Consider the following 69444-nt stretch of genomic DNA (forward strand, 5'->3'; position numbering starts at 1 on the left):
CTGGGGTCCACAAAACTTTCTGAGTTGCTCAGACAAATGTATGCTACACCTAGATAGGACAGCTTAGTGTGGGATGTCTCAGCCAGATGCCAGGTGTGTTTGAAAATGAATCAAAACAGAGAGCCCTTGCCCAGGAAGGGATCCAAAGAGACCAGCACAAAGTGAAGTCTGGGAAAACTGACTCCACCAACATCTGGCCTGCTAGGAGATGGTACAGGGACTCACCAAGTGGGCAGAAACATTCTCTTTTCCCAGAACAGTTTCAACTGTTCAAATAGTAGCTAAACAGCTCCTCCAGAAACTGGTCCCCTGAGTTGACCTCCCTCAGCAATGGGATCTGACAGTGGCAGGCTTTCATAGCCAAAGCCTCTCAATAGCTAAAGCTTTAAACAGATACAAAAAAACTTCATTGTGCACATAGAAAACCTCAGAGTTTCTGGCAGGTAAAAGAATAAACAGGATATTAAAAGAAACTAACAAAACTCTCATTAGAGTTCAGCAAAGGGCGGATAGGCCTCTTCCTTTGCTTTGGGCCCACTGTACTCCATATAGGGAAAAACTTACCCTGCTGTGAGATTGTGTTTAGAAGGCCTCCCCGAGCTGCTTCCCAGGCTCAGAGGCCAGCAGTTGACAGCCAGAAGTCTCTAACCATTCCTTTCTCAATTCACTACAGGCCCTCCAGTCCTCCATACAGGCTATTTAGTAAACTTTCTGAGATTTCTGGAATCACTCAACTGTGATTCCACCACCAGTTTCCCCTTGTTCTAACCCAGTGATACTGTCTGGGTCAGGCAGGTAGCCAAAGGGATGTTGGAACTAACCTAGAAAGGACCCTACAAGCTGACTCTCTCCACTCCTGTGGCTGTGAAGGTAGCTGGCATTTCACCATGGAGCCACCATAACCAAGTTACAGATGTTGCTGCCAAATGGACTATGCTGTCTCTGGACTACAGACCCACTGAAGTGAAGGTTCCATTGGCCCAGGCCCTTCCGTTCCCTGCATTATGGGTATGAATACAGGGTCATGGTCCAATCCCCACTGTCCTCAGGTATGGACTGGAAACTCAGGAGGACAGATACAGGGAAGGTATTAGCTAGTGTGACTACAGACCAGCAACCCATGTTCCATCTTGACTTTTGCTCACTGGTGCCCACCTTAAGTGTCTGCTTGTATGGAGAAAAGGAAAGATGTAGGAGTTTATCTTCTGAGGTAGGAATACAGAGACTACAATTCTACACATGCCCTGCAGCTGGGCCCCTAGCTGCCAGAAACAAGGGAGTTTCCGTTGTAAAAACTGGGGTTGTAAAACTGAGGCTTCCTGAAAAATTGCTTTAAAAGATTCTGGCCTTTGGGAAACAGGAAAAACCTGGAGAAGCAGACTCTCTGCCACAGGAAGGGACCCTGGGGGTAGTTAATCATTCCCACACAGAAGTCAGCCAGGATTGTGGTCATGCTTAGACAGTACCACATGGGCCTAGGAGCTAAGCAGACTGTCAGGCCATGACCAACAAAACTCTCCGTGACCAGGGACAGCCCAACTAAACATTAGAGGACTTGTCTAATACCCAAAACCTTTAACCCAGGCATATCCCTTATTCTGAAACCTGCTGTTCTGCCTTGTGGGTAAACTCATATGAACAACAACGATATCACTGGGTCCCTGAGACTCCTTGGTGGCCATGTACTAATGGTTTAACTAAGCGTGCCTCTTCTTATGCTTCCCAAACTAAGTAGACAAGTTGATCAGGCCTCAGAGGTATTAGAATAACAGTTAGGACTCCCTTGCAGAAATGATTCTATGAAACTGAAGAGGCTTAGATTTCCTTCTCGTGAGATAAAGGAAACTATGTATGGCTCTTGGGGTAACAACAAAACTGTTGTTCCTATGTTAACTCATCTTTCCATGGTTGAAAAAAAAAAAACTCAAAAAGAGCAAGAGAAAAAGACATAAACCAGATAGATGATTGGCATCAGTCTCTGTTCCCTTGGTCCCCCTGGCTAACTACTCTGCTATCAGCAATGACTGGACCTTTAATTCTCCTTCTGATTGGATTAACAGTGAAGCCCTGCATCTTAAACTATATGGCCAATTATGCATCACTTCAGTAAAATTAATGGTCCTTAGGACCAATTACACCTCTTAGAACAGGATGAGTCCACAATTTGACTTGTTCACTAAAACCAGTGGGAAGGTAACAAGGCCCCAGACCTTAGTACAACCAACACCATGATGGAAGTACCATTTTGGCCTTAAACTCAGCACACAGACAGCACCACTTGACAAAATGGAAACAAAGTCCATAGTCCTGGGAAGTCTCTAATGTGCCAACCTTGATTTTTGGCTTCTGTAGTTCTTCTGGCTAACTTCTTGTAAACTGAAGTATGTCAGGCCAGGATATGGCCTTTGTGCTTAAAAGGTCACCCTGAAAGAGGATCAGGCTACACAGGGATCCTGAATACCCAGTATAGTCACCAACCAGCTAAAAAATGATTCTATTGGCTCATAGAGAGACACTGTCTCCAAAAAAGAAAATCATCTTTTTCTGCTTTCATTGTTTTTTGTTTGTTTGTTTGTTTGGTTTGTTTTTAGAGACAGGGTTTCTCTGTGTACCTTTGGAGGCTGTCCTGGAACTAGCTCTTGAAGACCAGGCTGGTTTTGAAATCACAGAGATCCACCTGCCTCTGCCTCCCGAGTGTTGGGATTAAAGGCATGTACCACCAACGCCCGGCTAGTCTTTTTATTTTATTTTTCAGACAGATCTCTGAGTTCTGAGGTTAGCCTGGTCTACAAAGCCAGATCCAGGACAGTCAAAGCTACATAGAGAAAACCTGTCTGGAAAAACAACGAAGTTGGGCCTTGGTGGCGCCTGCCTTTAATCCCAGCACTTGGGAGGCGAGACAGGCGAATCTCTGTGAGTTTGAGGCTAGCCTGGTCTACAGAGCAAGTTCCAGGACAGCCTCCAAAGCAATACAGAGAAACTCTGTCTCAAAAAAAAAAAAGAAAAGAAAAAAGAAAGGAAGGAAGGAAGGAAAGAAGGAAGGAAGAAAGAAAAAAGAAAGAAAGAAAGACCAAAAATACTAGTGAGGCTGGGGAGATAGGTCATTGGATAAAATTATTTCTGGGAAAGCAGAAGGATCTGAGCTCAGATCCCAAGAACACGCCACAAGCTGAGCTCGGCTGCTCATGCCTGCCAGCCCAATACTGGGAGAGAAGGCATGTAGACAGGCAGCTCATGTAGACAGGCAGCTCTCCGGGGCTCCCTGGCCAGCCGGACTTGTCTCAGAAAATATAAATAGGGTCAGTGAGATGGCTCACAACTGTCTGTAACTCCAGGAGACATACATGCAGGCGAAACACTAATATTCATAAAATAAAAAGGGTTTTAAACGATGATACATATTGTAACTCCCAGACAACTTTTTTTTCTTTTCTTTTTTGGTTTTTCAAGACAGTTTCTCTGTGTAACTCCCCTGGCTGTCCTGGAACTCTCTCTGTAGACCAGGCTGGCCTCCAGCTCCCAGAGATCCACCTGCCTCTGCCTCTGCCTCCTGAGTGCTGGGATTAAAGATGTGCGCCACCATTGCCTACCTAACTTTTTTTTTTCTTAACAGGGTCTCTTCGTGTAGCCCAGGCTGGCCTTACTTGTGTAGACATATGACTGCCTCTGCCTCCCTCAGCAGTGGGATTGAAGTCCTCTGCCAACAAAAAACACGGTGAAAACAACTTTTAAATCAGACATAGTGGTGCATGCCTTTAATTGCAACACTCAGGAAGTTGAACCAGGAGGCTGGAGATGGAAGCCAACCTGGGTTACATGAAAAAGTTCCTTCTCAAAAGGAAAAACAAAAATAAACACAGGTTATTTGTGGCATCCAGGTTCATGGTGACCTCCCAAGCTGCCAAACTGTCAGTGTTCATCGCCCAGATCACACCAAGGTTGGTAGGGTTGATGAAAAGGCAGAGGGGCTCACACAATGTCTTAGAGGGAATTACACAAGACCCCTCAGCTTCTGCTCTGGGCGGCCTCTGGGGCATTTGGTCACTTCTTGAGCCTCCTAGGGAAAAACACAAGTGACATAACGCTTGGGCTCCTTCTAACACTCACGCCTGAGCGTCTTCTTGGAGGAAGACCCCCCCCCCCAGCTCCAGCCAGGTCTTTGGAAGGCTGCGCACCTTCTCTGTGCAGGGCTTGGCTTGAGTGCGCGAGGCACTATGGGTGATGCAAGCGCGTGAGGCCTTGTGGGCGATGCCACAATGTTGCAACGCTGGTAAAGCACCACACCAGCCACTAGATAACGCAACAGAATGAGCGTGGCTGAGTGCCAATAAAACTTTATTTGTGGACACCAAAGTTTGAATTCATGTAATTTTCAGTATCAATTAATGGAAGCCTTCTTTGATTTTTTTTTCCCTCTCTAGCTATTTAAGCCTGGAAAACTCATTCTTAGCTTGTGAGCCATAGGCAGTGAGGTGAACTGGTCCCCCATCCGTAGTGTGCCACTCTCTCTTTTATATGACTCTACGTTCCACTGGCATGAGCATTCCTAAGCCACCACCCAGAGAGCCACCCCCAAATTCCTAAGCTCAGATACCAAGTGAGATAATCAGCGAGGCTAAGTTTTCGGGGTAGCTTGTTATGCAGCAAGAGACAGCTTTCTCATCCTTAGACAGGATGGGAAAGCCAGATCAAATATGTTGTCTACAACATTTTTGCTGAATGTGAAGTATACCCACAATCCCAGTGCTCCAGAGGCCAAGGCGGGAAGATTGAAGAGGACTACTGCAAGTTTGAGACCAGCCTGGTGCACACCGTGCAAATACAAGGCATACATACATACATACATGCAGGCAGAACACTCATACATATAAAAATAATACATCTTAAAAAAAAAACTTGAGGGCTGGAGAGATGATGGCTCAGCAGTTAAAAGCACTGGCTGCTCTTCCAGAGGACCTGGGTTCAATTCCCTCATGGCAAGTCACACTGTCTGTAACTCCAAGATCAGACGCCCTCACACAGACTTACATGCTGACAAAATACTACTGCAAATAAAATCATAGAAATAAATTATTTTAAAAGAAACTCTTGGAAGGAATCACAATAGGGCTGAGGGATGGGACTAAGAAGGTGGGGTGTTTGCTTCCTGACATGCATAAAAGTCTGGGTTCTCTCTCCATCACCTAATAACGCTGGGCATGGTGGCACACACCCATAATGCCAGGACTCAGGTGGTGGAGGCAGGAGGACCAGAAGTTCAAGTTCATCTTCAACTGCATGGTGAGTTTGGGGTGACATGAAACCATCTTAAAAAAAAAAAAAAAAAAAGCAGAGATGGCTCAGAGGTTAAGAGCACTGGCTGCTCTTCCAAAGGACCCAGGTTTGATTCCCAGCACCCGCATGGTGACTCACAATCACCTGTAACTCCAGTTCCAGGGGACCTGAGGATCTTTGTGGCCTCCAAGGACACCAAGCATGCATGGGGTTCACAGACAAGGGTGCAGGCCAAACACCCATCCACATTAAATAACTAAAACAAGATTTTAAATAATGAAAGCTTGTTTTCTTTTAAGAACATTCATTTTAGGGACTTAAGGATGTCGCTGTGACTTGTGGATGCTAGGAGCAACAGAAGGGCCATGCTGCCATGAGCCCCGGGAGGGAAAGTTAGCACCTTTCAATGTCTACAGAGATTTTGTGGGGAAATACCCCATATGAAAACTGGGATCACAGCGTGGTTCTTGTCTGTTTTGAATTTATTTTTTTTAGCAGAACTCACAGTAGCCTAGAACTCACAGACATCTATCTACTTCTCTCTCTCTCTCTCTGTCTGTCTCTGTCTCTCTATCTCTCTGTCTCTCTCTGTCTCTCTGTCTCTCTCTGTCTCTGTCTCTCTCTCTCTCTCTCTCTCTCTCTCTCTCTCTCTCTCTCTGTCTCTCTCTCGACAGGGTTTCTCTTTGTAGCTTTGGAGCCTATCCTGGAACTTGCTCTGTAGACCAGGCTGGCCTCGAACTCACAGAGATCCGCCTGCCTCTGCCTCCTGAGTACTGGGATTAAAGGTGTGTGCCACCATTGCCTGGCCTACTTCTGTCTCTCGAGTGCTGGGATTAAAACATGGACTACCATGCCCAGCTTATATGTATTTATTTACTTATTTTGGTTTCTTGAGACAGGGTTTCTCTGTGTAACATCTCTGGCTGTCCTGGAACTCACTATGTAGTCCAGGTTGGTCTTGAACTCGCAGAGATCCACCTGCCTCTGCCTCCTGAGTGCTAGGATCAAAGACATGTGCCACCACAGTCTTTTTTTCCCCCTGCCTATTTTGATTTTTAAGCACATGTATGTGTATATGTGTGCACATACATTCATGTGCCATCAGTGGCCAGCAAAGAGCAATGGGTACCCTGGAGCTGGAGTTTTGAGCCCACTGATGTGAATCCCTGGGAAATGAACTTGGGTTTTCTGCAAGAGAGTATGCATTTTCAACCACCGAGCCATCTCTCCAGCCCCCAATACCAGTTGTCTCCCTCATATCTACTGCAGCAAAATGCACAGGCCCCATTCACAGCTGTGCCTATGCCGATACTTATTTAACATTTTATTTTGAATATTTTCTCAAAGGGATATAGTTTTTATTTTATTATTAATTTTTTGTTTGTTTGTTTTGTGTTTTCCAAGACAAGATTTCTCTGGGCAGCTCTGACTGTCCTGAAACTTGATTTGTAGACCAAGATGGTCTTGAACTCAGAGATCCACCTCCCTCTGCCTCCTGAGTGCTGGGATCAGAGGTATGAGCCACCATATCTGCTTGGGTTATCATTTTGAAAGAATTATTTTTATGGGGGCTGGAGAGAAGGCTCAGTGGTTAAGAGGAGGGGCTGTTCTTCCAGAGGACATGGGTTCAATTCCCAGTACCCACATGGCAGCTCACAGCTGCCTGGAACTCTACCTCCTGACACCCTCACACAGACATGCATGTGTGCAAAAACACCAATGCACATGAAAATAAACAAATCATTTTAAAAAGAATTATTTTTATTACCTTTAATTGTGTGTATGTGGTAAGGGTATGTCCTGTATGTGCAAGCATCCTTGGTGGTCAGAAGCATTACATATCCTAGGAGCTGGAGTTACAGGTTCTTATGAGCTGCCTGATGTAGATTCTGGGAACCAACTCAGGTCCTCTGTAAGACCTGAGCTAGCCACTGAGCAGTCCCTCTGAGAGATACCTTAACAAAAGCACTTAAAATTAAGTACTTGGCACAAGTAAGTAAGAATTAACTTGTTGATCCAGGTGTGATGGCACACGCCTTTCTTCCCAGCACTCAGAGGCAAGCAGATCTCTGAGTTCAAGCCCAGACTGATCCATTTGGCAGGTTCCAGGCCAGCCAGAGGCTACAACGAGACCCTGCCTCCAAAACAATAAATAAATGGTAATTCACTCGTTGAGGGCTGTGTAAAATGGCTTCGGGATTAAGGTAGCTAGATGATGATGTTGATGATGATGATCAGAGAACTGGTTTCCAGAACCCACATTAAAGATGGGCATGTTTAGCAAGTCTCCTATTAAAAGGCAGATGGATTCAGGATCCTCAGAGGAAGCCTACCAGCCTCCCTCCCGGCAAAGAGACCAGGTGTTTCTGAGACCTATTCAATTAATAAACTGAAGAGTGATAGAGGAAGAGTCTTTTGGTTCGGTTTTTGTTTTTCGAGACAGGGTTTCTCTGTGTAGCCCTGACTGTCCTGGAATTCGTTCTGTAGACCAGGCTGACCTCAAACTCACAGAGATCCCCTGCATCTGTCCCCTGAGTGCTGGGGTTAAAGGTGTGCGCCCCATCCGGCCAGCCCGAGGAAGACTCTTGACTTCAAGCTTGGCCTTCATGCCTGCACCCACGGGCACCCACACACATAGGTAGACGCACTCCCAGCGCTCAGGAGGCGGAGGCAGGAGGATCTCTGTGAGTTCGAGTTCCAGCCTGGTCTACAGAGCGAGTTCAGGGCAACACAGAGAAACCCTGTCTAGAAAAAAAAATATTTAATTAAATTTAATTTTAAATAAAGAATTGCATCGGTGCATCGGTAGAAACTCATTTCTACCACTAGGGGCGCCGTCTTTAGCTCGGTCTCTGGGCACACAGGGCGCGGGCAAGGCGAGGGGTCTCCGGCGGAGGATCCCAGGGGCAGAAACCCTGGGTGGAGGAAGAAGAAGGTCGTGGGGATCCTGCCTCCGGGTCCCCCACTGAGGCCACAGAGAGTCGGGCGGGTTTCCTGTGCTCGCGTTGATCCCGGTGGCAAGGCGGGCGATGGCCGCCAGGGGGCGCTGCCGTCTGTGTTCTTGGCTTGGGCGTGTCCTTCTTGGGCGTGTCCTTCTGGGCGTGTCCTTCTTGGGCGTGTCTCCAGAAGAACGCTCTGGAAGGAAAGGCAGCTCGGAGCAAGTTCTGCTCGGTCTCCAGGCGCTGGTTCTGGGGACCGCGTCTCGTGTCACCCCGGACGGAGCCTGGACATCAAGCCAGGCTGCCTGCGCTGGTCTCCCGGTCCCCGCCGCCAAAGCGGCTTATTGTGGCAGGGCCGGGGGTCGGGATCATCGGGTCAGGACCGCAGGGCCGGGCCGGGGACCCAGGCCTGCCCCGCCCAGCCGCTGAGGACACCGCGTCTGCCCCGGGGACGCGCGAGTAGCGACCTGTCCCGACGCAGGGTGCGGCTCCTCCCAGCTGGGAGCCACCCCCGCCCGCCCGCCCAGGCGCCCCCAGGGCTCTGGAAGTTTGGGATGCCCAAATGAGAGAGACAAACTCCTCTTTTCTGAGTTTTTTTTAAAAAACAGTTTCTTTTTTTAATATTTTATTTATTATGTATACAACATTCTGCTTCCATGTCTATCTGCACACCAGAAGAGGGCGCCAGATCTCATTGCAAATGGCTGTGAGCCACCATGTGGTTGCTGGGAATTGAACTCAGGACCCCTGGAAGAGCAGTCAGTGCTCCTAACCTCTGAGCCATCTCTCCAGCCACTTTTCTGAGTTTTTAATTTTTTTTTTCAAGACAGGGTTTCTCTGCGGCTTTGGAGGCTGTCCTGGAACTAGCTGTTGTAGACCAGGCTGGTCTCAAACTCACCAATGCCCGGCTGATTTTTTAATTTTGCGTTGTTTGTTTGTTTGTTGGTTGGTTGGTTGGCAGCAGTATCCCAGGCTCGCCTCCAGCTCAGGGCAATTCTATTGCCTCAGCCTCCAGAGTACCGACACAGCAGGCGTGAGCCACCATGCCCAGCATTCCCCGCTTTTCCACAAGGAAGCATTTTGGTGACAGTGTCACAAAGCGGTGGGTGCCTCCAAATGCCAGCAGGCCCCCGGAACACAACAACGGCTTGCTGTGCAAAAGGCGCCTGATGCTCTTGCGTGAGACCTGAGTTCGGTTCATAGCGCCCACGCCGGGCACCACACAATTGCTTGCAGCAACGCCTGGGAGGAATCTGACACCCTTCACTCCTGCACGCGGACTCCACACAGACACAGTTGCAAAACAGTTACACAACACTTGACGTGCGAGTGCGCCCCCCCCCCCCGTCATCTCCCCAGCCTCTGAGAGCTGAGGCAAGGGAATGGCTGCAAGCTCCAGGCCAGCCTGGGCTACACGGACTGTTTTTTTTTTTTTTTCACACCCTCCCCCGCCCCACCAAAGCCACCACCACCTGGGAGGTGCTCCCCGATGGTGCTCCCCGATGGTGCTCCCCCTGGGCCTCTGCTCAGCTAACTCCTGGCCTTGCAGGTTGAGGAGCATCTCAGACACAGGCCCGTTTTTTCTCTGAGCCTCAGTTTCTGCAGCCATACATAAAGGACACCGACACAGGAACTACAGCTACACTTTATTCGTCATCTACAACCCTCCCCCACGACCCCCCCCCCGGCACCGCCCTTGGCTCAGAAGATCTTCACGGAATGTAGCTGCACGTCTCCGCCCACCTCCACCAAGCGCACGCGCCCGGGCGGCATCCGGTGCTGGAAGTGGAGGTACTCGTCGTCCCCGACCACCGCCTGCGGGGTGAGAGCTTCAGTCAGGCCTAGATGAGGCCCGCAGGGTGTGGCCCTGGGAGATGCTATCTATCCCCAGCGAGCTCCCCTCTCCTCCCAGGGAAGAGGGGTCTGTTGTCCCTGGCAATGGGACGCAGGGAGCTTAGAGCCACACGGTGCAAAGGTGTCTCTCGAGTGTGGGCGGCTGATGTCACCACCACTGTTTGTCCTATGTCACCGGGGATTGAAGGTGGTGAGTGGTTTGGGTGAGCGGTCTCATCTACCATCCCACGATCTAATTAATACTGGATGTTGGTCTCAGAGCAACAGGGAAGCGAGTTTGTGTTCACAACACCCTGCTAGGACACCCGCCCCTTGGGCACTTGGCTCTTGATCACTCAAGTCTTGTCGCTGTTAAGGGCAGGCAGACCAGGAGAGAGGCCCTGGACCGCGGTTGCAGCATCCCCAGGGCTTTCCCTGCACGCTCACTCCTGCCGCATCCCCAGCACTTTGCTCTAGACCTGGGTCTGACCATTCCCCCTTCAAAGACGCACCTTGTAGCCTTCCTCTGTGGCTATGATGAGCACCTCAAAGGGAAGCCCGCGCTGGAAGGGGATGCCGGAGCCTCGTTCCTCACGGCCCCATTTGCCTTGCTCTTTGGTGTTGAAGACTACCTCGGATGTGTCGAGTCTAGGGTTAAAGTGCAGGGCGGCGTCTGCTCCCTGCTCCTCGCTGCAAAGCAGGTTTATATGGAACCTGCCAGGGACAGTAGGCCTCAGAGATCAGCACCCACCATGCCCCGGCACAGACCCACCCACGCAGAGTCCCTCTGTTTATAGCCAGGATCCCCTCACTGCCAGAGGCTGGCGTTGTCCTGGAGTTCTGGTGTGATGGAAGGCCTACTGTTCAGGATTTCAGGGAAGCCCACCCAGATGAGCAGGCCCAGTAGAATGGACCCTGTTATTCCATATTACCAATACTCCCACAAAGCCCCGGGTCCCAATTTTAGTAGACCATGGGTTTGATGACCAGGAGCATTCAGGGTGGTGGCAAGGCTCAAGGCAGATTTTCAGGCTCCTGAAAACTGAGACATGGAACTCTAGGACTAATCAAGGACTCTTGAGGTTGCCTTAGAACCCTAAATTTTTTGGCAGGCCTGGGAACCCACCTACGAAGTCTTGGGGAACACCAATGAATACATCCAAATTAAGGTAGCAACAGAGAATCAGAGACTCCACTTGACAGAAGGGGTCCACTGAACCAGGACAGCCCCCACCCTTTCCCCTGGAACCCAGGATGTCACCTGCCAGCCTGTTCAGGGACAACTCCTCGAATTCTCATGACAGTGCCCGTGCGGACACCCTGAGGCAGAGGGGTCTTGTGGTCGGTGGCCTGAAAGATTTGGGTGGGGCAGAGATGAGAACCAGGGAGACAAAGAAACTGTTGGGGCAGCCCCAGCTGGGAACTCCAGGAATGGGACAGAAGACAAGAGGGAATGGAGATTCGAGGAGAGGCAGAGCCACGCACAAATATGGGACAGAGACAGTTACGAGAAAGGGAAGCCGCCAGGGCCTGGCCCATCAGGACCAGCTGGAGAGACCCAAGAGACAGGCAGCAACCAGCTATCCTGGGACTGTTTTTTTGGCTTTGAAGGGGAGGTTTCAGGCAGGCCTGGCCTCGAACCCGTCCCACCCTGGCCCCAGCTCCCCTAGCCTCAGAATACTTACTGACATGGCTGGCACAGCAATACAGAGGCAATGAGGCCGGGAGCTGCAGGAGGGGACCTTAAGTAAAGGCAAGGTGGTGGTTCAGCTCCACCCTTCCCATGCAACACCCACACCTGGCACAGACCCCTGCCCTAAGGGCAAATCTGTTAAGGCTGGGCCAGTCTCCTCCTGCCTCGCCCCCACATCAAGTGGGGGTGCGGCTGTCTTCCCCCTTTCCTAGGCTTGTAGAAATAGGGACATCCTTCAACGCCGAGGCTGGAGAGGTTCTCTCTGTACTGCCCCCCACCCCATGCCCCACCCAGCACAGGACTTCTCTGGGTTCAGAAGTGCTCATCAAGCCTAAGCCACCACTAACTCTTTCCCAGTGGGAGCCTCCTCCCAAGAGCCCAGCTTGTTCTGCTTCGCCCAGCCCGACTAACTCTACCTCTGCCTTTAGTGGCAGGCATAATAGCTCAATGGTATTTACTGGGCCCCCCAGGAAACCCATTATCCCTTCTTGTCCTGTGCTGGGCCCCAGGTTACCAGAGTGTTGTGTCTGGCACATTCGAGTGCCCAGTGATGGAGAGTGAGATGAAGTCACACTTAACAACGGCCCTCTGGGTGTCCAGGTGTGTGCATGTCAGAAACCCTGAAGCCACGCACAGAGAGCAGCCTCCCTGAAGCACTACTACAGGGGACTGAGCTGATAGGAGCAAGGTGCCCAAAGATCAAACTGCCACAGGCCGGGCAGTCTCTAAGCGGCTGCCTCTCAGTGGTTCTGCCTTGTGTCTCCATGCCCGATAGCACGTCTGTCCTCCTGAAAGCCCGTCTGTCCTCCTTTTCCTCCCAAGTCTCTAGCAGAGGGCACTGAGCCCAGCTTCCCACCCAGTTAGGGTGACATAGGATATGGCCTGGTGGGTGTCCCAGCCCCCAGTCACCACCCAGATAAATTAAACACGATGGGGTCACTGTTAAAAGCCGGAGTTTTAGTCTCCAGGACTCGAGAGAAAGTGGGGGGGAAGTCGGAAAGAAAGAAAAAAGAAGTTTCTAGAAGGCAGTCAGAGGGAGGGCGGGGATGCCAAGCCATGACCGATCCTAACAGCCCAGCAGCCTTCCTGAAAGATCTTTCCCATCCCTGCCCCCACCCTACTGCTGCCCCACCCAGCAGATGGTAGAGCCCTGGGCCAGAAGCAGACTGGGAATAGAGAGTTGGGGTGGAGACGGCTTCCTCTCTTCTTCCTCTGTTCCAGTATTCCAGATTCACCTCCCATCCCTAGAACACATATCAAGGACTCCCACGGGGGGTGGGGTGGGCAGAATAAGCAAGAAAAGGTGGGGGCTGCAATGCTGTGGGAGGAAACAGACTGGGCATGACGACCCATACCTGGAAATGAGGTGAAGGTGGAGGCTGGAAAGTCAGCTCGAGGTCATCCCTGGCTTCATATTGAGTTTGGAGCCAGCATAGGCTGCACAACACTGTCAAAAAAAAAAAAAAAAAAAAAGGGCTGGGCATTGGTGGTGCAAGCCTTTAATCCCAGCACTCGGGAGGCAGAGGCAGGTGGATCTCTGTAAGTTCCAGGCCAGCTTGGTCTCCAGAGCGAGTGCCAGGATAGGCTCCAAAGTTACACAGAGAAACCCTGTCTCGAAAAAAAACCAAAACAAACAAACAAACAAACAAAACACCAACAAAAAACAAAAAACCAGCAACTTCTGGGCATGGCTCAGCACCCGGGAGGCAGAAGCAAGTGGATCTCTACAAATTAGAGGCCAGCCTGTTCTGTATATCGGGCTCCAAGATAGTCAGGGCTACATAGAGAGACCCTGTCTCAAAAAACAACAACAACGCAAACAAACAAAAGCTGGAGAGATTCCTCAGTGGTTAAAATTATGGCTGCTCTTGCAGAAAACCCTAGCTCAGTTCCCAGGGGACCTCAGCGCTGCTTGTAACTCCAGGTCCAGGGGATTTAACACCCTCTTCTGGCCTCCTCAGGTACCCACCCATGCGTGGCATACACAATTTAAATTTTAAAACAAACAAGAAACCTTAGGTTAGAGAGGAACATCTTAGAACTGGTTTTGAAGGTTTTAGCCTGGGATTTTACAGGACAAGGACACATCAGAGGGCTGAGCCAGAGGACATCAGGTTTCAGGTTACACCACCATCCACTTGTCACAATTAGGCCGAAAATTGTGGCTTCTCTTATCCTAACTTCTTGCTCTGTATAAATCGCTGTCCGACAGCTGTCTGCACCTCGTTCTGTTTGTTGTTACCGGTTCCCACAGACTGGCCTTTCATTTCTTCATCAGAGTTGGATATGAGTTCACAAACAGGGATTCACAGGTCTGGGCTCGCCCTCCGTGATTGGCGAAACACTTGAGTTCAATCCTTTATCAGTTCCTATATCTTTTTCCTCTCTGGGAACTGAGACACTCTGAGTTGTTGCCTGATTCCTGTTTGACTGTCTCAGGGATCTTTGTCTAAGCACTGAATAATATCCCCTTGCACATATTTTTTTTCATTTCTAATTCATTAGTGGATGTATTTATTTCCTAGGACTCATTTTTACTGAAACAACTATGGATTAAGAAAGATTTTAAGTACGGGCATTGGTGGCGCATGCCTTTAGTCCCAGCACTCTGGAGGCAGAGGCAGACAGATCTCTGTGACTTCGAGACTAGCCTGGTCTACAAGAGCTAGTTCCAGGACAGCTTCCAAAGCCACAGAGAAACCCTGTCTCGAAACAACAACAACAAAAAGATTTTAAAGCTAGGCAGTGGTGGTGCATGCCTTTAATCCCAGCACTTGGGAGGCAGAGGCAGGTAGATCTCTGGGAGTTTGAGGCCAGCCTGGTCTACAGAGTGAGTTCCAGAAAAGCCAAGGCTACACAGAGAAACCCTGCCTTGAAAAACAATAAAAGAAAGAAAGAGGTTATAATGAATGATACTGATGATTGCTGAAAATCTAAACTTTAAAGACTTTATTTTTATTTAAGTGTGTGTTGGGGCCATGTGAATGTGACTATAGTTTCTAGGAAGACAACAGAGTGTGTTGGATCCCCTGAAGTTGGAATTACAGGGGCTTGTGTGCCACCTGACATGTTTTGAGACAGGGTTTCTCTGTAGCTTTGAAGCTTGTCCTGGAACTCCTCTGTAAACCAGGCTGGCCTCGAACTCACGGAGATCCACCTGTATCTGCCTCCCAAGTGCTGGGATTAAAGGCATGTGCCACCACCACCTGGCTCACCTGGCAATGCTATTTTATTTTATTTTTTATTTTATTGTATGAATGTTTTGCCTGTATGTACCTATGTGTACCATGTGAGTGCAATACCAGAGGAGGTCAGAAGAGGGCATCAGATCTCCCAGAACTCCAGTTATAGACTGTTGTGAGCCACTTGGGAACAGAATCCCGGGTCCTCTGGTAGAACAGCCAGTGCTCTTAACCACTGAGCCATTTCTCCGGCCTCCTCTTTCTTTTTAGATGAAGTCTCCCTATGTAGTCCAGGCTGGCCTGGACCTAACAATCCTCTTTTCTCAGCCTCTCAGCCCCACGGCTGAGATTACAGGTTAGAGCCACTGTACCCGTGTGAAAGCTAATGATTCTAGTGATAACTGTAGTGAATTGAACTCTCGGGTCTCTGCTGAGGGCAAGCCTTTCCTTGTAGTGTTCAGCTCCATTTATGAACTTATTTAATTAAACGCTCTTAATTATTTTAAGCTGACAGTATGGTTTTTACAAGGCATTCCTTTTTCAGTGTTTTAATTGTGCAGTGAGCATTTCTAGGTCATAAAGTAGGTCTTGTAAAATTCAAGGCCTGATAATAGAATGCTCTGGGTGGCTCTCTCCTCTCATTTTCTGTCTTTCCTGCCCCCTTACCAAGTCTCACGGTGTAGACCAGGCTGGCCTAGAACTCACAGAGATCTGCCTGCCTCTGCCTACTGAGTGTTGTGATCAAAGACATGTACCACCTGATGCGGCAACCCACCTACTTTTTGGAGACAGCCTGGGGTTCTGAGGGTGGATTATGGAGGTCCACGAACCCCTGAATAAAAGAATAACAGATAATTATTTGGGGAGCACACATACAATGAAGGTAAATAGCTGCTGTGGTCTTCTGCCCTTGGAGGCACGGGACGCTGCAAGGCAGGATGCTAGACACCACCCAAGAGAGGGAGCAAGGCCCCTCCTCTTCCTTACAAGGGATCATGTCCATACACTGAAGCCACACCCTAAGGCTGGTTCCTCAAATCTATTGGTGGAACAAGATGCCACTACAGGTCACCTAACCAGGATACCCAGCCAGCAAACCCCAGGGAGCCATCTGTCTCCAAATCCCCAGGGCTAGGAATACAAGCATGCTCTGCTCTGCCTGGCTTTTAATGTGGGAGCTGAGGCTCAAACTCAGGCTCTCATGTTCAGCAAGCATTTTGCCAACTGAGCTATTTCCCTAGCCTCCTCAATGACAGCCCCGGACTATGACATGAGTTGGCCACCACTAGTTCCAGACAGAGCCACCCGTCCTGGAGTGATTAACAGTGTAAAATGGGTGACTCACCCAAAGCTGTTTTTTTGGTTTGAGATTATAATATAATTACAATATTTCTCCTTTTCCTTTCTTCCTTCCAAACCCTCCCATATACCCCTCCCTGATACCTTTCTTTTTTCTTTTTCTTTTTTTCTTTTTTTTTTGTTTTTGTTTTTGTTTTTTTGTTTTTAGAGACAGGGTTTCTCTGTGTAGCTTTGGAGCCTATCCTGGCACTTGCTCTGGAGACCAGGCTGGCCTCGAACCCACAGAGTTCCTCCTGCCTCTGCCTCCCGAGTGCTGGGGTTAAAGGCGTGCGCCATCAATGCCCAGCTTATCTAGTGTTACTTATATATGTGTATTTTCAGGGCAGAGCGCTTGGCACTGGAAAACCAATTCATGTACTCTTCCCTGAGGAAGATCGCTCTCCCACTCTGAGCCGTCCTCAGTTGTCTGCAGTTCTTTGTGTAGGGCTGAGGCCTTGTGGGCCCTCACCTGTCTACTCTGGCATGACTATCAGCGTTGTCTGTTCAGCTCATATTTGGACAGTCATGTTGATAAGACTTTATGGGTGTAGTCTCTGATGTCCCTGCCCCTCTGGCTCTTATACCCTTTCCACCCCCTCTTCTGCAATGTCCCTGACTCTTAGGTGCTGGAGTGTTTTGTAGGCGTATCTATTGGGACTGGGCTCCACAAGCATGCATTTTGACTGGTTCCTGTACTGATTTCTTTCTGTTTCAAAGAGAAGTTTTCTTGATGAGGGATGAAGACTATAATTCTCTGTGGGAATAAGGACACATGTTTATAGATTTTTTTTAGGGATTATGTTGGTCTAGTAAATTAATGGTTTAGATTCTCCTCCAGTAATCACAACGTCATTGTCATGGAGTACTTAGCTGAGTCTCTAGTACCAGGCACCGCTTCCCTTTTGTTGAGTGGTCCCGAGTCCAGTTAGAGAGCCACTGGTTACAGCCAAGGTGTGTGTGCCACTACTGCGCCCTCGGGATTGGTTACTGCACCATATTGGTTGTTTACGTGGTTCACAGGCGGCATAATTGGGTAGGACTATATCCAGAGGGAAGACGATCTGTAGTCCGTAAGATTAAGATATCTTTATTCCGATAAACACCAGCCAAATGCAAGCCAGAGCATGCCAGGAGCAGCAAGGCAGGGAGGCCAGAAAGAAGGGGGCCTCCCATGTGCTTGCAGCCCCTTAAAAACCTATCCCTAGTCATCCTGACCTCACCTTGACCACGCCCTGACAGGCGTGGTCAGGCTCACCTGTAGCCAGCCCTTAGGAGGCATGTTACGGTGTCTCCCTACATAGGACTGGGACCCCAAGTTTTAAGACAAAGGAGGCAGAAGAAAATGAGGGTATGGATGCCATGCTTTTACCCACACTTTAGTGGTTTTTAGTACTTGTTTTATTGAGAATACCAGGTGTGATGGCACATGGCTAAAAAGCACAGCCTTCTAGAGCAGTAGGAGGGTCACAGAATTGGATTATATGAGGAGATCTTCTCTCACATGTACACCTCAAAGAGATAATAGAAAAGAAAGGGAGGGAGAGAGAAGAGTTATGTGTTTAGTGATATGACCACTTTTCCTTCAGGGGCTCCCCACTGTCCTCGGTGGAGACCTCACCAGAGTCAACATCACTGTGTTACTTTGGACTTTCAGCTCCCAATCTGTGCGCTAACTAAACCTCTTTGCTTCTTAAGGCAGCCTGCCTTAAGCATGTTGGTATAGAAATGAAACTTCACAGACTGATTCCCGTGTTATTTCCTGGGAGGGGTGGAGAAAGGGGGAGGAAATGAATTAAGTACCAGTTGAAAGAAATGCTCACTGAACCAAGACCTTCCAAACTGGCCTCCCAGGCATGGCAGCTGGCACCTCTGAAAACAGGCCTGAAGCAGGAGGCTGAGGGAAGAGGGAACTCCTCAGGGCGGTGATAAAGGGAGTTTCTGGACAGCAGCAGCCTCAGGGTTCCAATCTCCTGCACACCGCACACCCCTAGGAAGGCAGACAGAAGGGACAGCTGGGCTGAGAGCTCCATGAAGGTGAAATTGTCATAACCCTTGACTTGTTTCGACACACTGGCCAAACCAAGAGATTCAGTGGATTCAGTCCAGCATACAGAGAAATAAGGGCACCCAACAGTAAGCACATGGCTGTGATGGCCAGGAAGCATAGTGACTTCTGCAAGGAGACATCCCCACAGACACACCACAGGGTTGGGTGGAGGTGGATGCTACATTGTCTCAGTAACACCAACACTGAACACTGAGCCAAGCAAAATTGCCTTGTGTATCCATTGTTGACAGTCCTGGGTGAGACAGTGGGAGCCCATAAGAGACAGAATGGGTAGTTACATCACCTAACAGTGAAAGACCCCCCGAAGAGGTACTTTCGTAGAGGGAGACCCACACCCAGGAATCAGCGAGGCCACGAACTGGATGCAAAAACAAGAGGCTTTATTGGAGACGCGGGTACCCGGGGCGACTTAGCTTCTGTGTGGCTAAGCGCCCCGAGCCAAGGGAAAGGGGTCCTTATATAGGGAAAAAGGCGCAAGCTAGGAGCAGGGATTCTATTGGATAATTCTAATGAGGCATTGTACAGAGCTATTCCCATTGGTCAATGTAAATGAGGCGCTATACAGGGTTATTCAAATGAGGCAAAGTACAGAGTTATTCAAATGAGGTGAAACACAGAGTCTTTCAAATGAGGCGAAATACAGAATCATTTCTATTGGATGGTTCAAATGAGACACAGAGCCATTCCAGATCAGCATATTCTCAAGGTCTGGTGTCTGGTACAACAGACTCAATTCCCCCCCCTCCGCGTCCAGATGGCTGACCTTGGGGGCGGAGACCTTGGGACGGAGTGTTTCTCATCGGGCGGGGCTCAGGGGCAGGGCTCCAGGCCGGCTCACTTGGTGTTCGTTCTCGTGCCGGCCCACCTGGTGCTCGCCCTCGTGCCGGCCCACCTGGTGCTCGTTCTCGGGCCTGCCCACCTGGTGCTCGTTGCTCGGCCCCAGCCCCGAGGCGCGGTGCCAGGCGGGGCGGGCCGGGGGCGCGAGCCCTGCCGGGGTGAAGGCTTGGGAGGCCCCGGCAGCTTCGGGGCAGGGGGCTCAGGGGCATTTCGAGCGGGTCTTTCAACAGTAAAACATGGAGAAAGTGAGGGCTGGAGAACTGGCTCATGGTTAAGAGAGCTTGGGTAGGACCAAAGTTTGGTTCCCAGCACCCACATTTGTGGCTCACAACCACCTGCAACTCCAGTTCCAAGGGATCCCATGCCCTCTTCTAGTCCCTTCAAGGAGTGGGAGAGAAAGAGAGAGGTGTTTAGGGGATAGGACCTACCTGCCTCTGCCTCCCAACTGCTGGAATTATAGGCATCATGCCTGGCTAAACAAAAAACTTAAATATAGTTTAAAACATTAGGGCCAGCCTGATCTACATAAAGAGTTCCAGGATGGCCAAGGCACATAGTGAGATCCTACCTCAAAAAACAAACACAAAAAATTTAGGACAGGCAACAAAGCCCAGAACAGACAAGATGGCTCAGCAGTAGAGGAGAGGCCACCAAACTCAAAGACCTGATGTCAATTCCCTGGACCCATACTGGGAAGTGCGAGAGCTAATTCCTGCAAGTCGTCTTTCGACTGCCACACTTGGGCTGTGGTGGTTCCCCGTAATACACCAACACCATTGTGTAAAATAGATAAATGATAAAAAATGTATCTTTATGTCAGATGTTTTTATTTGAATTAGAAACAAGATTGTTTTACATGTCAATCTCTGTTCCCTTCTCCCTCCCCTCCCCTCCTCCCTAACCACCCCACCCTAACTAAAACCCTACCTATCACATATCCTTTCTGCTCCCCCTGGCTGGTGAGGCCTTCCTTAGGCTGTCATCAGAGTGTATTGTATCCTTTGGCATAGGACCTAGGTCCACCCCGGTGTGTCTTGGCTCAGGGACTATTCCTCTATGTGGAATGGGCTCCCAAAGTCCACACCTATGCTAGGGAAAATTACTGAACTACTACAGGAGGTCCCATAGATTTCTGAGGTTTCCTCACTGAAACCCATGTTCCTGGGGTCTGGATCAGTCCCATGCTGGTATCCCAGCTATCAGTCTGGGGACCAAGAGCTCCCCGATGTTCAGGTCAGCTGTTTCTGTGGGTTTCACCAGCCTGGTCTGGACCCTTTTGCTCTTCACTTTCTGTTATTTTTAAATGTTTTTCATTAAAGCAGAATTATAGTTTCCCCCCTCCCTTTATTTTACCCTCCCTCAGACTGTCCTTTGACCTTCCTGTAACCCCTCCCATGTCTCCCCACTCTCAAACCGATTGCCTCTGTTTCTTTGATGATTATTGTTACATATATGCACTCATCTACAAATACAACATGCTGAATCCATCTTTGTTGCTTGGGTGTATATTTTTTTCTCAGGACTATCCACTCTACATTAGACAATCAATAGTTGGGTTGTCTAATGTAGAGGCTAATTATCCTTCCCCCGGCAGTTGCCTGCAGCTTTTGTGTAGAGGTGGAGCCTCATACAACTTTTCCGCCCATGATGGGGCAAGTGCTTCTGTGTATGTGTTTGTCTTACTGGATGATAAATAAAATACTGTTTGGCCAATGAGGTAACAAGGCAGGCAGGACTAGGAGTCAAGGAGGATTCTGGGAAATGTAGTAAAGAAGTGGTGATCCAGGCAGGAAGTGACATCGCAGGGAGACTCATATATAAGCAAGGGCAAGAAAGAAGTCGTTCCCTTCTCTCTTCTTCCTGGTCTCTGCTCTGGAGTTGCCATGTGATCCGCCGGCAAGAGTGGGCGCCAGCGGATGGCGTCCTCGATAGGATAAGTCTTATAAAATATATAGATTTATGATAATTCAGACTGAGCTAGCAGATGAGAAATCCTAGTCATTGGACAAGCAGCATTTGTCCTAATATAAGTCTCTGTGTGTTACTTGGGACCTTAACGTGGTGGCGGGCGGAACTCAGGTGGCCTGGCAGAAAGCACCCACGTGGCGGCAGGGCTCGAATGGCTGTGGCAGAAAGACTTATTGTTACACTCCCATGTTAGCAAATCTATTGATATTGCCATTGTTCCAAACTTCTTTATGTGGCCATTTGTAAGAGAGTGGTTTCACAGCAGACTTTCTGGTGTTCCGGCTCTTGCAATCCTTCCGCCCCTCTTCTGTGATACACATCTTTATAAATACGCTGGAAGCTAGGCGTGGTAGCACATGCCTATAATTCCTGATAATAGAAAAGCTAGGGTGGAAAGGCCATTGAGCTCATAAGTTCAGCAGCCAAAAAAAGAAAACACTTTCCAGGAGTGGTGGTAAACACCTGTAATTCTAACACTCTAGAAGCTGAAACAAAATGATTGTTAAGAGACCAAGGCCAAGATCTCTCATCTTCTTCTTTGACTTTTATGGGAGCTTAAACTCAAGCCAACTTCACTACTTTACTCCTAAGTAAGAGAACGGGATCATAGAGATACGGTATGACCTCTCAAACCAGGCAAGAAAAGATGAGGTAGAGCTCCCCGGAGAGGCTAATGGGGAACTTGCTTGTGGACTCCCTTGCAGCTACATTAACTTGACCAGATGTCACTAAACTGACATTGTACTGCTCAAGAACTGAGACAGTGGAAGGGAGGGAGTGTGTGTGGGAAAATACGGAAAAATATGGATGGAGACGGTGTTTTCCCCAAGTGTACAAACAGATCCTACAGAGCATTGCATCTGGCTTGAACTCTGGAGTATTAACACCTAGCCTTAAACTACCTTTGAGGATTGGTACCTTTTGGGATTGTCAGCTTTTGTTTGAAGTGTGTGATTCTCTCTTTGGTTTTCGAGACAGGGTTTCTCTATCCTGGCTGTCCTGGAACTCGCTCTGTAGACCAGGCTGGCCTCAAACTCACAGAGATCCACCTGCCTCTGTCTCCTGAGTGCTGGGATTAAAGGTGTGTGCCACCAACTGCCGGCTGAAGTGTTTGAAACTTGTCTGAGTTCTTCCTGAAGGATTTCAGAGCCTTTGCAAAACCTAGTTATGAGAGGACCTAGCACACAAGGAAGGCTCGTGGCTGAGAACTACTTAGGCAAATGGTCCCTTCAAGCAGCTCCACATAAGAGGTTTTGGAATTCAGAAACTGACTTGCTGAGAGTGGTAAACAGTACAACAATAAAAAAGTGTTTCTGAGACGCAATGGACAGTCAGTTTACCAGAAAATGGTTCACCCTGCTAGTTTGCTAAGCCCAAATTCATCCTAGAGCAAACCTAAGCCTTCCACAGACTGTGCAAAACAAAGCACCAGCACTTGGCACCCACAACATGGGGGTTGGAGAAAGAAGGGATCTGGACACTCCAGGACTGGAGGTCAAAAGTGCGTTCTTCGGTAGGAGGACTCCAGGCTTCTTCAGAGTCACAGGGAATTTAAACTCCCCATCTCAGGAGCAACAAAGAGTACAGTTGCTAAAAATGCTTGTTAAAAGGAGAAGCATTTACTGCACAAATTATTGCAAATATTCAAGGTACAAATAGAATGTCTCCTGAGACAAAGAATAGGTCAAGGGAAAAGGCCCTTCCCAGTGGAAAAAGGGGAAGTGTTTAATCACAGGAAAAAAAAGGGGGGGGGGTTCCAGGTTGAAGAAGGGAAAGTTTTTAATGAAGAAAAAAAAGAGGGGGGGGAGAAAGAAGCCTCTTCCCAGGTAGAAGAAAGAAAAAGGCTCTTTCCAATAGAAAGGAAAAAAATTAATGGTAGCTGGAACTCACAGCTCTCTGGCTGTACCCTGCCTGCCCCTCTCTTTCAGCCAAGGGCGAGCAGTGCAGAGCAGAGCAGAGCACCAGCAGCTCCTGAATTCCAGCCAATGATGGGCGGGACTCCACGCCTGCAGCAGGAGCTGGCACAGCCGGCCCAGAACTTAGAATTTTCCTGATTATTTGCTTAATTTTGGTTTAAATGCTTTTTATGTTTCCCTAATCGCCGGAATGACTCCTTACCAATGGTGCCTTCATGGGAGAAAAAGTTGAAACAAGAGACCAGCTCGGGAACCCGCTGGCGCGCACGCCCCTCCTAAACGCTCTCCGGGTTGTGTATAGGAACCTCTGTCTCAAAGGCTGTGGAGCACATCAATAAAACTATCACACCGACTCTGGTTAGCAAGAAACTGAACGTGTGGAGCAAGAGAAGATCTGGTGATTGAGACGGACAGCGCTGAGAATAAATCTAAATCCGGTGCAAATGCCATCCTGGGAGTGTCCCTGGCTGTCTGCAAAGCTGGAGCCGCAGAAAAGGGGGTACCCCTGTAGGGTCACCTCGCTGACTTGGCTGACAACCCTGAAGTCATTCTGCCCGTCCCCGCTTTCAACGTGACCAATGGCGTTGTGACCACGCTGGCAACAAGCTGGCCATGCAGAAGTTTATGATCCTTCCTTCCCGTGGGAGCGTCCAGCTTCCGGGAAGCCATGCGCATTGGGGCAGAGGTTTACCACAACCTGGAGAATGTCATCAAGGAGAAACCCTGGAAGGATGCCACCAATGTGGGTGATGAGGGCGGGTTCGCGCCCAACATTCTGGAGAACCAAGAAGCTCTGGAGCTGCTGAAGAAGGCAATTGGGAAGGCCGGCTACGCGGACCAGGTTGTCATCGGCATGGACGTGGCTGCCTCTGAGTTCTTCAGGTCTGGCAAGGATGACCTGGACTTCAAGTCTCCTGATGACCCCAGCAGGTACATCACGCCTGACCTGTATAAGTCCTTCATCCGGGAGTATCCAGTGGTGTCCATCGAGGACCCGCTTTGACCAGGACGACTGGGAGGCCTGGAAGAATTTCACAGCTAGTGCAGGCATCCAGGTGGTTGGGGATGATCTCACAGTAACCAACCCTGAGAGGATTGCCAAGGCTGTCCGTGAGAAGTCCTGCAACTGCCTCCTGCTCAAAGTCAACCAGATTGGCTCTGTGACCGAGTCTCTGCAGGCGTGTAAGCTGGCCCAGTCCAAGGACTGCCCCAGTCATGGTGTCCCATCGCTCCGGGGAGACGGAGGACACTGCCGACCCGGTGGTGGGGCTCTGCACTGGGCAGATCAAGACTGGTGCCCCTTGCGGATCAGAGCGTCTGGCCAAGTGCAAGCAGATCCTTAGAATCGCAGAAGAGCTGGGCAGCAAGGCCAAGTTTGCTGGCAGATGCTTCAGGAACCCCCTGGCCAAGCCAAGTGGGTGGAGATCCTGGAAACACCTGCTGCTTAGACCCTGTCCCTGATGTCAACACTGCTCAAGACCGGCCCAGTGCTTGTCCCTCCCATGCCACCGCTTCCTTAGGCCACCTGGAGCCCTGCTGGAAACCTCAGTTTGTAAGGATGTGGTTGGCTGAATTATTTGTTCTGTCACCTCATTTCCAAGCTCGTGTCTGGAGCCCAGTGTAATCTGTAGGGTGGCCACAGGCAAGACCCCCACCCCAGCAGTTCTACATACAAAATAAAAGCCTCAGTAAGAAAAAAAGAAAGGAAGAAAGAAAGAAAAGAAAAAAAAAGTTGAAACAAGCCAAACTTCTGGTAAAACAATTGCAATTAGGGCATAAATTACTAAATCAATGCTGTTTGGATTTTCAGAGGTTTCAGACATTCATTGCATGGAAGATATTCTCTTCTCTTGATATCTGATCAATGTGTAAATGAAGGTTTAGTTTTCATAGTAAAGGAACTAGAAGAGCAAAATTCATGATTTTGAACTATATCATTGGGTACGCTGTGGTCTGTTTATCAGTGTTGAGGATTTGGTTCTGCTCTCTTAAGTTCCTTTCTGGAAATTCTTGGCTAAATTCTCTAAAAGTTAACACCTGGAACAAAACAGGTTATTAGCTTATTAAATAGCATGGTTACTAAGGTCATAGAAATAATCTCTTACTGATAAAGAGCCTATCAAATTATTTTGCCACTAAATGAAATACAGGTAAATTGTTTGTTCCACACTGTTAATAGCTGACAGGCCATACTAACATGTCACTAGGATCTATAAAAAAGAATACTCTTTTTAATATTTTATAAAAAATATTCCATGGGTTTTGCCTAAAGTCATCTCTTAAAATTCTACAGATTTTTTGCCGGGCGTTGGTGGCACACACCTTCAATACTGGCACTCAGGAGGCAAAGGCAGGAGGATTTCTGTGAGTTTGAGGCCAGCCTGGTCTCCAGAGCAAGTGCCAGGATAGGCTCCAAAACTACACAGAGAAACCCTGTCTCAGAAAAAAAAAATCTACAGATTTTTTTTAATGCTTCTAGAGATGGCTTTTGAAAAGGACAAAGCACTGGAAGTGGTTTGTAAACAATTTCCTCAATCTATTAGTTATAATTATATAAATGATATTTTCTTTATTTAAACATATTTTATATGTTAAATATAGTACCAAAAATTTTACCCAGTTGGGGATTACAGATTGCTCCTGAAAAAATACAAAGAGATTCTCTTAATTATTTAATATTTAGATTAAGTAAACACAGAATCCAACCACAAAGGACAGAGATTAGAAGAGATCGTTTGTACACTCGTAATGATTTTCAAAATTTATTGGATGGTATTAACTGGTTCTGGCCTACCATTGAGCTGACTACTCAAGAGTTAAGGAATTTGTTTCAAATCTTGCAAGGTGACTCAGATTTAAACAGTCCAAGGCACTTAACAGCTGAATCACAAAGAGAATTGACTCAAGTAGAACAGAAATTGCAAGATGCCTATATAGATCAATTACATCAATTACAACTGAATATATTTTAGTAATTTTACCTTCTACTCATTCCCCTGCTGGACTCATTATGCAAATGGAGGGTAATATTTTAGAATGGATTTTTCTAGCTCGCAAACAGAGTAAAAAGTTAAAAACCTGTATAGAAAAGGTCTCTGAACTCATTTTAAAAGGAAGAATAAAACTTTGTCAATTGTCAGGAAGGATCCAGCTGAGACTGTAGTACTTCATACTAATCTTGAAATTCTGCATTGATGATTGGCAAAGAGACTTGTCACAATTTCTTAAGAAAAATGGCTTCGGTTTCTGAAAAGAACTAAACGATTCTTCCCCTCATAATGAGAAAAGCACCTATTTCTGGGCTTTCACATTTCACACTGCCGCAAATAAATTAGGGACGGTTGGTTATGAAGCCGGAAACATCAGGGAAGGAATTCAAAGTCCATATGCTTCAGTCCAAAACTCAGTTCTACACCATTCTAATGGTTTTATTAGACTTTAATGAATCTCTTAATTACTCTTTCTCAACATGCTGAAGGGGTTGTATTGCATATATAAACTATGAACTTATTCCTGATAACTCAGAAATGACTTTGCTATTCATGCAACTACAGCAGGTAATCCGAGAAAGAAATTATCCTCTGTATATCACTCACTCTCAATCTCATAGTGGGTTGCCTGGGCCATTAACAAAAGGGAATGAAGACATTGATCAATTACTGATAGGAAATGTGTTGGAAGCTTCACAATTTTGTTAAAAAGAACCATCATGAGGGACTGGAGAGATGGCTCAGAGGTTAAGAGCACCGACTGCTCTTCCAGAGGTCCTGAGTTCGATTCCCAGCAACCACATGGTGGCTCATAACTATCTATAATGAGATATGGTGCCCTGTTCTGGCCTGCAGGCAGACATGCAGGAAGAACATTGTATACAAAATAAATAAAATCATAAAAAAAAAGAACCATCATGACATTAGTAAAGGCTTAAAGAAAAAAATTTCCGGGGCTGGAGAGATGGCTCAGAGGGTAAGAGCACTGGCTGCTCTTCCAGAGGTCCTGAGTTCGATTCCCAGCAACCACATGGTGGCTCACAACCATCTGTTATGAGATCTGGTGCCCTCTTCTGGTGTGCAGACATACATGGAAGCAGAATGTTGTATACATAATAAATAAATAAAATATTTTTTTAAAAAGAAAAAATTTCCATTACCTGACATCTAAAGAAATTACAAAGGAAACTGTCCTACTTGTTGATTTTCTAATCAATTTCCTTTACCTGTAGATACACACACACAAAGTGAGTTTTGGCAAATGGATGTATTTTATTTAACAGAATTTGGAAAATTAAAATATATCCATCATACCTTCGATACATACTCTGCTTTTCGGTGGGCATCTGCCTTAAGTTCTGGCAAGGCTGACTCTGTAATTACAGGCAATGGCCACAATGGGTACAAATTAAAACTCATAATGCTATTGCTTATTTTTCTAAAAGAGTGAAACAAATTTTTGCGTGTTACAACATAAAACACGTTACACTGATAAAGCTACAGGATGAGCGATTGTTGACAGGTCCAGTCCCTCTAAAGGAGATGCTCGTTAAACAGAAAGGGGTACGAGGACCCCAGGGATAGACTGCACAGTGCTTCACTAACCTTAAATTTTTTAGATGCTAATGAAACAGAACAGCTGCTGAAAGACATTGGACTGGGAAAACCTGCTGAATCGAGTCAGCCTGTGTATTATAAAGATATTTTAACATTAGAATGGAAAGTAGATGGGGCCAAGGGTGTGTTGTTTCTGCAGAAGACAAAGGGCTGCGGATCCCATCAAAATTGATGAAAACCCGGCATGAGCAAGAGGAGTCTCTTGGATGCTTTGGCTGCTGATATGGATGACATAAGTCTGAGAAAGATGAATCTCGGAAGGTCTTTGAATCACACAGCTGAGCCTTTTACCTGGGCACAGATTAAAAGTTTGTGTAACAGTCTGGGCAGTGGTGAAGCAAGTCCTTTAATCCCAGAACTCAGGAGGCAGAGGCAGGAGGATCTCTGTGAGTTCGAGGCCAGCCTGATCTATAGAGTGAGTTCCAGGACAGCCTCCAAAGCCACAGAGAAACCCTGTCTCGAAAAATAAAACAAACAAAAAAATAATTTGAGTGACAAAGGGAAGCATCAGTTCTACTGGCTCAGAAACCTCTGAATGCTGCAACCCTGCTCCTTGCTATGCTCTCTGTGGTAACTTTGCAGGTAACAGGGGCCAACCACACATATTAGGCCTATGTTCCTAATCTTCCAGTTAACATAAGCGGAAATTGGGGTGATGTGGTATCCCTGTGGCAGTTAATGAATTTTCTTGGCTACTTGGTCCTTATGACAACTGAGGACCTGCTGAGCCTATGGGGGAGGGTAAAGAGATAATAAATTATACTGTGGGGATGCAAGAAATTCCTATTGGTGTGGGTAATGAAATTCATTATCTAAACATAACTTTTCAAGTGTGGCTATCGAGCTGGTGTTGGTGGCGCTCCAAAGCTACACAGAGAAACCCTGTCTCAAAAAATAAACAAAAAAATCAAGTGTGTTTATTTGTAGTTAATACTACCCAGGATTATCATTTTTCCATAGTTTTATATGCTTTGTGCACAGGAGATTAATGCTGCTATTCCATAAATCTACCATTCTGTGAGATGAGGGTTACCAACAAGGAATCTGACAGGGTGCAATGGTAACACTGTAAGAGTGAGAAACCTCAAGTGCTAATTAATATCTCCCACGGAGACGTCATTGATTGGAGCCCTTACAGCTTCCCTCAAGGAAAATACTCTCACTCAGAGCTAAGACGGTAGCGGTGTAGTTTGAATGGAACTGTGGAAATCAGCGATTCTATTAATGAACCTATTCTGTGGCGTGGAGTTGGAATGTCAAGTCCTCTCCTACAACCTGGCAATTCAATTCAGACGAACGTGTGGAAATTAGCAAGTGACTTCCACCCTCTTAAAGCGTGGAAGGAAAGTACGGCATTAAGGGTGATAAGCATTCTTTGTCTTTTAGACTAACTCAAAGCTATCCTTTTATGGCTCGTGTACCATCACCTTACTTGCTACCGAAGGGGCCTGTACAACGACACCCTAATAATGCCAGCATCACTTGTGAACGCTGTACCCTTCATACCTGTGGTAATTCTAGTATGTCTTTAAACTTAACCTCTGAAGTTCATACATTTTTTGTTGTTGTTGTTGTTGTTGTTGATTTTGGTTTTTTGAGACAGGGTTTCTCTGTGGCTTTGGAGGCTGTCCTGGCACTCGCTCTTGTAGACCAGGCTGGTCTGGAACTCACAGAGATCTGCCTGCCTCTGCCTCCCGAGTGCTGGGATTAAAGGCGTGCGCCACCAACGCCCGACTTAAGTTTATACATTCTTAGAGCAGGGCCAGCAGTCTGGCTACCAGTGAGGTTGCCGAGGCCACGGCGAGACTCTCCTGTGATAACTCTGGTGTGGAAGCTTGCCAAAAGAATATTAAGAAGAACTCATGGGTAATCAGATGGTTATTGCTGTAGTTATGGGAATTATTGCAGTGGCTGCTACTGCTGCGATGGCTGGACTGGAGCTTCCTGCGGAAAATCAAACGGCTGAGTTCGTTAGAGGCTGGCATAGTAAGACAGCTAATGAGGTAGCTGAAGTGAGACAAGCTGCTCCATTATGGGGAGATCAGTTAGGAATATTGAGGAAACAGGCAAAATTAAAATATGACTGGAGCCGGGCGTTGGTGGTTCACGCCTTTAATCCCAGCACTCGGGAGGCAGAGGCAGGCAGATCTCTGTGAGTTCGAGGAGAGCCTGGTCTCCAGAGCGAGTGCCCGGATAGGCTCCAAAGCCACACAGAGAAACCCTGTCTCGAGAAAACAAAAAACAAAAACAAAAAAAGATTGTGAAACAAAGTGATAGAGAAAGGGTTATATTTGCTGTAAGGCTACATAATTGTCAACATAATTCATTACAGCTTAAACAGATGTGGGAGACGAGGCAGAGGCTCCTTCTGCAGCACATGGAATCTGGCTTGACTTCCAAGTGTTAGCTTCCAGCTGCCTTTGGTCACTTGCTACCTTTTGCTTGAAGTGTTTGGTTCTCATCTGAGTCCTTCCTGAAGGATCCAGAGCCTTTGCAAAACTTAGTTATGAGACGACTTCGAAAATGGTTCCTTCAAACAACTCCAGATAACAGGTTTTGATATGCAGAAATTGATTTGCTAAGAGTCACAAATTGTCTAACGATAAAAAGAGGTTTTTGTGAAGCAACGGCCAGTCGGTCACCAGAAACTGATTCACCCTGCTGCTTTGCTAAGCCCAAATTAATCCGAAAGTGACCCTAATTCTTCCATGGACCCCAGCACAACAGACCCCCGACACTCAAGCCAGCATGGGAAGCCCTGACGGGAGTATTGTCTCTAATTCAACTGGGTCTGGTAGCAAATGTCTATAATCTCAGCAGGTAGAAAACTGGGGAAGAGCCAGGCGGTGGTGGCGCACGCCTTTAATCCCAGCACTCGGGAGGCAGAGGCAGGTGGATCTCTGTGAGTTTGAGACCAGCCTGGTCTACAAAAGCAAGTTCCAGGACAGCCTCCAAAGCCACAGGGAAACCCTGTCTCCAAAAATCAAAGGAGAAAAAAATAAAAAAAAAAAAAAAGAAAAGAAAACTGGGGAAGAGGGTTGCCATGAACTGAAGGCCAGCCTGGGCTACACAGCAAGATTCTTTCTCAAATAAATCACAAAATCAGACACCTTTTTAGGTGTCTCGGGGGCAAATGAGACCAAAAAGCGGGTTTGTCTGTTATTGGAGATGAATTTATTCAAATGGTCTCAATTAATTAATTAATTAGTTTGAATGGTCTCAGAGTAATCACCAACAAAGTCAATACCAGAAGGGATTAGCAGGCTCCAGAGACAAGCAGACCAAAAACAGCCTTCAAGGGACAGACAGGAGGCTCGCCCTGATTCTCTAGCTCTCTTTACATAGCCAAGTCCCAGGCCTTTCAGAACTACAAAGTGGGACCCTGACTCACACAAAATGGAAAGTAGAACTCCCCTCCCTCCCTCCTTCCCTTTCTCCCTCCCTCCCCCTTCCTCCTCCCCCCTTCTCCCTTTATTTGTTTGTTTGTTTATTATTTTGAGGTGTGGTTGATGGCTTTCGAAAGAATCTCCGGAGCCTTGACCTCACACTCTGGCACTGAACCCCTAGTCCCCTCCCCCTCCCAGATTCTGTAACTGCACCCAGGTGCCACCACACTTAAACACCCTCCTCTTTCTTTCCTTGTGCTGCTGAAGATGGAGCCCGGAGCCTACCCACGATAGGCAAGACTACTACTGAGTTACATTTGCAGCCCTCTAGGCGGGGTTGTCACGAGTTGTCAGGAAGCCCACAATGTCTGACCACAGCACTGCAACCCCCACCTGAGGTTCTGTTGCTGGGCCTCCACGTGAGGAGGGTCCTCGGGAGTTTGTGGCTGGAGTCTCGGGAGCACTAGGACAGGGGAGGAGGATGGGGAGTTGAGTCTCAATATGCCACTCCCCGAATGCATCTCACCCCTGGGCTCTGCAGCCTGGGCAGTGTGAGGGACAAACCTTTGAATCGGACCTTTGGGCTACTAGGAGTGGTGGCTGCTCACTCTCCCATTGTCTGCCTTCCAGGGACTTCATTTAACACAGTATTTGATTCTTCTCCATCAACATTTCTCTCAGACAGCGGTGGTGGAGCACACCTGTGACCCCAGCACTCACGAGGCGGAGGCAGATGGATCTGTGAGTTCGAGGCCAGCCTGGTCTACAGAGTGAATTCCAGGACAGCCAGGGATACACAGAGAAACCCTGTTTCAAAATACCAGAGGGGAGAAAGAGAGAGAGAGAGAGAGAGAGAGAGAGAGAGAGAGAGAGAGAGAGAGACTCAAAGGATCAAAAGAAGACACACGTGCCTGGACTCTGAGCTGGAGAAGGAGACGGTCAGGATAGAGCCCTCGGGAGAGAGATATTTAGAGACACTGGCCCACTGTCTCAGTTAACGGCTGTGTAGTTTGAACTTCAGGCAAATTGCTCCCACTGCCTCAGTCCCCCGGGTGTTAGTGCTTCAGGGAAGCTGCTCTCTCTCTCTGTGTCCTGGTGGCTTCAGGGATGCTGACACATCTGAACACTGGGGCCTCAGCCTGGCCATTGTTAAGTGTACCTTCTTCTTTTCACCCTCCATCCCTGGGCACTTCAAATATGCCAGACCCCCAGGCCGCAGTCCTGGACAAGCAGGCACAATGCAGCCCCTGGGAGCCCCAGTTTTAGCACTGAGCTCTTACGGGCCCGGACCAACGTGAGAAGGTGGATCAGCTTTGCTGAGCAAAGCAGCCTGGGCTCCTGGCCTGAAGCCTGGGGTGAGAAGTTGGAGCCTGCGATTGCTGAGCTGGTCTGGATCCAGCTAGTCTCTAGGAGACCCAACAGAGTCCTGTGCAAGGCGGGAGTCAGAGCGTCCTGGAGGGGAGGGCAGGGCAAGCCTCCTCCGCAGTCTTGATGTTAAACACTGTCTCTATTCTACAACCATGAGAGAGGAGAAAGCCGCACCCCAGTGAGTGTGGGGGCAGGGCAGGAGGAGACTTGCCCAGCCGGCCTTGACAGCTTTGCCTCAGGGCCAGGGTCTGTGCCAGGTGTGAGAGATGGTTGGGAGGTGCCAGTTGAGTCACCAAACTTAGCCCCACCTGCCTTTACTTTGGGTCGTCACCAGCTCCCTGTCACACTGTTGCTGTCTGTCTGTGCTCTGGGGCTGAGCTGGGTGGTCTGGATCAGGGTAGGGCCAGAGGAGGAGGCGGGGCTTGGAGGTCACCCATCAAAATAGAAAGTGGGCATTGGAAGAGCTGGGCCTTTCTCTCTAGTTTCACTGGCCGGTCCCAGTGGCCGGCTCCCTGCCGGCTTCTCTGTCATGGAACTTTTTGTCTGTTTCCCATGTGTCTTTTCTTCCTCTGAGTCTCTCTTCCCTTCTTTACACTGTCCTATCCCTGGAGTTCCTAGTTGGGGCTGACTCACCTCTCTCTCTTTGTCTCCCTCCTTCTCATGCCCTGCTCCATCTAAATCTTGCAGACCATCCCCGATGAGACCTCTGTTCAAAGCTATCTGTATGATCAACGGGATGAGAATTAAGGTACTATCCCCAACCAGCCTGGCAGGTAACATTCCAGATCCCAGGGGAAAGGGCACAGTGTCTCTTAGAACATCAGATCCCCATTTTTGTAATCAGAAATGGTATCCCTGGGGCCATTTCTGATCATTGGTGTCTTGGGTTCCCTGTTTCTAACTGAATTTCGCTGTACTCATTGATGGGAATCTGGGGTTCTAAGGCAACCTTAGACTCTCTAGTCAATCCTCAGAACTCCAGATCCAAGCTCCGGGAGTCTGGAATCTGCCGGAGCTCTTGAGTCACTCTTGTCCATTAGGGTTCCCTGATACTGAAACTTCAAGCTGTGTGGGAATGTGGGTACCCTGGAAAAGGTGAGTTAGTTTCCTGGTATTGGCCAAAGTCATCTTGAAACTGGGAGATCCCCCAAACAGCTGGGTCCCACCAGTGTCTGGAAAAGAAAGGACTCTAGTATTATATAACTTTTCCTGAGGAATATTGAGCAAATTTTTATTCATTCCAAAAAGTACACCGACAACAGACCAAAGAAACAATTACACAAAAGTCCAACTTAGTAAACGGATGAGTTTTTGGGGTAACTTACAGGAGGAACATGGGTGAGGGGTTATTTATTGTACCATAGGTTACTCAAAGGCACCCCGTCACCAAAAAGCATACCCCATGAGAAATGAAGAATTCAGAGTCTACCCTACCCAGCAATTATTAATGCCTACATTACCCTTTGGGGCAGGGGTGGGGCTTGTGAATCCTGTAAGTTTGAGGAACTCCCTAAGACTTGGAAGTTGTTAATGCCTGAACCTTGTCAGTTTTGAACTTTCTGAATCTTAAGGAGCCTTGTTGGGGCCCAAATAAGGATTATGATATTTCAGATACAGGCCTCAGCTTAATTCTAGGGGCTCAGTTATCCTATTGTCTTTTAGATGTTGGCTGGTTAACTCCCAGTGGCCTGGTCACAATGTCTCCTAGTTTACATAACAAGAGGCCTAGGCCCTAGGTGGGCCCACACCTATTCTGAGTGAACCAACCATGCCTGGGGCTGGAAGGCTAAGGCCCTTGTGGAATGTCTGAGGGACTCTCTCTAGGATTAAAGGGAATATTTGATATCAGCTCTATACAGGATAATAAATGTCTTCTACCAGCACCCCCACTTCTGGAAAGCTATTTAAGAGGATGTTTAAATAAACCGTGGACTCGAGTATGGACTGAGAGCCCTCCCGAAATGATAAGGTGTCCCTGTCTCATCCTTAATGCCACTAGGTAGCTAGGAGTTTCCTGATCCACACTCCCCAACTCAGGGTCGAACCTGGGGCTATTCAGCTGGTTCCAATTGCAGCCCCAAAGACATCAGTCCAGAATAGATGGCCTCTGTAGTATGGGACCAATAAAGGCCGGACCCCAGCAGAGCCTCCCTCCAAAATGGAATGTTTTCTTTTCTTTTAAGACTTTATTTATTATGTATACAACATTCTGCTTCCATGTCTATCTGCACACCAGAAGAGGGCACCAGATCTCATAACGCATGGTTGTGAGCCACCATGTGGTTGCTGGGAATTGAACTCAGGACCTCTGGAAAGGCAGTCGGTGCTCTTAACCACTGAGCCATCTCTCCAGCCCTTTTTTTTTTTTTGGAATGTTTTCAATCCCAAGAAAATGACGACATAACATCCCACCTCTTCCTCTGGCTCCCATATTCTTCCTGCCAACTCTTCCACAATGTTCACTGGGCCTTGGATGGATGGAGTCATGTGGTTGGCTGATTTTTTTTTCCTTCATTTATGGCTAAGTCTTGGGCTATTGTGCCATAGCCACAGTCAGTATCAGGATACACACCAGCCATGAATCTCTGCAGTACACCTCCCATCGCAAAACTGAAATTTTCTTCCACAACAAATCAAGACTGACTGAGCTGAAGCCACAGGAATAAAGGTTCTGAACAGTGAGGTGTTGGGTAGGAGAACCAGGATGAAAAATGAGGAAAATAAGAAATGAGATGAAAACAATAGCTGGAGACCTGGAGGTCTTGCGTAAGCTGACGACTTATGCCAAGCAAGATTATTTAGAGTAGAGCAGCCTGGATACTTTTTGCAAGGGAAGAATGGCCAAGGTCAGCAGGGAGCTAAGTCAACTGATGCTGGTAAAGGAGCCCAGGGTATCACAAACGCAACTGCCTTAGGACTGATAACCACAGCCCAGGGGCAAGCAAGAGTTAGATCCCTAGAACCCACATCTTTGACTGCTTCAAGACCCAGGCTCCAGCCCTAGACGGGCCCACTCCTAGACAAGGACTCAGAACTTAAGTCTCCTTTGTCCTTTCATCAAAGCCTCTGAGAAAGTCTTGGGCTGGTTCAATTTCCCAGAGCCGACAGCTACAGTGATCTGTGAATCTAAGCAGAAATGTTTAAAAAACAATAGTGGTGAATTACACACTGGCTGGAGTCTAGGACCTCCTCAGTCACAGGCTTTTTAGGTTAGAGGAGCAGATGGGAATTCCTTCCTGTGGAGTGAGCCTTAAATCCAACTGGAAAGCAGTTGGTTGCATATATAACACTTGTAGTTTGGGGACAGCTTGCCTTGCATGTCAGTACTGTGGCACATCGCAAAGCAGGATTGCTGGTGAAAATTGTCTCCCAGAGGCCTGAACGATGTATTTTAACACTGTGAAAACCAACTAGCAGCCAGGTGTGGTAGTGCACACCTTTAATCCCAGTACTTGAGAGGCAGAGTCAGGCAGCTCTATGTGAGCAAGATCAGCCAGGTCTACAAATTCCAGGACAGCCAAGGCTGTTACAAAGAAACCCTGTCTCGAAAAACAAAAACAAAGGAAGAAAGAAAGCCAGCTGGCAGGGAGAGGGCTCCCAATTCAGTCCCAGCCTGATTTCTCAATATCCTTCAGCCCCAATGTGTGGTGTCTTCAGAACAGGAATTTACCATCTAGTTCTAGCATGTAAGTGACACCGGTGTCAATGGGCTTAATGGTTTGTGGGACTTCTGGGGCCTCTCTGGTGGTTTGAATAAAAATGATCCCTGTAGAACACTCATCCATTGCTGATGGGAGTGCAAACTTGTACAGCCACTGTGGAAATCAATATGGTGATTTCACAGAAAATTAGCAATCAATCTACCTCAAGACCCTGTAATACCACTGTTGTGCATATACCCAAAGAAGACACAGTCTCACCACAAGGACATTTGTTCAACCGTGTTCATAGCAACATTATTTGTAATAGCCAGAACTTGGAAACAACCTAGAAGCCCATCAACCAAAGAATGGATAAAGAAAATGTGGTACATTTACACAATGGAGTACTACTCAGTGGTAAGAAACAATGACATCCTAAAATTTGAAGGCAAATTGATAGAACTAGAAAAAAAAACATCCTGAGTGAGGTAACCCAGACCCAGAAAGACAAATATAGTATGTCCTCGCTCATAAGTGGATACCGACATCAAGCAACGGATAACCAGCTATCACAACCCCAGAGCAGCTAGAATTCTCTTCCAGAAACAGATGGAAGCAGATGCAGAGATCCACAACTAACCATTGAGCCAAGCTCCTGGAGTAAAATTGGAGTGAGGGCGAGCAATAATTTGAACCAAGTAGTCAAGACCATGATGAGGAAACCCACGGAATCAGCTGACTGGAGCTAATAAGAGATCACTGACTCGAGACTGACAACTGGGGAGCCTGCATAAGACCAAACTAGGCCCCCTGAACATAGGTGACAATGATGTGGCTCGGGCAGAAGGACCAAGATCTAACTCTAATGCATAACTGGGCATGACTTTGTGGAGCCCATTCTCTATGGAGAGATAGCTTGCACAGGGCGGGAGGGGGGGGGAGGCGAGGGCGCACGCGCTTGGTCCTGCCTCAGTGAGGTGATGGGACAGACTTAGTTGACTTCCTAGGGGAGGCCTTACCCTAGATGGGAGATTGGGCAGGGAGAAGGTGGGGGAGCAGGAGGAGAAGAGGGGGAACTGGAATTAGAATGTAAAAAAGAAAGAAAGAAAAAAAATGACCCCATGGACTCATATATTTGAATGCTTAGCTATCTAGGCATGGCACCATTTGAAAGGATTAGAAGGATTCAGAGGGTATGGCCTTGTTGGAGAAAGTGTGTCACTGGGGTGGGCTTTGATGTTTCAGAATGTAACTACCTGAGCACCTTCCTGCATGCCACCATGCTTCTCACCATGATGGTAATGGATTAAATCTTTGAAACGGTAAGCAAGCTTCCTATTAAATGCTTTCTCTCATAATAGATGCCTTGGTCATGGTATCTCTTCACAGCAATAGAACACCCTCTGTTGTTGATTTTTTTACTCTTTGCTCTTTGGCTCTTTGGGGGGCCCACCATGCAGCTCCCAAATAAATCACACAGAGGCTTATGTAATCAGAGTTTTCTCTCCCACCCACCAATTCTCAAATAACCATTCAGAGGCTTAATGTTACTTATAAATGTTTGGCTAGTGGCTGAGGCTTATTACTAGCTAGCTCTTTTTTTGGTTTGGTTTGGTTTTTTCGAGACAGGGTTTCTCTGTATTGCTTTGGAGGTTGTCCTGGAACTCTCTCTGTAGACCAGGCTGGTCACAAAGTGAAAGACCCCTGCCCCTTAGCCCTTTCTTTCTCAAGTTTGTCTCCTCTTCCTCCTGTCGGCGGCTTCCCCGATCCCCACCCCTGGCGGCTTCCACTTCCCCCCCCCCCACCAGCCGCACACCCAGCCCGAGAACAAGCACCAGGTGGGCCGGCCCGAGAACGAGCACCAGGTAGGCCGGCCCGAGAACGAGCACCAGGTGGGCCGGCACGAGGGCGAGCACCAGGTGGGCCGGCACGAGAACAAACACCAAGTGAGCCGGCCTGGAGCCCGGCCCCTGAGCCCCCGCCCGATGAGAAACACTCTGTCCCAAGGTCTCCGCCCCCAAGGTCAGCCATCTGGACGCGGAGGGAGGGGGAATTGAGTCTGTTGTACCAGACACCAGACCTTGAGAATATGCTGATCTGGAATGGCTCTGTGTCTCATTTGAACCATCCAATGGAAATGATTCTGTATTTCGCCTCATTTGAAAGACTCTATGTTTCACCTCATTTGAATAACTCTGTACTTTGCCTCATTTGAATAACCCTGTATAGCGCCTCATATACATTGACCAATGGGAATAGCTCTGTACAATGCCTCATTAGAATTATCCAATAGAATCCCTGCTCCTAGCTTGCACCTTTTTCCCTATATAAGGACCCCTTTCCCTTGGCTCGGGGCGCTTAGCCACACAGAAGCTAAGTCGCCCCGGGTACTCGCGTCTCTAATAAAGCCTCTTGCTTTTGCATCCAAGTTCATGGCCTCGCTGATTCCTGGGTGCGGGTCTCCTTCTACGAAAGTACCTCTTCGGGGGTCTTTCAAAAGATCTGCCTGCCTCTGCCTCCCAAGTGCTGGGATTAAAGATGCCCGGCTTACTAGCTAGCTCTTACATTTACATTAACCCAAATTTCTTACCTATGCTTTGCCACATGGTTCGAGGCTGGTTACCTCATTTTCTGCTTGACTTGGTTTCTCGATAGCCTGCTGGCATCTCGCTGACTCCACCCTTCTTCTCCTGTATCTCTCCTTGGATTTCCCGCCTGGCTCCATCCTACTTTGCCATAGACCAAAGCAGCTTTATTTATCAACCAATGAGAGAAACACATAGTCACAGCAAATAGAAAGACCATCCCACAGCATCTTTATTCTTATGAATGCCCAGCCTTAGCTTGGCCTGTTTCTAGCCAGCATTTCTTAAATTATTCCATCTACCTTTGGCCTCTGGGCTTTCACCTTTCTCTATTTCTGTATATCTTTTCTTTCTTTCTTTCTTTCTTTTTTTTTTTAGGAAGACAAAAATGTTTTATTTTAAACCACTGAAAAAAAAACCAAATATCTGTTATTTTAGAAACTGTGGTTTTCTGAATGTGGTACACACTCCCAGATACCTTAATACTGCAAATGATCCTATCATCTTCTCTAACATCAACAACACTTGACAAAGTTAGAGATATCCCGAGCGTCTGCTAATCACTTCCAAAGTCATCATCTTTGGGTTCAACTCATTTACACAAGTACAAGTTCTGTCCAAGATGTTCCTGACACATGAAGTTTCCAGTTGAATTTCAGAAAAGTTAAGAAAAGTATCTTCCTTTTTTGCCTGTGAATGTTTGCGTATTGCTGTACTGTTGGCTTATATCCACTACAGACACTGGTTCTAGGCCAGCCCAAGGGTCTTCAAGCATTGAAGGCTTAAAATAACTTTCCAACTCATTAGACATTCTTTTTTCTCTACCACGCCCTGATCCAAATGGTGTAGATGTCCTTGGAGAACCCTGGGGGTAGGTCTGCTGCTGCCCTGGGGAGTAGCCGAACTGATGCTGGGACCCCGCGGGGTAGCCTGGGTAGCCGCCCGGGGACGGAGACCCGAAGCGGGCCCCCGAGAAGCTGCCGCCGTGCCGCGGAGAGAGGCTGCTCCCGTACGGCCTAGCTCGGGGCCCGCACGGCGGAGTGTGGTGCGGACTCCCGTACCCGTCCCGCGGGGAGGGCGGCCGCGGCCCCCCGCCCAGGGCACCCCGGAAGCTGCTTCCGCCACCCCAGCCTCCTATCCCCGGGCCGGGGTACGGAGGAGTTGGGGGTCGAAAATTCGGTCGGTGCATATCAGGAACTGAAGATCTCCCTCGCCGATCCTCTCACCGGAACTCCAGCGATCGACCCTTTTCTTTCTTTCTTACTCCGTGGCTTGCCGTGTAGTTGGGTGACTGGCCCCTGAAGTTCTCCTCCTTCTCCTCCTTCTCTTGCTCCTAGATCGTCTCCTCCAAGATTTCTCGTCCTCTTTTATTCTCTGTCTGCCAGCCCCACCTATCCTTCCTCCTGCCTTGTTATTGGCTGTTCAACTCTTTATTAGACCAATCAGGTGTTTTAGGCAGGCACAGTAACAAAGCTTCACGGAGTTAAACAAATGCAACATAAAGGAATGTCACACATCTTTGCATCATTAAACAAATATTCAACAGCAAAAGATAAAAAAAAAATATTCAGCAGCATAAACACATATCACACATCTTAAAATAATATTCTACAACAAGCCTCTTTGGCCAGCAACTCATAGGGAGGTAGTTTCCCCCCACCCCCAGGACTAGAATTAGGGCTCCTAGGTATTCCCTCCCAATTCTGAAGGATGCCTTCACTTTTTTAAACCCCTTACCATGTGTCTCACAACACGATGGGGTCCTTTTATGAACCTGTAAAACATTCAAGTTTGGGATCACGTAACAAATCCCTTTATCAGAGTGTGGGCAGGATCTCTGAAGGGCCACCCTCACCCATTCCATTTCAGTGCCAGTCGGTCTTCAGCAGGGAGAGGGCACTAAAGAGCAGTCTGGAGATGTGGGTTCAGTGGCTGAAAACACTGGTTGCTCTTCCGGAGGACCCTGGTTAAATTCCCAGCACCCACATGATGGTTTATAAGCATCTGTAACTCCAGTTCTGGGGTATCTGACACCCTCTTCTGACCTCTGTGGGCAATGCATGCACCTGATATACAGACATACAGACAGGCAAAACACACATACACATAAAATAGAAATTAGTACATTTCTTTACAAATCATCCCAGAACGCAGTGATGAATCTGTGACAATGATGTTATTTGTGAATGTATACATCGATTTTTTAAAAAGATACAGTAGCTGGACATGGTGGCGCACGCCTTTAATTCCAGCTCCTGGGAGGCAGAGGCAAGAGGACCTCAGGAGTTCAAGATCAGTCTGGCTTACGTAGGTAGCTCCAGGACAGCCAGGGCTATGTAGAGAGACCCAGTCTCAAAAAAGAGAGAGAAAAAAGAAAAACAAACAAACAAACAAACAAACAAAAAACAAGGCCGGGTGTTGGTGGCGCACGCCTTTAATCCCAGCACTCGGGAGGCAGAGGCAGGTGGATCTCTGTGAGTTCGAGGCCAGCCTGGTCTCCAGAGCAAGTGCCAGGATAGGCTCCAAAGTTACACAGAGAAACCCTGTCTTGAAAAAACAAAAAAACAAAAAAACAAAAAAACAAAAACAAAACAAAGGGCCGGAGAGGTGGCTCAGTGGTTAGGAGCACTGGCTGCTTTTGCAAAGGACCCAGGTTCGTTTCTCAAAAAGCCACATGTAGGCTCACAACTATCTGTAGGTGCAGACGCATGCATATGTATGTGGACAAAGCACTCATGCCCAGAAATAAGATAAATAAATGTAAAACATCAAAACAGTTCCAGGCCAGGCCTGGAAAGATGAGCTCAGTGGTTCAGAGAATTTGCTGCCCTTTCAGAGGACCTGAGTTCACGTCCCAGCACCCATCAAGCAGCTCACAACCCCTTAACTCCAGCTCAGAGATACAACTCCTGGGTCCTCCAAGGGCACTCATGCTATACACACACATAGACACACGCACACACATCATACATACACACTCATGCACACGTGCACATACATCATACATACACACTCATGCACACACATCATACATACACACTCATGCACACATGCACACACATCATACATACACACTCATGCACACATATCATACATACACACTCATGCACACATATCATACATACACACTCATGCACTCGTGCACATATATCATACATACACACTCATGCACACATATCATACATACACACACATGCACACATATCATACATACACACTCATGCACTCATGCACACACATCATACATACATACTCATGCACACATATCATACATACACACTCATGCACACATGCACACACATACATACACACTCATGCACACACATCATACACACACATCATACATACACACTCATGCACTCATGCACACATATCATACATACACACACATGCACACATATCATACATACACACACATGCACACATATCATACATACACACACATGCACACATATCATACATACACACTCATGCACTCATGCACACACATCATACATACACACTCATGCACACACATCATACATACACACTCATGCACACATGCACACACATACATACACACTCATGCACACACATCATACACACACATCATACATACACACTCATGCACACATGCACACACATACATACACACTCATGCACACACATCATACATACACACTCATGCACACATGCACACACATCATACATACATGCACATACACACTCATGCAGACATACACACTCACACACACACACGCACACACAAACACCCCTACATTCATATATACACACATATATGCCAAGTATGTGCCCCTGTAATCCCAGCATTTGAGAGTCAGGATGACTGTTGCACCTCTAAGTATGTTTTGGCCTCTTAGCAAGTTCCAGGCCTGGGCTACACAGAAGAGCCTGTCTCAGAGGAGGAGGAGGAGGAAGGCAGGAGGGGAAGAAGGAGCAGAAGGTGGATCAAAGTTGGGTATAAGGAGGGGTTAAATGGATAGATGTTAGGTCTCTCTCTCTCTCTCTCTCTCTCTCTCTCTCTCTCTCTCTGTGTGTGTGTGTGTGTGTGTGTGTGTGTGTGTGTGTGTGTGATTTATTTATGATGTTAGGTGTTTGGTGCATGGACAGCTGACAGCTGGGGGGGCGAATGCAGGACTGGATGAATGCATAGATGGATAAGCAGCTGGGTAGATGAAGCTAGGTGGACAGATTGGCGATGATTCTTGGACGTTCAGAAAGTTAGAGAGATAAGAGGTAGGTATGTGTCTGGGTGGGCGGGTGGGTGGATGGATGGATGGGTGGATGGGTGGATGGATGGATGGGTGGATGGATGGATGGATGGATGGATGGGTGGATGGATGGGGGTGGATGGATGGGTGGATGGATGGATGGATGGGTGGATGGATGGATGGGTGGGTGGATGGGTGGATGGATGGATGGGGATGGATGGATGGATGGGTGGATGTGGATGGATGGATGGGTGGGTGGATGGATGGGTGGATGGGATGGATGGATGGGTGGATGGATGGATGGGTGGGTGGATGGATGGGTGGATGGGTGGATGGATGGATGGATGGGTGGATGGATGGATGGGTGGATGGGTGGATGGATGGATGGGTGGATGGATGGGTGGATGGGTGGGTGGATGGATGGATGGATGGATGGATGGGGATGGATGGGTGGATGAGTGGGGTGGATGGGTGGGTGGGTGGGTGGATGGGTGGATGGGTGGGTGGATGGGTGAATAGGTGGGTGGATTTACAATTGGCCTCATGAGTGGAGAGAATGATGGAAGTTCAGGTGGTGTCCTACTTTTATCTCTGCTGCTATGATAAAACAGCCTGACTAAAGCAACTCAAGGGGAAAGGGCTTTTCAGCTCACAGCTCCAGGTTGTTGGAAAGTGGAGACAGGAACTTCGTCTTGAGGCATCTGGTCACATCCATAGTCAAGAGAGAAAAGGAAAGCTTACTTGTGCTCACTCCCTCTCCACACATAAGCAGTCTGGAATCCCTGACTAAGGAAAGGTGCCACCTACAGTAGGCTGTCTTCCTACCACAATTGACATATTCAAATTAGTCCCCACAGACACTGCCACAGGCCAACCTGACTGAGACAAACCCTTGTTGAGACTCTTTGCAGGTGGTTGTAGATGTGCCAGGTTGGCAATGAAAACCATCACATGCTACGTGGGGTGGCACAAGCCTTGAGTCACAGCACTCAGGAGGCAGGTAGATGGTTTTGAGTTTGATGTAAGTAGTGAGTTCCATGCTGGAGCTACAGAGTGAGAGCTGAAAAAATTACTGTAAAAACTACACATCACAGATGTGCCCATGATGGGAAGCCAGACCACATTCCTAGTCTAAAGTCTGTAGGCTGTGTAACCTCTTTTTCCTGCCTTCCTCTTTCCATCGTTTCCCCTCCTCTCTTCTCTTTCTCCTTCCCACCCTCCTTTTCTCTTCCTCTCTCTTTTCTGAGATATGCTTTTACTCTTAGCTAAGGCTAGCCTCCAGGTGACTGTAATCCTACTGCCTTAGCCTCCTAAGTGCTGGGATTGTAGGACATTCCACTCAGCAAAAATGTTTTGGAGACAGGGTCCCATTATATAGTGCTACACTGTAGCACAGGCTAGCCCCGAAGGCCCTGCTTCAGTCTTCCAAGTGCTGGAGCTATAGGCGTGTGTTAGAGCACCTCGCTTGCCCATGTTCCTTCTCTCTCTCCCTCCCTCCCTTCCTTTCCCTGCCCCTCCCTTCATTTCTGTGACAGGGTCTCATGTAGCACAGGCTAGCCCCTAACATACTATGTAACTCAGGATGGTCATGAACTTCTGAACTTCCTACCTTTGCTTCCCAAGTGGGGATTAGAAACATGTACCACCAGGCTCGGTTTTTGTTTGCCTCCCCCCCCCCACCACCACCACGCACAGCCTGTTCCTTTATCTGTTATGCCTGAATTATAGCAGTAGTTCCCAATCGTGGAGTTCGGTGTGAAGAGTTCCCAATCCTGGAGTTTGGTGGGAAGAGTGTTACAAATAAAGCCAGAGCTTGGAGCCTGCCTCTGTCTTTTGCAATGGAAGGGCAGATGGGTAGGCGTGTGGGCGAACAAACAGGGCAGGGTGGAAGCCAGGGCCTCTGGAGCCCGGGGAGTGAACGAATCACACACACTCACACAGAGATCCCTTAGACATTTTATTAGGGCCTTAGGTGGAACTGGGGGGTGGGATCTTTCCTCTTCCCTGGGAGGATTTCAGATCTGGACATAGGACAAGTTGACGTCACCTTCGATTTCCAGCATGTCTATCTTGTGGAATGCTTGGAACCGGTGCGAGTAGTCGAAAAAGTGCTGGCCGTTGGCGAACACCTTGAATCGATCCGTGCCGCAGCGGATTGACAGCTGCGGGAGGAAGAAGGGAGAGGTAAGGCCCACGGCTGGACCCGGGTCTGTGGGGGGTGGGAAGGGGTCTCCCAGACTCACGTCAAAGAACTGCCCGGGGCCGAACGGGTTGTAGGTAATCTTCCTCTCCTCGGAGCCCCAGGAGCCATTCAGAAAGCTGTTGCGAACCACACCCTCACCGATTCGGGGGTTGATGTGGAGAGCTACGTCACCCGATGACCCCACCTTGAAGTTGATGGTAAATCTGAGAACAAATAAGGGGTCAAATGGGGTCTAGCATCGGAGTCTTGAGGAGGGCTGGGGTCTTGATCTCTGGGCCTGAGGGAGGAGGGGGAAACCTGGGCTCTTACCTCCTGGCTGTGGGAAGTATATAGCCTTTGATTATGATGGTTCTTCGGGCTGTAAGCCCCCCATATAGGGCCCCCACATATGGCACAGGCTGTAGAAAAAGAACATGGGGTCCCATCCAGTCTCTCATTAGAGAATCGAGGTACAAGACCACATTTTCACAGACAGGAAGAATGGGCCCCAACCATGTTTCTTCCTGAACAACTTACTCCTTACCCCCCACCCCCAAACCCTCAGCCCTCATGTAGTCCACCCTTTCTGGGCTCCCCACATTCCCCGCATCTCTTCAGCTTGCTCCCCAAATTGCTGCTAGCCCCGGGAACACCATACCGGGTTGAAGGTTGGGGGTCCCGCCATGACCTACACAAGAAGAAAGGGATATCACTATTCAACATTTGACAAATACCTCGTCCAACCTATCTCCATCCCTCTCCCCACCCCAAATTCTTTACATCCCTCCACAGGCCCACCATGCCCCTCCCACTTACAGGCAGGCTGTTCATCTGTGGAGGGTTGTATCCAGGACCCTACAGGGTGGACAGACAAAGCAAGAGTGGTGAGGGAAAGTGGGGTCCTTTGACTGCCCCTAAATCACCTCTGCCATTAATCCTCCACCCCTTAGCAGGTACTTACAGGTTGAGTCTGAAAACCCATAGGTCCCTGTGGACACAGAGAAGAAAGGAGGTCATGGTTAGCACCCCTAATTCTAGACTGGAAAGTATCAAGGAGAATACCTTGGGGCAGTCCCTCGGGTAAGGCAATAGACCATGCTGTATTTTAGGGACCACCAGAGCATCAGTGGCTTTGGGACAACATCTGGTCTATTCTATTCTTTGCTCCTCCTTCCACAACCTTGTATTAGTGACTGTCCCGGGCCCCTCATCCACCCCTTGCAGCTCCCTAGCTGAGGATCAATCTAGAAAGTGGAATTCTGAAGGCAAATGGGGCCCTTGGTACTTCTTTCCAGGCCTGTGACCACCAACATTCCCAGCTCCTGCTTTACCCACCCAACCCTGGGAGCAAGCTGGAATCCTGGGAGTCATCCCAGGCTCCTGTCTCTGCCAGGCTCTCTGCTTGCCTGCTCACATCTATCTCTATCTATCTCGGTGGCTCGGTCTCTCGCAGCGCCACGATGCTATATACAGGTGATTTATTCTGTCCAGAAAGCCTTCCCATCCCCATCATCCTTTTTTGTTGTTTTGTTTTGTTTTGTTTCTCAAGACAGGGTTTCTCTGTGTAGCCCTGGCTGTCCTGGAACTAGGTATGTAGACCAAGCTAGCCTTGAACTCAGAAATCCACCTGCCTCTGCTTCCTGAGTGTTGGGATTAAAGGAGTGCACCACCACTGCTCAACTTTCTTTCTTTCTTTTTTTTAAGACAGTCTGGCTGTCCTGGAATTCACTATATAGACCAGGCTGGCCTTGCACTCACAGAGATCCACCAGCCTCTGGCTCTCAAGTGCTAGGATGGTGTGTGCCACCATCAACCTGAGGTGTTATAAGTGCTCTTTACTGCTATCTCCCTAGCCCCCAGGTTGGCAGCTACTTTCAGGCTTTTGTTAGCTAATTGGTTGGTATTGAGAAAGGAACTCAGGAACTCATCCCATACCCTAAGCTAGTTTACTCTAGCTGAGCCACGCCCCCAGCCCCTCACTGGGGGGATTCTAGGCAGGGGCTCTACCGCTGAGCCACGCCCCCAGCCCCTCACTGGGGGATTCTAGGCAGGGGCTCTACCACTGAGCCACGCCCCCAGCCCCTCACTGGGGGATTCTAGGCAGGGGCTCTACCCCTGAGCCACGCCCCCAGCCCCTCACTGGGGAATTCTAGGCAGGGGCTCTACCACTGAGCCACGCCCCCAGCCCCTCACTGGGGGGATTCTAGGCAGGGGCTCTACCACTGAGCCAATGCACCAGCCCCTCACTGGAAGATCCTGGGCAGGTGCTCTACCATTAAGCAAGCTTCAACTTGAGACTTTTGGCAGTGGCGTGCTGCTTTATCGCAGTGGGTGTGTGTTGGAGGCTCCTCGTAGGCTGTGTACCTGGGTGTGGAGCTTCTAGGACACTAGGACCCATATTTGTTTGGCATTCAGATCTTGCTCTGTTGGCCAATTTCCAACGTTATTGCACCAAACTACACTGAACAGCCATATGGTAGCTGGGCTAGGTGACCCACATGCCTGCAAACAGGACACAGGGTTTGTTCCATCACCACCCTGCTGGGTGTGCAGTGGCAACTCAGTGTGGCTTTGTGTTTACCGGGTGACTAATGTGGTAAGCAGCCTGTCCTGAATTTGTACGCTAGTCTTTTATCTGCTGGTCTTTTCTCGTCTCACTTTCTGACTCAGTTTGTGTGCCTCTTCTTCCTCCTGGAAGCCCTTCTTGTCTAAGTCAGATTCTTCCTTTAGATGCTCAGAACGCCTTGTCATAACCCCGCCCCCAGGACCGACCCTCTGCCTGAGCCTCCTTAGCTGGATCCTGACCCTCTCTCTACCTGCATCCCCCTCATGGTCTTGACCACGGAAGCCATGCTCCTCTGGTTACTTGTCTATATTTTTGATGGGCTGATAGGGAGGTCCTTCTGTGTATGTTCATCTTATTGGCTGTTGAATAAAGTATTGTTTGGGGCTGGAGAGATGGCTCAGAGGTTAAGAGCACTGGCTGCTCTTCCAGAGGTCCTGAGTTCAATTCCCAGCAACCACATGGTGGCTCACAACCATCTATAGCGGGATCAAAATAAATAAATCTAAAAAATTTTTTTAAAAATAAAAAAAAATAATAAAGTACTGTTTGGCCAATGAGGCAGCAAGTTAGGTGTGACTAGGAGTCAAGGGGGATTCTGGGAAATGTAGTAAAAAGAAGTCTTGTGATCCATGCAGGAAGTGACATAGCAGGCCGACTCATATATATATATATATATATATATATATATATATATATATAAGCAGGGACAAACAGGAAGTGGTCCCTTTTCTCTTGCTCTTCCTCCTGGTCTCTGCTCTGGAGTCGCCATGTGATCTGCCAGCAAGAGAGGGCGCCAGCGGATGGCGTCCTCCATAAGATAAGTCTTATAAAATATATAGATTTATGATTATTAAGACTGAGCTAGCAGATGAGAAATCCTAGTCATTGGCCAAGCAGCATCTGTACCTAATATCAGTCTCTGTATGTTACTTGGGACCTTAACGTGGCGGCGGGCGGAACTTGAGCAGCCTGGCAGAAAGCGCCCACGTGGCAGCAGGGCTCGGGTGCCTTGGCGGAAAGACTTGTTGTTACAATGGACAGTCTTGATCACCACAGGGTCCCTAAGGCCCACTCGTCAAAGGGGACTAGAGATGGGCACATACAGAGTGATGAGCGTGAGAATAGGTCCAGGGCGCAAATGAAGAGACATTCCTTACCGGATACGGGGCCGGGGCAGACTGGCCTCCAAGGAAGTTGATTGACTGAAGTTCCAAGTCTCCGTCCACATGCAGATGGTTGACCATCTGTATCGGCAGCCGGTGCCCATATTCATAGAAGGGCTCTCCATTTACCACCACCTGGGGGGCACAGAGCAGGTGTCGGGCATCAGCACCACGACACAAAGGACGGTGGGATTGTATTTATTTACTTAGTGTGTATGCATGTGCAGGTGTGCTCATGTGTGTGCAGGTGCACACGTGTGTGCACACGTTTTTATGGAGGCCGGAGATCAGCTGTGAGTGTTGTATCTCAGAGCCATCCATCCATCTGCCTTGTTCTTTGAGGCAGGGTCTCTCACCACACCTGGCAGTTGTCAAGCGGGCTAGGCTGGCTAGACAGCCAGCTCCAAGGATCCCTCCTTCTCTGCCTCCCTGGAGCTGGGATTAGAGCCTGGCCCACCACTCCCTGCTCCCTATGTGGGTGGTAGGGATAGAACTCAGGAACTCAGGACTTGCATAAACAGCACTTTACCGACTGGGCCATTTCGCCAGTGCCAAGGGGTCCTCTCCCCCCAAACCCCACCAAGAGACAGGGTTTCTCTGTGTAACCCTGGCTATCCTGAAACTCACGGTGTAGACCAGGCTGACGTCGAACTCACAGAGATCCGCCTGCCTCTGCCTCCCGAGTGAGTGCTGGGATTAAGGTGTGCAACTTTAAATTAAAACTAGCAGTGGTGGCTCACGACTTGAATCCCAACACAGAGGCAGGTGGATCTCTGTGTGATCATGGCTGGCCTAGGCCGTATAGCTAGTTCTAGGAAAGCCAGGCCTGTATAGAGACCCTGTCTCAAAAAAAGCAAACAAATGAAACAAAACCAGAAAACCGGAAAAAGTAAAAAGAAGGCTGGGAGTGTGGCTCAGTTACTTTTTTTTTTTTTCACTTTTTTTTTTTTTTTTTTTTTTTGGTTTTTCGAGACAGGGTTTCTCTGTGTAGCTTTGTCTATCCTGGCACTCGCTCTGGAGACCAGGCTGGCCTCAAACTCACAGAGATCCACCTGCCTCTGCCTCCCGAGTGCTGGCTCAGTTACAAAGAACGCACTTTGCACTTGCTCGGCAGGCGCAGTTGGCACGAGGCTATAATTCCATCAGCAGGGTAGATGGCAGTGAGGACAAGAGGACAGCAGGGAGGGAGGGGCTACGGGAAGGGGGAGGGCTGGCTGCAGGGAGGGGCCCAGACCTTGTAGTGCTCAGGCATGACCATGAAGACCAGCTCGAAGTGTTTGCCCTTGTGGAAAGGCATGCTCTTCTTCCTCTCCTCGTTGCCCCACTGTCCACTCTGCTTCGTGTTGAAGACCACCTTGTCCCAGCCGTCAAAGCGGGGATTAAAGTGGAAAGCAATGTCTGTCTCCTCACCCTGTCCCACCGTGAAGTCCACACGGAACCTGGTGGCATATAAAGAGCTGGTTCGGCGTCTGCCTGCCAGGGCGTGGGGCCTTCTATAAGAAGCTCTGACTTCATCCTGTCCTGGGGCCTCCCTGACTGGGCCCTGACACCATGGGCCAGCTTACAGGCAGGTAGGGACCCTGAGTTCCATCTGGTAGAGTCTAGCGGCCACCTCTCCTCTCTGCTTCTCTTTTCATCTCTCCAGAGTCTCCTCAGCGATCACGGTGAATCAGACTCTCTTTCTTAGGTCCTTTTTTTTTCCTTTTGGGGGGGCAGTGGGAGGAGGGTGATATAGGTCAGGGCTCACTCTAACTTGTGATGCTCCTGCCTCGGCCTCCAGAATGCTGGGGTCGCTGGCGTGCACCACCTGAGGGCAAGGATCTTTGTTCCCATCCAGATTCTGTTCCCAGCTATTTTGAAGGAGGGAACACCAAATAAAGATACAAGAATTGGGGAACTGGAGGGACACTTTAGCCGGTGCTTACTATGCAAGCCTTAGGAAGCCATGGGAAAGCTGGGCCTCGTGCTAACTGGCCAGCCAGCCTAACCAACAAGCTCTAGGGCCCAGTGAGAGAATCTGTCTCAAAAAACAAGGTGGATAAACCTTTAATCCCAGGGAGGCAGAGGCAAGCAAATCTCAGTGAGTTTGGGCCAGCCTGATCTACATAGCGAGTCCCAGGCTAGCCAGGGCTACATAATGAGACCACTGTCTCAGAAACAAAACAACAAAAAATGCCACTGAAGTTGACCTCTGACCGCCCCACGAGTATACACAAACCTACACACACTATGTGCATACATACACGAACACACACACACACACACACACACACACACACACGTGCATACATACACACACACACACACACACACACACACACACACACACACACACACACACAGGTGGATGGTGCCTGAGGAAGACACCTCAGGTTAACCTCTGGCCAACACACACATGCATGCATGGATCACACACACACACACACACACGTGTGTATACACTCTGCATACATGTACACACTAAAAATGGTAAGGTTAAAGCATGGAAACAGCCAAGCCTTAATGGAATTGCTCTCTTTTGCACATTGAAACCCGACAACCCATTTTTACAGATGGGAATCTGAAGTCAGAGCTCTCTGAGTTACACAGTGGCTGTGTCCCCTTCCAAGGGGATTGGGGTCGGTGGCCTTGGGCTCTGAGCTTGTGATCTGAATTCATTCTCTCAAATCTGTCACTTCGGGGGGTATTAACCCAGCTGTGGGGCCACTTCTCCTGGTGACCTCTTCCTGACCTCTGTTGGCCAACCTTGACAGGATTCACTCATTGCTTCCTTTCTTCCTTCTTCTGCCTCCTACATTGGGGTCTCCCTGTTCATTTCTGTCCCCATAGGCCATTTGTACCCCAAAAGCAGCCAGAGGGACCCTGTGAACACCAGAGTCCCAGCATGCTCCAAACTGTGCCCGTCCCCAGAGTTTGGGAAGATAGAAAGCCCCTCCCTGGGGGGTGAAGGGGGGAGTGTCTCACCGTCTCATGTTCTCTTTGGCTACTCCTTGGATGTAAATGGACATTCCGACACTGAGGCCACCTGGGATGGGCCTCTTGTAGGGCAGAGTCTGTAGAAGGGGCCAGATGAAGGGCCTCAGAGGCTGCCTGCCTCTCACAGCCCTTCCCCCATGCTCCAAAGACCCCCCAGTCCCTTAAGCAGGGGAGATGAAAGTAGGGGTGAGGGTATGGAGAGATGGCTCAGTAGATGAATACCTGCCCAGCATAACAAAAGGGTGAAAGGGAAAACGGGGTTTGGGGATGCAGGCCCAGCGGGCATCTCACCGGGTTGTAGGTGGGCTGGTAGCCCGGCGCTGGGACAAAGGCCATCTTGAGGGTCTGAGCTGATAGCTTGTGCTGGGAGAAGTAAGTAAGGGAGTGTGGAATGCTGGCAGGTTGCAGGTGGCCTTATACTAGAGGGAGTGGCTGTCAGGGGAGAGTTCAGGAAGTCTCTCAGGTGGGAATCTCTCAAGGGCACACCCTAGCCTCCCATTCTGGCAGGGATGCTGACCCTCCAATGTCCCCCACAAAGAGGAAGTATTCCTGGACTTGGACCTTGCCTGACTTTATCAGAGCCATAAAGCCCTGCCTTGAGAACTGTTAGCAGAGGGAGGGTGAGATCGGGTGGGCAGGGCAGGGGCTGGGCCACAGGAATATCTGGACAGGTGGCCAGTAGAAGCAAGCCAGAATGAAAGGGAAATGCTATGTACCTCCTGACCCTGCACGCACGCTATAAGGCAGAGGCTTAGAGCTCACCCCGCTGGAGCCCCAGGTTCTGGGTTCCAGCTCTACCCTTGCCCCTTCCCGGCTATCCAGAGCCGGTCCCTCACTCTCAGTCTGCCCATTATAAAGTGGGGAAATGACACTATCCACCTATGAGTCCTTGGAATGATTGGGGACCCCAGCATGTGGAAGTTGGAGGCAGGAGAATTCCTGCAAGTTTGAGTTTGGCTTCGTTGGTAGAATGCTTGCTGCGGGAAACCCTGGGGCTCGTATCCAGCACTACATAAACAGAGGGCTGTGAAAGGTGCCAGGATCCAAGCACCCATGACTAGGGTGTTCCAGAGATCAAGGTCATCCTTTTCTACACAGCGAATTCAAGGCAGGGCTGGGCTACATGAGATCCTGTCCCAAACAAAGGAAAACCCATCGACAAAGCCAAGTGTGATGTCTGTGATCCCAGAACTAGGGAAGCAGAGGCAGAATTACTCCAAAACTCGGGGGCAGCCTGGATTACAGAGCAAGACTCTTAAAAAAAAATCTGGCCAGGGTAGCACATGCCTTTAATACCAGTTCAGGAGGCAGAGGTGGTTTTCTATGAGTTGGAGGTCCTGTCTGAATAGTCAGTTCTGGGGCAGACAAGGCTATGTCTCAAAAAGAGACCCTGCCTCAAAAGAGAGAGAGAGAGAGAGAGAGAGAGAGAGAGAGAGAGAGAGAGGATGAATGAATGAGTGAGTGAGTGAGTGAATTCATAGCAGGAGACAGAATGTCATGTCTGTAATCTAAACACTAGGGAGGTTGAGGCAGGAGGATTGCTGTGAGTTCGAGGACATCTGACAGAGGTGGGGTGGGGTGGGGAAACAGCACCTGTCCTGGTTGCACAGGCCTTTAATCAACCCCAGCTGTTCAGGAGACTGAAGCAAACCCAGGTCCTCTGTAAGAACACGGCTCTTATCTGACGAGCTATCTCCAGCGCCTCTACCTAGCCTCCAATTACGCTAGGCTGGCTAGGCAGCAAACCCCAGGGATCTAGGGCCTGTTCCTGCCTTTTCCAGTGCTGGGAGTCCATGTGTGCACTGTCGTCTGGGCTGAAAGACTTCACTGACTAAGCAATCTCCTCAGTGTTGTCCCCCCCTCCTGCCCCCACTTCTTTCTTTTTTATTTGAAGACAGGATCTCATGGATCCCAAGCTGGCCTCGAACTCATGATCCTTCTGCCTTCACTTCTCAGGCACATTAAGGTGTGTGCCACCATGCCTAACAATTATTATTAATTGTTTGGCAGGGTTTGAATTTTTGTCCCAGCACCCACATCGGTGGCTCACAACCAGCTGTCACTTCAGTTCTAGGAATCATATGCCCTCTACTGACCTCTGATGGTGCCAGTGATCTACATATGGTGTCCTGGATAATTTTACGTCAACTTGACACAAGCCAGTGTCATCTGAGAGAAGGGAAACTCGAATGGGAAAATGCCTTGGTAAGGGTTGCAGGCAGACAAGCGCGTAGGGCATTCTCTCAATTAGTGATTGACGGGGAGGGCCAGCCCGTTGTGGGTAGTGCCATCCCTGGACTGGTGGTCCTGGGTTGTGGGGGACACCGTAATGCCTGCTACAGGTATGCCTGACCTCACCTGGTCAGGGTGACATAGGGAAGGTTTAAGAGTGAGGGGCACAAACATGGGCTTCCCTTCTTCCGTTTCATCTTCCACTTGGGTCACTCTGTAAGTAAGGCTTCTTTCTCCCTAATAAATACTGTTATATTTATACCTGACTCTGTATTGGTAATTCCCACATTACCTGGGTTCTATAAGAAAGCAGGTTGAGCCAGCCATGGGGGATAAGTCAGTAAGCAGCTCCCCTCCACAGACTCTGCATCAGCTCCTGTCTCCGGGTCCCTGCCCTGCTTGAGTTCCCGTGCTGACTTCCTTTGATGATGAACAGTGACATGGAAGTTTAAGTGAAATAAACCCTGCCCTCCCTGATTTACTTTTGGGCATGGTGTTTTGTTGCAGCAGTAAAAACCCTAAGACAGACATCCATGCAGAGGAAACACTTATACACAAAATAAATACATTAAAAAGAATTTTCAAGCTGGGCTTTGGTGGCACACACCTTTAATCCCAGCATTCTGGAGGCAGGCAGAGAACTCTGTGAGTTCAAGGCCAGCCTGGTCTACAGAGTGAGTTCCAGGACAGCCTCCAAAGCTGCAGAGGAACCCTATCTCGGGGGGGGGGGGGGAAAGCACTTGCCAGGTGGCTCAGCAGGTGGGCACTTGCCACCATGTTCGATTCCTGTACCCACATGGTAGAAACAGAGAACTTCCTTACAAACACACACACAACAACACAACAAAATCAACATTTTCGAAAGACTTATGTATTCATGTGTATGGGTGCTCTGTCTGCATGCACACCGGAAGAAGGAATCTGATTCCATTTTAGATGGTTGTGAGCCACCATGTGGTTGCTGGGAATCGAACTCAGGACCTCTGGAAGAGCAGTCAAGAGCTCTTAACCGCTGAGCCATCTCTCCAGCCCCCAAATCAACATTTTCTTAAGGGGACTGGAGAGATGGCTCAGGGGCTAAGCACACTTGCTGCTCCAGCAGAGAAAGAAAAAGGAGAAAGAGAGGCATAGGGCTGGTAGCAATGACCTCACCCAGTGCCAGGTACCCAGGCCTACAGTGCTGTGCCACACCTTGCTGGGGACAGACACAGGGGACAGGTGTGGCCTTTCAGCCTTCTGCGGCCTCTGTTCCTTGCACACTTCCTCTTGGCCCAGTCAGATTTGCCTCCCGGCCTTCCCAATTGCCCTCCGTGGAGCCAGGCATCTGAGCCGCCACCCACTGCAGTAAAGACACCAGGCTGTGTTCAAACTTTATTGTTCACAGTGAAGATAAGGCCCCTGAAGAACTAAGTCGTAAGCTTGTACAATGGGCGACCACATGGAAGAAGGCACTGACCCTCCACGGAGCCTTCCTCTCTCAGGATCAGGAAGGCACTCAGAGCTTGGAGAAGGTGGCACTTTTGGTGTCCTTCTTCTCCATGGCTGCCTGGACGGACTTGATTATGTCCTGGGTCTGCAGCATGCTCATGTTCCAGGTGGCCTGGATCAGGGGCGTCGGAAAGACCGGCAGGGCACCAATCAGAGGTGTGCACACATGCTGACCCCCAGGTAGGGCCATGATTGGTGTAGTTGAGCCTTACCATGTAGTCAAGGCTCTCGTCCACGGAATGGTCTCGGGAGTAGATTAGGTTGATTTTTGACCCCTGCACAGCCACAGGGCTCTTGCTGGAAATCTCAGCCGCCAGGGCAAAGGCTGCATTCAACATGTTGTCCTTATCTGGGAACACACGGCTGCCGGGGAAGGAAGAGGTGAGGGGGACACTTTCCCTCTCCCCTGTGGATGATGGCCAGGTGGCCTCACAGAGAAAACGGAAACCCCAACCAAAGAGCTCAGCCACAGGGTCATGCTCAGAGAAAGAAATAGCTGTACCGAGAAAGGCCATTTGGAGTGAGGATACGGGAGACCATGGAGCCCCACCCTGGCCTGGATGGCCCTGTGCCCCTCCCTGCCATCTGCCAGGCAGGGTCCTACCTGACCAGCCCACTGTCCAGGGCCTCGTCAGCCATCATCCTTCGGGCCGTGAAGGTCAGCTCGTTGACCAGGCTACATAAGGGGAGGGCGATCAGGAGCCACCCTTCACCTGGGTCTGACCCCTCCTCTCCGGGTCATCATCACCCCTCTCACCTCTGGTTCCCGATGACCTTGGGCAGTCGCTGCAGTGTCCCCACGTCGGCAGCCAGGCCCAAATCCACCTCCTAGAGGGAGGGGAACACTGATGAGTGATTGTTCTGTGTCTGCCATTGTTTACCACGCAAGCTCAGTGGTTTCACCACCCTCCAGCTCAGACACCCTCAAGAGGCGATGCTACCTCCTGGCCCCCCAGCTTGCTCACAAGGCCCTTTCCAGAGCCCTGGGCTCCACTCCACCCCTCGGCCTGTAAGGATGGCAGCAGTTCCAGCTGTGTCTATGCAGAAACCACAGCTGGGCCTGCATCCCCTTCCTTCCGGTGCTGGGCAGTGCTAACTCAGAGCGTTTTCCCCCCACTCATGCCCTCTACTGTGAGCTACGTACACCCACAGCACCGGCCTACCTCTCTGACAGGGTCTCACTGTGAGGCTCAGGTTGGTCTGTGGGGTGGCAAATGTTTACTGTCAATCTGGCAGAATCTAGGGATGAGCCTCTGAGGTACTACCTTGTTTGTTGTTTTGTTTTGTTTTGTTTTTTCAAGACAGGGTTTCTCTGTGTAGCCCTGGCCGTCCTGGAACTTGCTCTATAGACCAGGCTGGCCTCGAACTCCTGCCTCCGCCCCCGAGTGCTGGGATTAAAGGTTTGCACCACCACACGCGCCTGTCATGAGGTACTGTCTTGATTGCATTAACTGATTCAGTTAATTGTGGGCAGGACCCTGGCATGTGGGGGGCTGGACCCCAGCACACACTGCTCTCTTCTGACTACACTGATGAGGCAATGGCTCCTTCAAGCTCTCTCTGTCTTCACTTCCCTGACACAATTGACCATACCTTGAACTGTGGAACCATGACAGCCCTGTGTCTCTCCACGCCCCATCTTTGCCAGAACCTTACACCTTCATCCAGGAAACCCTGACGACCAGCTGCCTCGGCCTGCCCTGTCTCTGCCTTGCTCCCCACCACCACTGCCACCCCCCCCCCGCCACCCCATTCTGTGGCTGCCTAGCATTGCAAGGGTCCCAGAAGGCAAGACCTCAGAAGTGCCTCACCTTGACCTGGAAGAAAGCATCCTGGGCACAGTAGCGAATGTCACAGGCAGTGATGAGGTCCACACCTGGAAGGAAAAGGCCAGGAACAATGAATAATGACAGGAACCAATACTTCTTCCCAAAACATAGGGTCACAGCTGGGGACCAACTGTAATTAGCAACAGCTGAGCTGAGGCCAACTTGCGGGAGGGGGGCAGGGCAGAGGGTAGCAGCCTTACCAATGCAGGCACCCTAGTGGTGGCCAGTGGTTCCAGACTCACCTGCACCAATGCAACCTCCATGGATGGCAGCAATCACCGGCTTGGGGCACTGAAATGGAAAAGGAGGGTTGGGATCAAAGCTGGCAGAGGAAGGGTAGGCAGAAGGGATGCCACCCAGCCCCTAAGTCACCTTCTCAATGACAGTGAAGGTCTTCTGGAATTTGCTGATGAGGTCACGGAGATACCAGGCCGTGCGGGCTGCATCATCCCCTGGGGCCTGCAGGAGGTGCGCCATGTCCATGATGTCGATACCTGAGGCGAAGGCACAAGGAGGTTACGTAGCTCTCGTGGCCCCCACTTACTACCCCAGCCAGGCCTCAAAACCCAGGAGCTGTGGGCCCAAACACAAACATCACCACAGCCGAGATAAGAGCTCACGAAGGTCTGGGGTGTCTGGGATTTCCTGTGGGCACCAAATAACTATTTGCTGTTTTGTTTTACTCACGACAAAGTTTCTCTATGCAGCTCAAGCTGACCTCAATCTAGAATCTCCAGCCTCCGCTTCGCCCTGTGCTGGCAATGTTGACATTCCCAAGAAAGACCTTCTCCATGAATGGTAAGCTATTCCCATGCGCCACTAGGGGGAGCGCATGAGCCCTGTCTCACAACCGGTGCAGAATATGAAGTCCTAGCTGCTTTGCAGCAGTGGGAGAGCACTTGCCCAGCATTCATCATGAGGTGGGGGCGTGGCTCTGTGCTAAAGCATTTGCCTAGAACCCCCAGTGAAGACCCGGGGGCGTGGCTCAGTGGTAGAGCCCCTGCCTAGAATCCCCCAGTGAGGGGCTGAGGGTGTGGCTCAGTGGTGGAGCCCCTGCCTAGAATACAGAAGTCTCATGTTGGTCCTCAATGTGTTAAAAACCAATCCAAATAAAGACAGATACAAAGCCCTTAAATCTCATGCCTGTAGCCTAGCACTTGGGATCAGAGGTAGCGCACGACAATGACGTAGAGAGCATAGCAACCACCCTGGGAGGGCCTATGAGCCATAACAACCAGTTGACCAATCAACACAGGGCAAGCCCTCCAAGCCTGGAGGCACACCAATCGTAAGCCTGTGCGTACCCCTAGACACTCCCCTTACGCAAGAGGTGCTTCAAGTTCGAGGCCAGCCTGGTCTATATACTGAGTTCCAGGACAGCCAGGACTATAGAAACAAGTCTCAAAACCACTAAATAAACAAATAAGCGCTGCAGAGATTTCTCAGTATTTAAGAGCACTTGTTGCATTTTATGTTTAGTTTTTGTTGACATCTTAGCAAAGCTGCCATGATCACCACTGCCTTCCACGGTTCAGCATGCCACCCAAGGATGAGGAGAAGAAAGATGCCAGAAAGTCAGTCAAAAAAGACAAAGAACCAGTAAAGAAGTCTGGTGGCTAGGTCAAAAAGAAGTAGTCCAGGGTTGGAGAAATGGCTCCGAGGTTAAGAGCACTTGCTTCTCTTACAGAGGTCTTGAGTTCAAGTTCCCTCAACCACACGGTGGCTCACAACCATCTGTAATGAGATCTGGTGCCCTCTTCTGGTCTGCAGGCGTACATGCAGGCAGAATACTGTATACATAATAAATAAATAATTTTTTTTTTTTTTTTGGTTTTCCGAGACAGGGTTTCTCTGTGACTTTGGAGGCTGTCCTAGAACTAGCTCTTGTAGCCCAGGCTGGTCTCGAACTCACAGAGATCCGCCTGCCTCTGCCTCCCAAGTGCTGGGATTAAAGGCATGCGCCACCACTGCCAGGCCTATAGATAAATAAATCTTTAAATAAAAACAAAAAAAAAACTTGGTCCAAAGTTCAGGATAAGCTCAGCAACCTACTCTTGTTTAACAAAGCTCCATATGACAAACTCTATAAGGAAGTTCCCAGCTGAAGATTCCTGGCTCCATCGCCAGGGCAACCCTCCAGGAGCTACTTAGTAAAAGATTTATCAAGCTGGTTTCAAAGCACAAAGTCCAAGTAATTTCCACCAGAAACACAGAGGGTGGAGGTGCCCAGCTGCTGGTGAAGATGCAAGAACAGGTTCCATCAGCTAAACATTTTGAAAAATAAAACTTTATTAAATAAAAAAAAAAGTGCTGGGCGGAGGTGGTGCACACCTTTAATCCCAGCACTCAGGAGTCAGAGGCAGGTGAATCTCTGTAAGTTCAAGGACAGCCTGGTCTACAAAGCTAGGCAGAGAAACCCTGTCTCAGGGAGTTAAAAAAAAAAAAAAAGAGTATCTATTACTCTTTTGTGGGTGGGCACTGGGGATGGGAGGGTGTCTGGTTCCCAGGATCAATGTAGTAATTCACAACCATCTGTAATTTCTTTTGTGGGGGTGTTTGAGACAGAGTAACAGCTCTGGCTGTCCTAGAACTTGTTCTATAGACCAGGCTGGCCTTGAACTCACAGAGATCTTCATGCCTCTGTCTCCTGAGTATTGGGATTAAAGGTGTGTGCCACCTCCACCTGGTCCATCTGTAACATCTAATTCCAGTTCCAGTGTGTTAGGTATATATTTAGTGTACATGCAGGCAAAACACACATAAAAAATTAATCTTTAAAAAATACAATAAAATACACAATCCTTTCTGTGACCTCCCCAGCCCTGAACAAACCTTACTTCTGCTATCTGCTGCTTAGGACACAGTGGCCCCTATAGCCCCATCCAGTGCCTGTACACTTCCTGTTCCCTTTGCCAACAACTGTCCCTTTGCCAACAACTGCCCCTTCAGTGATCACAAGACTGCCTTCGGGCCTCCTTAAGTTCACACAGCTCAAAGAGCACCTTCTGAGAGGCCTTCACAGCCTCCCTCCATCTCTGGCTTCTACCTTTCTCCTGCCCATCTGTCTGATCCAGTAAACCCAGCCATCTTTCTAGAATGTCAGCTCTATGAACTGGAGTTTTGTTGTTGATGTTTGTGAAACAGAGTCTCACTCTGGCTGGCCTGGAACTCCCAGAGATTCTCTGCCTTCTGCCTCTGCCTTCTAAGTGCCGGGATTAAAGGCTGTCATCCCATCTTGGGTTTGAGAGTAAGGGGACCCCTGGAGCAAGCTGTCTAGCCAGACTAGTTTGAGAGGCAAACTCCAGTGAGACATGCCTCAGTGGATAAGGTTGAGAGCAATCAGGGAAGACCGAGGACATCAATCGTGGGCTAGAGCCTTCACACATGTGCATAAACATAAACAAAATGCAAAACATAAACAAAACAAAAAAGAATAAACAAGAGGTGGGCTGGCCTAGACAGTGAGATGTCTAGATCACAAAGAACCAACTAGAAATTTGACCATTGAAAAAAAAGAAAAAAAAAACCCGAAGTTAAAAACTCACTGGGTGTGTTTCACGGCAGAAGAGAGATGCCAGAAAAAAAGCCACGGTAATGAATGGAGACGGTTCCAAAGAGGGGAAAGGTCAGTGGAGGACTTCCATGTCTGGGGATGTGAGCAGTGTGCTCAGTTACTGAGAAGGCCTGTGACTATGGAAACACACTTGGCTCACACCACTGGAGGCTCTGAGAGGTCCAGAGCCTTGTCACGGGGTCAAAGTCCACTGTGGGAATCCAACTTCAGGATCCTGTTCTGTTGTACAAATATCTATATTTGAATTTGTGGGGAGGGAATTCTGGGCTTTATGCCAGCCCCTGAGTACATCCACATGCGAATGTTCTAAAGTAAACTAAAAAAAAAAAAAAAAAAAAAAAAAGCTGGTCTAGCCTGGTGGTTGTGGCACGCACCTGATGGGAATGTCCTTCTGTGTGCTGTGAATATGTTTCTCTTATTGGTTGATGAATAAAGCTGCTTAACCCCAACAAATGAACAAAAAACAAATCAAAAAAGAACCACGCAGGGCTGTTTGTTTAGATGGCTCAACAACAGTTAAGAGCCCATACTTGTTACTCTTGCATCAGATTGGGTTTGAGTCCCAGCATCCATATCAAACTGATCACAACCACCTGTAACTCCAGCCCCAGGGGCACTGACATCTCTGGCTTCTGTGGGCACCTGCACTCACATAGATAGAGATGGTCACATAATTAAAAGTAAGAAATCTTGGGCTGGAGAGATGGCTCAGAGGTTAAGAGCACCGTCTGCTCTTTCAGAGGTCCAGAGTTCAATTCCCAGCAACCACATGGTGGCTCACAACCATCTATAATGAGATCTGTGCCCTCTTCCGGCCTGCAGTCATGCATGCAGGCAGAACATTGTATACATAATAAAATCTTTTTTTTTTTTTTTTTGGTTTTTCCAGACAGGGTTTCTTTGTGGCGTTGGAGGCTGTCCTGAAACTTGCTCTTGTAGACCAGGCTGGTCTCCAACTCCCAGAGATCCGCCTGCCTCTGCCTCCTGAGTGCTGGGATCAAAGGTGTGCACCACCACTGCCTGAGGGTTTTGATTTTTTTAAGATTTATTATTTTTTAGCTGAATAGTGGTGGCTCACGCCTTTAATCTCAGCACTTAGGAGGCAGAGGCAGGTGGATCTCTGGGAGTTCAAGACCAGCCTGGTCTACAGGGCAAGTTCTAGGACAGGCTCCAAAACAATACAGAGAAACCCTATCTCAAAACATAAACAACCAAACAACAACAACAAAAAAGTCTTGCTTATATTGTTTAACTATAAGTTTAACTATAACTATCACAGACTCCAAAGCCACAGAGAAACCCTGTCTTGAAACCTGCCCCCCCCAAAAAAAAATCAAAACCCTAATTGAGAACCACTTCAGGGACACACAGATGTAATTTTTTTTTTTTCTCTAGACAGGGTTTCTCTGTGTAGCCCTGGCTGTCCTGGAACTTGCTCTGTAGACCAGGCTGGTCCTGAACTCAGAGATCTACCTGCCTCTGCCAAGCGCTGGTACTAAAGGTGTCCATCACCCGATGGGCTGTTTTGTTTTTTGTTTTTTTCTTCTTCTTCTTTTATTAATCATTGCAGAAGAAAAGGGGGAGGCCAAAGCACTGCTCAGGGATGGTGCCATGCATATTTATAATCCCAGCATGCAACGTCTGGGAAGCTGAGGCAGGAGAATTACTTCAAGTTCTAGACCAACCTAGTCTAAATAGGGAGTTCCAGGCCAACCAGAGCTACTTGGTGGGGAGGGGAAAATGCAAAAAAGCAAGGGTAAACAGGCGAAATCAGCAAAGAAAGCAAGGGAAAGGCAGCAAGCATGAGGAGGGATGCCAGCACAGAGAGACTACCTGAAGTGAACATCTTTCCTGCGCCAGAGAGCACAACAGCCCGACAGTCGGAGTCTTGGGAAATCTTCTGGAAGCATTCCACCAACTCCCTGCGGAGGAGGAGGAGGAGGAGGAGGGAGGGAGGGAGTGAGGGGTTGGCGGAGGAGTGGGGAACCCCTGTGCCTGCCCACCCCTGCCTCCTCTGGCTGACAGGCGGCGGCGTCTGCAGACCTCCAGAAGGCCTTGTTCATGGCATTCCTCTTCTCTGGCCGGTTTAGCTGCACGTGGAGGACATGCTTCTGGGCCGATGTCACCTGAAGAGACTCATAGTTGTGGCCCGAGAGTTCCTCGGGGGCTCCCTTGAAGGCCTCCTGCGCAGAGGAGCTCAGGGCGCGCAGGCTGACGCCGGGGCCCCGCTGACCGGAGCCTCTCAGCTCTGTGGGGAGAGAGAGGAGAGGAGAGGAGCCTGGGTGGTTCCAGAACGGGGACACCCCCCTGAGTGCCTGCAGCTGCAGCTCGGGAGCTTCTAGGATTAGGGTGAGCTCCCGCGACTGCCCCAGTCAGACCCTGGTGTGTGGGATTGAGATCGGAAGACGGGCCTCCACAGTGCCCCTTCACGAGACTAAGCAGCGGCGGCTCCCCCACCCCGACCCGCGGGTCACTCACGCTGCATCAGCACGCCGTGGAGTCGGCTGGAAAGCGCCCTCATCTCCGCAGCCGTGGTGCGGGGCGGCGGCGCAGCAGGTCCGCGCAGGGGAAATAAAGGGGGCGGGCGCAAGCGACCGCCATCTTGGTCAAGGGCATCGAAGCCGCCGCAGCCGTCGGCCTTCAATAGCGAGGCCCCCGCCTAGTCCACCATCTTTACTAAGGGCAACTGTCGCTAGCACTCTTCTCCTGGCTCGCCTGCGCGCTTAGGACGTTTAAAAGTGAAGACCTTTGGCCCAGTGGGAAGCGGGTCTGAGAAAAACATTTGGCTGCCTGGAAAATTCCGTCTAAAGTTCACCCCAGAGCGCTGCGTTACAACGAGAAAACTGCGGGCAGCTGAAACAGTCCATAATGAACAGCAGCCTAGAAATCGACGGCCCTGCCTGGATATGGTAACAAAAAAGTTGCTAGGATACAGGCAGGATAGAAAGAAGCAGTTTTTATTCCCTCGCGGGACTTGGGAAGCTGGCTCCTGGAACAAGGTCCCCAGACACTTATCTAACACCCACCTTCCTTTGTTTTGTGGTACAAGGGACTGTGATGAGCAGCATAGGCAGGCATTCTACCACAGCCCAACCCCTAGCCTCTTCTCTTTTTATATAGGGTTTATATAAACCTGGGGCTGGCCTGGAACTTGCAAGGATCCTCCTCCTGCCTCCTGAAAAGGGGTGATGGGCACCAACGTACCAGCAATTTAGACTCTAAAAAGAACCCAAAGAAGCTCAGTGTGGTGGCTCAGGGTCTTCAATCCTAACACTCAAGGGACCGAGGTAGGTGGAACTCTTGAGTTCAAGGCCAGTCTGGTCTATATAGCAAGTCCCTCGACAGCTAGGACTATGTAGAGAAAACCTATCTCGAAACATACAAACAACCTCCCCACCCCCACATATACGTATGTGCTATGTCCTTTTTTTCCTTTCTGGTGGTGGTTTTGTTTGCTTGCTTGCTTTTTGAGACAGGGTTTCTGTGTGTCCCTGGCTGTTCTGGAACTCACTTTGTTGACCAGGCTGGCCTTGAACTCACATAGATCTGCCTGCCTCGGCCTTCCTTGTGCTGGGACTAAAGGTATGCACCACCACACTGGGCTTGCTAAGTGTTCTTAACACAGACACACACAGACACACACACACCCCAAAAGTACCGAGGAAGCATTACCCAAGAGCATAAAATAGTGTGTTAAGTGTGCTCCTTAGGGAGATGTTCACCAAGAGGGTGAACAGATGTCTCTGGGCCGGTGAGACAGCAGGGGATGTTCCCTTTTTAATGAGTGTAAGTACCAAGTGTAAGTACCAAGACAGGCAGGCTTTTTTCAAGAGACGGAGAGAACTGTCCGGAGAAAAAGGAAAATCCTATGCAGATACTAAAATTGAAGAGACTGACACTCTAATTTCAGCTAAGAAGCGGTTACAGAAGAGATTGTTGTCCGTCAGCAAAAAGACTAGAAAAAAAAAAAAAAAAAAGGCCAAAGGAAACCCCGGGACAAATGGCTAACTGTGGTGCCTATTAGCATGCAAAGCACACACTGGATAAGTCTGTACTTGTGGCTTCTCAGCTTCCCCTACCCTAAACTCCAGCTCCTGGGTTTCCCTTCTCCCATATAACCCTCCCATTTTGGCCGTGTGCCCTCTTTGGCTGGCTTCGGTCTACTGGTCAAGTTCACTTTCTCTCCCTGCTCTGGACCCTCCAAAAGCCTCTGAGTATACACTCTACCTCACATCTACAGTAAAATCTTTGGCAACCATACCATGGAGTGGCCATGTCCTCATTTCATTAAGATGTGTATTGTCTAATGTAACTAGTGTAAGTAACTGGGGACTGTGTCCATCTACAGGTCAAATTGCCAACAGAGCCAACAGTGTAAAGCTCACTTTGAATGGCCTTTACTACCTACAGCAAGCCCAGGTGGATTAGTACTTCCCACTGATAAGCCACGTGACTGCAGATGGCTCTTGACCTGGAATGCCTACATGGGGCTCTCAGGGACACATTCTTATCACCTCTGCCACCAATGTGGCCTGCTCCTCTCTCCAGGACATCACAGTCCTTAACCCTTGCTTCTCCTAGGCCCTGCTTCTACTGAAGGCATCTTTGGAAGCTTCCATCTAAATCCCAGGACTATCTGTGTACCACATACTTAAAAGAGTTTGCATCCTTCAATTCCACTGTTAATACTCTGCACCGGCCAAGGTACTGTTGCAACTCACCACACAGGGTGTTGTTCCAAACTCTTCTTCCTAAACACATACACAGCCACAAGGTGGCTCAGCATGTTTGCACTTTCCACCAATTGCAGTAACTAATTTGACCCCAAGTCTCCATCTGGTGGAAGTCTGAGCATACATACAATAGAAATATAAAGACCGAGCAGTGGTGGAGCACACCTCTAAATCAGGCCGAAGCCAGCCCTCTCCGAGTTCCAGGCCAGCCAGGGGTACAAGAGAAAAAATTCCTTATTGGGGTGGGGTAATACAAGTTTTTTTTCTTAATCTAGTTTTGTCTTGTACTCACAAAGATGCAGGTGTTTAGGTATGGTCCATTTTGTGGGTCTTCCTGTACAAGTTTTGCAACTTGTCTCATGTGGCAGTGTCATTGTCCTGACTAGCCTCAAGTCACCTATTCTTGAGTCCTGGGCAGGGTTTCTCTGTGCATCCCTGGCTGTCCTGGCACCCACCCTGTAGGCCAGGGATGAATGGTGTGCACCACCACCGCTTTGTTTTTAATTACACCCATGGAACATGTATGTGCTTGTGCATACAGCCTGCACCACCTGTGGAACTGCTGTGAGTTTTTCTTCTACCTGGGATTGAACTCAAGTCAAGTCAGGCTTGCCAGCAAGAACCTTTAGCCGAGTCTTCCACTAGTGGCTAATTCCACTTTTTCAATGACTACCTGAACTAAAATGAACTTGCTTGGGCAGTGCCCTTCAAGAATGCCACTATTTATTAGTGTCCATCCTGAGTCCACCGCCCTTCAGAAAACTGTGTAGGAGAGAGGAAAGCAGACAGCCCACCCTGCAGTCCCAGCAAAGAGTTTTATTTTCCAAACCATTTTATTCAAATGTGCCAAGATACATGGGCAGCACAAATATATGAACAGGGGAAAAAAAATCACACATACAGTTATCTTAAAAAGTGAAGGTTATTCTTGGGAGATACCAGTTCCCCTCCCCCCCTCCAGAGTTCCAGCATTTCCGTTGTGGTTAAGCCTCTACTGACCTAGCATTTAAAAAGGAAACAAGAACTGCAAAAATAAATCAAAACAGAACAAAACCAAAGAAAACCAACAGCATAAAGGAAAAAAGACATTTTCCTGCTCAGATGTGCTCTTCCCAGCATCTAATTAGGAGGCGTGCTGTGCGGTGGAGAAGCACAACTTCAGAGTGTACGGGTACGGGCCATCTGTGAACAAGAGGACAGGTGTCAAGCTGGGCCTCTGCAGCTCCCGGCCAATCATCCCAATCCACACCCACACACCCTCTTCTGCAGGTCAATTACAGGGATCTAACTCATCACCATCCAGGGCGCCCAAGCTCTCAGGTGGGTGGAACCAAACAGCCTGGCTGGCTTCCCAGGAGAATGTCATCAGACTGCTCTCCTGGTGACCAAGTCCCATCTGCCTGTGTCTGCGACAAAGGCAATCTCTAGGGTCCTATCTTGCGGGCAGAAGGATGGCTCTGGCACACAGCCAGACAAGCATCAGGCCACTAGGGGGATTCTGCAGGACACACAGACACTCACTTGGGTTCTTCATCTGATAATGGTTCAGGAAGCCCAGGGTCTCCAGGGCATCGCTCTTAGAGTCCCACTCCAACAGCCCAGAGGAACTGCGCTCGCCTGAGTAAAAAGCAAGAGACGGCAGCAGGCTTAGGCTGAGCCAGCAGAAGGTGAGCTGCCAGGCTCCTCCCTTCCCAGCAACCACCCCACCCCCCAGAGGCAAAAGGGAGGAACATGATATGACTCACTTTTGCCTGAAAATACTTTCACAGAGGTTGGCCGCTTCACTCCCAGCTCATCGCAGATCTGAGGCAGAAAGGTGAGAAAGGAATTCAGAAACCAAGGACTGCCGCTAGGAACCTTCCTTCAGGTGACCAGGTCAGCCTAGTGTGCTGTTTCTAAAGACAGCTGTGATCACAAACGTTAAGGTACCCTATCATCGTACAACTCGAAGTTAGAAATAACCTCTCAATGAGGCAGCACAGAGGGGAAACTGCTTCTCAACTCCCATCCCGGCAGCCTGGTGGGTGTGAGTGACATTAAATGAGTTGCTCAATTGCTGGGCAGCATCCGTGAGCCTCTCCTGTCTCCTCTCTCCCACTGACCAGGCTCTCCAAAACTTCACCTTGTAGAGTCATCTAGATGCCCCAAGGCCTGATGACCTGTGTTCTGATTCCACCCTTGGCCAATCACCAGCCATTACTGCTTGTCTGAGATGTGCTAGAGCAGTGGACAGGCACAACGCTGCACTGTGTCTGTCAAAAAGGCCTCTGCTCTCACACGCTCCAGCTACGAGCCCTGTTTTGGTCTTTTGCTGTGTCCCCAAACCCAGGACCCTGTGAGTGGCATTAGGAATTCACAGATTACTTATAGAACAGAATGAGCCTAACTCAAGGACTGTGCCACACACCTACCTCAAAAAAGTTCTCCTCAGTCACCTCCAGGGGAGCATTGAAGAAGTGCAGCACATTACTAGGGTGCTGGATGCGGTTCTTAGCTGCCTGCTCTGGGGTGGAGAACCGATTGTTCCTTGACTCGCTGAAGTCTTTGTAACTGCAGGACCCGTCTTCTAGCCCGTAAGACTGGCCGGGCATAATGGCTGGTTGCTTGGAAACACTGAGGAAAGAAAGGGAAGTCTTTGTCCTCTTGGGCCTGCTAGAAGCTCAGCTGGTCCCATGTCGGTGTAACACTGCGGGTGCTTTAACTCACTACTGCACAGCTGAGGTGAGGCCACCCCACTTTCTCCCAGGGCTTCACAAGGAAGCAGAAACATGACTCCTACGCCTGTGCAAGCACCTTGATCTCAATCAGAACTTGGCCTACATCCCTGCCCCAACGGCTCCCCTTCAACCTGCCCTGCCGGGGATGACAGACAGCACCTACCAGACATTCATCTTCTGCCCGAACATGAAGTTGTTGTTAAGGTGAGTAATGGCTCGGTCCACAGCATAGCCATCAGCCATCTCCACCATGGCGGCCCCCGGCTTGCTTTTCATAAATTTCACCTTGGGAGAAGAGGTACAATTTAGCAGTGTCCAGCTGCCAGGGTCCTCTCCCCAGTAAAGTCAGAAGCTAACTCCTGCTCTGGCCCTAGACTTCCTTTCCTCACATGTGAATGGGGATCAGAACCACCCCAAGGCAGGTCTGGCCTAGGCATGAGCTCAATCCAAAGTAGGCAGCAGAGCCCCGGCAATGCCATTTCCACTGCAGAGCTGCCCTATGAGGCAAATAGCAAATAAAGTGTGCAGAATGAGAAAGCATGTCTTCACTATGGCATGGCATGTATCCATCACAGTATCAAAAGAAAGAAATTTCAAGTGCTGGCATTGGAAGCCTGGGCCTCCTAAACCACCTTACAGACTACAGTAGTCCATACTGGACAGAAGAAAGGCTCTGAAGCCAGGCTATCCAGCCAGGTCCTGCTTCCATATAAAAGAGTATTTAACCTGTCCTTCCCAACTACAGTGGGGTGTGTGTGTGGGGGGGAACCCCACACAAACAACTTCACAGGAAGTGCACCAATCCGCCAAGCTTCACTGTGTTGAGACGGTCACATTTGTGGCCCAGTCTCCCGAGTCTAGGGTCCCGGGTGCGCATCACCACACCAGGCTGCTTTGACTCTTATTATTAGCTGGACCAAGCCCAGGGCTACACTCCTGGACTGAGTTTGTTAAGAAACCTCAGCCACCAGGTGGAGTCAACTTCCCAGCAGAGCGCGCACAAAGGCCTGGATGACTAGATTACCTGGAGCTGTCTGTCCAGAGGCAATTCTGACATAACCATCTTTATGTGTACATCTATCTGTGCACTTGGCACGAAGTCCAACACTCTAAGATAGACGAGGCTCCGGGCTCTTTA

General features: G+C 49.0%; 5 protein-coding genes and 1 pseudogene across 7 annotated transcripts in view; 1 reads left to right on the plus strand and 5 right to left on the minus strand.

Moving 5' to 3' along the window:
* Nucleotides 1–9914: 9914 nt before the first annotated feature.
* Nucleotides 9915–11737, minus strand: LOC113837228 (galectin-7). The gene is made up of 4 exons (XM_027430627.2): nt 11732–11737; nt 11308–11396; nt 10559–10760; nt 9915–10028 (listed from the first exon to the last, which is right to left on the minus strand). Exons 1-4 carry the CDS (start codon nt 11735–11737, stop codon nt 9915–9917), a joined length of 411 nt encoding a protein of 136 aa, XP_027286428.1.
* Nucleotides 11738–22581: 10844 nt separating this feature from the next.
* LOC100767766 lies at nt 22582–31748 on the plus strand (annotated as a pseudogene).
* A 7283-nt stretch (nt 31749–39031) lies between these two features.
* LOC113837210 (M-phase-specific PLK1-interacting protein-like) lies at nt 39032–39875 on the minus strand. Its single transcript, XM_035449498.1, has one exon. It carries the CDS (start codon nt 39822–39824, stop codon nt 39300–39302), a length of 525 nt encoding a protein of 174 aa, XP_035305389.1. The 5' UTR covers nt 39825–39875; the 3' UTR covers nt 39032–39299.
* Nucleotides 39876–44861: 4986 nt separating this feature from the next.
* Lgals4 (galectin 4) lies at nt 44862–52069 on the minus strand. The gene is made up of 9 exons (XM_027430626.2): nt 52025–52069; nt 51722–51810; nt 49992–50196; nt 48752–48892; nt 45845–45883; nt 45687–45716; nt 45359–45447; nt 45090–45252; nt 44862–45008 (listed from the first exon to the last, which is right to left on the minus strand). Exons 1-9 carry the CDS (start codon nt 52067–52069, stop codon nt 44862–44864), a joined length of 948 nt encoding a protein of 315 aa, XP_027286427.1.
* A 3254-nt stretch (nt 52070–55323) lies between these two features.
* Nucleotides 55324–63480, minus strand: Ech1 (enoyl-CoA hydratase 1). Its single transcript, XM_027430525.2, has 10 exons — nt 63335–63480; nt 62900–63104; nt 62690–62778; nt 57655–57776; nt 57525–57573; nt 57265–57329; nt 56211–56281; nt 56058–56129; nt 55666–55816; nt 55324–55565 (listed from the first exon to the last, which is right to left on the minus strand). The coding sequence occupies exons 1-10, from the start codon at nt 63375–63377 to the stop codon at nt 55461–55463; spliced, it is 972 nt and encodes a 323-aa protein (XP_027286326.1). The 5' UTR covers nt 63378–63480; the 3' UTR covers nt 55324–55460.
* A 2905-nt stretch (nt 63481–66385) lies between these two features.
* The window catches only part of Hnrnpl (heterogeneous nuclear ribonucleoprotein L), a 14532-nt gene continuing 11473 nt past the window's right edge, over nt 66386–69444 (minus strand). For 2 of the 3 annotated variants that reach the window (XM_027430523.2, XM_027430524.2), the window contains exons 9-13: nt 68470–68591; nt 68001–68202; nt 67335–67392; nt 67111–67206; nt 66713–66771 (exon numbers count right to left, since the gene is read on the minus strand). In XM_027430523.2, the coding sequence (XP_027286324.1) occupies nt 66713–66771; nt 67111–67206; nt 67335–67392; nt 68001–68202; nt 68470–68591 (537 nt within the window). Of the gene's footprint in view, nt 66772–67110; nt 67207–67334; nt 67393–68000; nt 68203–68469; nt 68592–69444 lie in introns of all 3 variants that reach the window. The other variant, XM_027430522.2, reaches the window with a different exon arrangement.

Source organism: Cricetulus griseus, chromosome 9 (assembly GCF_003668045.3).
Source record: "Cricetulus griseus strain 17A/GY chromosome 9, alternate assembly CriGri-PICRH-1.0, whole genome shotgun sequence".
Classification (NCBI taxonomy): domain Eukaryota; kingdom Metazoa; phylum Chordata; class Mammalia; order Rodentia; family Cricetidae; genus Cricetulus; species Cricetulus griseus.

Coding starts and splice junctions, on each gene's coding strand:
- LOC113837228 (XM_027430627.2), bottom strand. Junction 10,761..11,307: donor GTCCCTGAACAGGCTGGCAG/GTGACATCCTGG, acceptor TGTCCCTGGCAG/GTTCCATATAAACCTGCTTT. Junction 10,029..10,558: donor CCACAGAGGAAGGCTACAAG/GTGCGTCTTTGA, acceptor CTCACCCCGCAG/GCGGTGGTCGGGGACGACGA.
- LOC113837210 (XM_035449498.1), bottom strand. CDS start 39,824: ATGCACCGACCGAATTTTCGACCCCCAACTCCTCCGTACCCCGGCCCG.
- Lgals4 (XM_027430626.2), bottom strand. CDS start 52,069: ATGGCCTTTGTCCCAGCGCCGGGCTACCAGCCCACCTACAACCCG. Junction 51,811..52,024: donor ACCAGCCCACCTACAACCCG/GTGAGATGCCCG, acceptor CCCCTTCTACAG/ACTCTGCCCTACAAGAGGCC. Junction 48,893..49,991: donor TCATGCCTGAGCACTACAAG/GTCTGGGCCCCT, acceptor TGTGCCCCCCAG/GTGGTGGTAAATGGAGAGCC.
- Ech1 (XM_027430525.2), bottom strand. CDS start 63,377: ATGAGGGCGCTTTCCAGCCGACTCCACGGCGTGCTGATGCAGC. Junction 62,779..62,899: donor ATGAACAAGGCCTTCTGGAG/GTCTGCAGACGC, acceptor CCTCCTCCGCAG/GGAGTTGGTGGAATGCTTCC. Junction 55,566..55,665: donor ACGAGAGCCTTGACTACATG/GTAAGGCTCAAC, acceptor CCCCTGATCCAG/GCCACCTGGAACATGAGCAT.